Raw genomic sequence first — 72,089 nt, forward strand, 5'->3', positions numbered from 1 at the left:
GGCGTGACGTGGGAGATTCGAACGTGACGTGGGCGTGACGTGGGAAATTCGAACCTGACCTGGCTGGTTCGAAATTGGCGTGGGTGTGCCACCCTGCTTCATGGCTCCCCCACCAAGCAGGGCTCAGAGGCAAGAGCACTGGGAAGGCAGAGCTTGCCTCCGCATGCCTAGGACAGCCCCCACCACGAGTGCCCGGCTCCCTTGCCTCCCCTCCGCAAGCCTACACCAGCTGTCCTCACACCTTGGCACTAGCACTGTGAGGCTGTTGCAAGGGAGGAGCATGGTTGTTCGATATGTGCTTCGAAGGCGAGGTGGGTGTGACGTGGGAGATTCGAACGTGACGTTGGCGTGACGTGGGAAATTCGAACGTGACGTGGGTGTGACGTGGGTGATTCGAACGTGACATGGGCGTGCCGTGGGAGATTCGAACGTGACGTGAGCGTGACGTGGGTGATTCGAACCTGACGTGGGTGTTTGGAACGTGACGTGGGTGTGACGTGGGTGTTTGGAACGTGACATGGGTGTGTCGTGGGTGATTCGAACGTGACGTGGGCGTGACGTGGGTGATTCGAACGTGACGTGGTTGTGACGTGGGAGATTCGAACGTGACGTGGGAGATTCGAACGTGACGTGGGCGTGACGTGGGAGATTCGAACGTGACGTGGGTGATTCGAACGTGACGTGGGTGTGACGTGGGTGATTCGAACGTGACGTGGGTGTGACGTGGGCGATTCGAACGTGACGTGGGCGTGACGTGGGAAATTCGAACGTGACGTGGGTGTGTCGTGGGTGATTCGAACGTGACGTGGGCGTGACATGGGTGATTCGAACGTGACGTGGGTGTGACGTGGGTGATTCGAACGTGATGTGGGCGTGACGTGGAAAATTCGAACGTGACGTGGGCGTGACGTGGGTGATTCGAACGCGACGCGAGTGGGAAGTGGGAGATTCGAACTTGACGTGGGAGATTCGAACGTGACGTGAGCGTGAAGTGGGTGATTCGAACGTGACGTGGGTGATTCGAAAGTGACGTGGGTGTGACGTGGGTGTGACGTGGGAGTTTCGAACGTGACGTGGGCGTGACGTGGGAGATTCGAACGTGACGTGGGTGATTCGAACATGACGTGGGTGTGACGTGGGCGATTCGAACGTGACGTGGGTGTGACGTGGGTGTGACGTGGGAGATTCGAACGTGACGTGGGTGATTCGAACATGACGTGGGTGTGACGTGGGCGATTCGAACGTGACGTGGGTGTGACGTGGTTGTGACGTGGGAGATTCGAACGTGACGTGGGCGATTCGAACGTGACGTGGGTGTGTCGTGGGAGATTCGAACGTGACGTGGGCGTGACGTGGGTAATTCGAACGTGACGTGGGTGTGACGTGGGTGATTCGAACGTGACGTGGGTGTGACGTGAGTGTTTGGAACGTGACGTGGGCGTGACCTGGGTGATTCGAACCTGACGTGGGTGTTTTGAACGTGACGTGGGTGTGACGTGGGCGATTCGAAAGTGACGTGGGCGTGATGTGGGTGATTCGAACGTGACGTGGGTGTGACGTGGGTGTGACGTGAGACATTCGAACGTAACGTGGGCGTGACGTGGATGATTCGAACTTGACGTGGGTGTGACGTGGGAGATTCGAACGTGACGTGGGTGTGTCGTGGGTGATTCGAACCTGACCTGGCTGGTTCGAAATTGGCGTGGGTGTGCCACCGTGCTTCAAGGCTCCCCCACCAAACAGGGCTCAGAGGCAAGAGCACTGGGAAGGCAGAGGTTGCCTCCGCATGCCTAGGACAGCCCCCACCACGAGTGCCCGGCTCCCTTGCCTCCCCTCCGCAAGCCTACACCAGCTGCCCTCACACCTTGGCACTAGCACTGTGAGGCTGTTGCAAGGCAGGAGCATGGTTGTTCGATATGTGCTTCGAAGGCGAGGTGGGTGTGACGTGGGAGATTCGAACGTGACGTCGGTGTGACGTGGGTGAATAGAAAGTGACGTGGGTGTGACGTGGGAGATTCGAACGTGACGTGGGCGTGACGTGGGTGATTCGAACGTGACGTGGGTGTGACGTGGGAGATTCGAACGTGACGTGGGTGATTCGAACGTGACGCGAGTGTGAAGTGGGAGATTCGAACGTGACGTGGGAGATTCGAACGTGACGTGGGTGTGTCGTGGGAGATTCGAACGTGACGTGGGCGTGACGTGGGTGTGACGTGGGAGATTCGAACGTGACCTGAGTGTGACGTTGAGAGATTCGAACGTGACCTGGGTGGTTCGAAATTGGCGTGGGTGTGCCACCCTGCTTCAAGGCTCCCCCACCAAGCAGGGCTCAGAGGCAAGAGCACTGGGAAGGCAGAGGTTGCCTCCGCATGCCTAGGACAGCCCCCAGCACGAGTGCCCGGCTCCCTTGCCTCCCCTCCGCAAGCCTACACCAGCTGTCCTCACACCTTGGCACTAGCACTGTGAGGCTGTTGCAAGGGAGGAGCATGGTTGTTCGATATGTGCTTCGAAGGCGAGGTGGGTGTGACGTGGGAGATTCGAACGTGACGTTGGCGTGACGTGGGAAAATCGAACGTGACGTGGGTGTGACGTGGGTGAATAGAAAGTGACGTGGGTGTGACGTGGGAGATTCGAACGTGACGTGGGCGTGACGTGGGAGATTCGAGCGTGACGTCAGTGTGACGTGGGTGAATAGAAAGTGACGTGGGTGTGACGTGGGAGACTCGAACGTGACGTGGGAGATTCGAACGTGACGTGGGTGTGACGTGGGAGATTCGAACGTGACGTGGGCGTGACGTGGGAGATTCGAACGTGACGTGGGCGTGACGTGGGAAATTCGAACCTGACCTGGCTGGTTCGAAATTGGCGTGGGTGTGCCACCGTGCTTCAAGGCTCCCCCACCAAACAGGGCTCAGAGGCAAGAGCACTGGGAAGGCAGAGCTTGCCTCCGCATGCCTAGGACAGCCCCCACCACGAGTGCCCGGCTCCCTTGCCTCCCCTCCGCAAGCCTACACCAGCTGTCCTCACACCTTGGCACTAGCACTGTGAGGCTGTTGCAAGGGAGGAGCATGGTTGTTCGATATGTGCTTCGAAGGCGAGGTGGGTGTGACGTGGGAGATTCGAACGTGACGTTGGCGTGACGTGGGAAATTCGAACGTGACGTGGGTGTGACGTGGGTGATTCGAACGTGACATGGGCGTGCCGTGGGAGATTCGAACTTGACGTGAGCGTGACGTGGGTGATTCGAACCTGAGGTGGGTGTTTGGAACGTGACGTGGGTGTGAGGTGGGTGTTTGGAACGTGACGTGGGGGTGTCGTGGGTGATTCGAACGTGACGTGGGCGTGACGTGGGTGATTCGAACGTGACGTGGGTGTGACGTGGGAGATTCGAACGTGACGTGGGAGATTCGAACGTGACGTGGGCGTGACGTGGGAGATTCGAACGTGACGTGGGAGATTCGAACGTGACGTGAGTGTGAAGTGGGAGATTCGAACGTGTCGTGGGAGATTCGAAAGTGACGTGGGTGTGACGTGGGTGTGACGTGGGAGATTCGAACGTGACGTGGGAGATTCGAACGTGACGTGAGTGTGAGGTGGGAGATTCGAACGTGACGTGGGTGATTCGAAAGTGACGTGGGTGTGACGTGGGTGTGACGTGGGAGATTCGAACGTGACCTGAGTGTGACGTGAGAGATTCGAACGTGACCTGGGTGGTTCGAAATTGGCGTGGGTGTGCCGCCCTGCTTCAAGGCTCCCCCACCAAGCAGGGCTCAGAGGCAAGAGCACTGGGAAGGCAGAGCTTCCCTCCGCATGCCTAGGACAGCCCCCACCACGAGTGCCCGGCTCCCTTGCCTCCCCTCCGCAAGCCTACACCAGCTGCCCTCACACCTTGGCACTAGCACTGTGAGGCTGTTGCAAGGCAGGAGCATGGTTGTTCGATATGTGCTTCGAAGGCGAGGTGGGTGTGACGTGGGAGATTCGAACGTGACGTTGGCGTGACGTGGGAAATTCGAACGTGACGTGGGCGTGACGTGGATGTTTCGAACGTGACGTGGGCGTGACGTGGGAAATACGAACGTGACGTGTGTGATTCGAACGTGACGTGGGTGTGACGTGGGAGATTCGAACGTGACGTGGGTGATTCGAACGTGACGTGAGTGTGAAGTGGGAGATTCGAACGTGACGAGGACGTGACGTGAGTGTCTGGAACGTGACGTGGGCGTGACCTGGGTGATTCGAACCTGACGTGGGTGTTTTGAACGTGACGTGGGTGTGACGTGGGCGATTCGAAAAGTGACGTGGACGTGACGTGGGAGATTCGAACGTGACGTGGGTGTGACGTGGGAGATTCGAACGTGACGTGGGCGTGACATGGGTGATTCGAACGTGACGTGGGTGTGACGTGGGCGATTAGAACGTGACGTGGGTGTGTCGTGGGAGATTCGAACGTGACGTGGGCGTGACGTGGGAGATTCGAACGTGACGTGGGCATGACGTGGGAAATTCGAACCTGACCTGGCTGGTTCGAAATTGGCGTGGGTGTGCCACCCTGCTTCATGGCTCCCCCACCAAGCAGGGCTCAGAGGCAAGAGCACTGGGAAGGCAGAGCTTCCCTCCGCATGCCTAGGACAGCCCCCACCACGAGTGCCCGGCTCCCTTGCCTCCCCTCCCCAAGCCTACACCAGCTGTCCTCACACCTTGGCACTAGCACTGTGAGGCTGTTGCAAGGGAGGAGCATGGTTGTTCGATATGTGCTTCAAAGGCGAGGTGGGTGTGACGTGGGAGATTCGAACGTGACGTGGGTGTAACGTGGGATTTTCGAACGTGAGGTGGGCGTGACGTGGGAGATTCGAACGTGACGTGGGAGATTCGAACGTGACGTGGGTGTGACGTGGGCGATTCGAACGTGACGTGGGTGTGACGTGGGTGTGACGTGGGAGATTCGAACGTGACGTGGGCGATTCGAACGTGACGTGGGTGTGTCGTGGGAGATTCGAACGTGACGTGGGCGTGACGTGGGTAATTCGAACGTGACGTGGGTGTGACGTGGGTGATTCGAACGTGACGTGGGTGTGACGTGAGTGTTTGGAACGTGACGTGGGCGTGACCTGGGTGATTCGAACCTGACGTGGGTGTTTTGAACGTGACGTGGGTGTGACGTGGGCGATTAGAACGTGACGTGGGTGTGTCGTGGGAGATTCGAACGTGACGTGGGCGTGACGTGGGAGATTCGAACGTGACGTGGGCATGACGTGGGAAATTCGAACGTGACCTGGCTGGTTCGAAATTGGCGTGGGTGTGCCACCCTGCTTCATGGCTCCCCCACCAAGCAGGGCTCAGAGGCAAGAGCACTGGGAAGGCAGAGCTTCCCTCCGCATGCCTAGGACAGCCCCCACCACGAGTGCCCGGCTCCCTTGCCTCCCCTCCCCAAGCCTACACCAGCTGTCCTCACACCTTGGCACTAGCACTGTGAGGCTGTTGCAAGGGAGGAGCATGGTTGTTCGATATGTGCTTCAAAGGCGAGGTGGGTGTGACGTGGGAGATTCGAACGTGACGTGGGTGTAACGTGGGATTTTCGAACGTGACGTGGGCGTGACGTGGGAGATTCGAACGTGACGTGGGAGATTCGAACGTGACGTGGGTGTGACGTGGGCGATTCGAACGTGACGTGGGTGTGACGTGGGTGTGACGTGGGAGATTCGAACGTGACGTGGGCGATTCGAACGTGACGTGGGTGTGTCGTGGGAGATTCGAACGTGACGTGGGCGTGACGTGGGTAATTCGAACGTGACGTGGGTGTGACGTGGGTGATTCGAACGTGACGTGGGTGTGACGTGAGTGTTTGGAACGTGACGTGGGCGTGACCTGGGTGATTCGAACCTGACGTGGGTGTTTTGAACGTGACGTGGGTGTGACGTGGGCGATTCGAAAGTGACGTGGGCGTGATGTGGGTGATTCGAACGTGACGTGGGTGTAACGTGGGAGATTCGAACGTGACGTGGGTGATTCGAACGTGACGTGAGTGTGAAGTGGGAGATTCGAACGTGACGAGGACGTGACGTGAGTGTCTGGAACGTGACGTGGGCGTGACCTGGGTGATTCGAACCTGACGTGGGTGTTTTGAACGTGACGTGTGTGTGACGTGGGAGATTCGAAAGTGACGTGGGCGTGATGTGGGTGATTCGAACGTGACGTGGGTGTGTCGTGGGTGATTCGAACGTGACGTGGGAGATTCGAACGTGACGTGGGAGTGACGTGGCTGATTCGAACGTGACGTGGGTGTGACGTGGGAAATTCGAACGTGACGTGGGTGATTCGAAAGTGACGTGGGTGATTCGAAAGTGACGTGGGTGTGACGTGGGTGTGACGTGGGAGATTCGAACGTGACCTGAGTGTGACGTGAGAGATTCGAACGTGACCTGGGTGGTTCGAAATTGGCGTGGGTGTGCCGCCCTGCTTCAAGGCTCCCCCACCAAGCAGGGCTCAGAGGCAAGAGCACTGGGAAGGCAGAGCTTCCCTCCGCATGCCTAGGACAGCCCCCACCACGAGTGCCCGGCTCCCTTGCCTCCCCTCCGCAAGCCTACACCAGCTGCCCTCACACCTTGGCACTAGCACTGTGAGGCTGTTGCAAGGCAGGAGCATGGTTGTTCGATATGTGCTTCGAAGGCGAGGTGGGTGTGACGTGGGAGATTCGAACGTGACGTTGGCGTGACGTGGGAAATTCGAACGTGACGTGGGCGTGACGTGGATGTTTCGAACGTGACGTGGGCGTGACGTGGGAAATACGAACGTGACGTGTGTGATTCGAACGTGACGTGGGTGTGACGTGGGAGATTCGAACGTGACGTGGGTGATTCGAACGTGACGTGAGTGTGAAGTGGGAGATTCGAACGTGACGTGGGTGTGACGTGGGAGATTCGAACGTGACGTGGACGTGACGTGAGTGTCTGGAACGTGACGTGGGCGTGACCTGGGTGATTCGAACCTGACGTGGGTGTGACGTGGGACATTCGAACATGACATGGGCGTGGCGTGGGTGATTCGAACGTGACGTGGGTGTGACGTGGGAGAATCGAACGTGACGTGGGAGATTCGAACGTAACGTGGGTGTGACATGGGCGATTCGAACGTGACGTGGATGTGTCGTGGGAGATTCGAACGTGACGTGGGCGTGACGTGGGTGATTCGAACCTGACGTGAGCGTGAAGTGGGAGATTCGAACGTGACGTGGGTGTGACGTGGGTGATTCGAACGTGACGTGGGTGTGACGTGGGTGATTCGAACGTGACGTGGGCGTGACGTGGAAAATTCGAACGTGACGTGGGTGTGACGTGGGCGATTCGAACGTGACGTGGGTGTGACGTGGGTGTGACGTGGGAGATTCGAACGTGACGTGGGCGATTCGAACGTGACGTGGGTGTGTCGTGGGAGATTCGAACGTGACGTGGGCGTGACGTGGGTAATTCGAACGTGACGTGGGTGTGACGTGGGTGATTCGAACGTGACGTGGGTGTGACGTGAGTGTTTGGAACGTGACGTGGGCGTGACCTGGGTGATTCGAACCTGACGTGGGTGTTTTGAACGTGACGTGGGTGTGACGTGGGCGTTTCGAAAGTGACGTGGGCGTGATGTGGGTGATTCGAACGTGACGTGGGTGTAACGTGGGAGATTCGAACGTGACGTGGGTGTGTCGTGGGTGATTCGAACGTGACGTGGGAGATTCGAACGTTACGTGGGCGTGACGTGGCTGATTCGAACGTGACGTGGGTGTGACGTGGGAAATTCGAACGTGACGTGGGTGATTCGAAAGTGACGTGGGTGATTCGAAAGTGACGTGGGTGTGACGTGGGTGTGACGTGGGAGATTCGAACGTGACGTGGGAGATTCGAACGTGACGTGAGTGTGAGGTGGGAGATTCGAACGTGACGTGGGTGATTCGAAAGTGACGTGGGTGTGACGTGGGTGTGACGTTGGAGATTCGAACGTGACGCGGGTGTGACGTGGGAGATTCGAACGTGACGTGGGCGTGACGTGGGTGATTCGATCGTGACGTGGGTGTGACGTGAATATTCGAACGTGACGTGGGTGTGACGTGGGTGATTCGAACGTGACGTGGGCGTGACGTGGGTGATTCGAAGGTGACGTGAGTGTGAAGTGGGAGATTCGAACGTGACGTGGGCGTTACATGGGTGTTTGGAACGTGACGTGGGTGTGATGTGTGCGATTCGAACGTGACGTGGGTGTGACGTGGGAGATTCGAACGTGACGTGGCCGTGACGTGGGAGATTCGAACGTGACGTGGGTGTGACGTGAATATTCGAACGTGACGTGGGTGTGACGCGGGAGATTCGAACGTGACGTGGGAGATTCGAACGTGACGTGGGTGTGACGTGGGCGATTCGAACGTGACGTGGGTGTGTCGTGGGAGATTCGAACGTGACGTGTGTGTGACGTGAGACATTCGAAGGTGACGTGTGTGTTACGTGGGAGATTCGAACGTGACCTGAGTGTGACGTGAGAGATTCGAACGTGACCTGGGTGGTTCGAAATTGGCGTGGGTGTGCCGCCCTGCTTCAAGGCTCCCCCACCAAGCAGGGCTCAGAGGCAAGAGCACTGGGAAGGCAGAGCTTCCCTCCGCATGCCTAGGACAGCCCCCACCACGAGTGCCCGGCTCCCTTGCCTCCCCTCCGCAAGCCTACACCAGCTGTCCTCACACCTTGGCACTAGCAGTGTGAGGCTGTTGCAAGGCAGGAGCATGGTTGTTCGATATGTGCTTCGAAGGCGAGGTGGGTGTGACGTGGGAGATTCGAACGTGACGTTGGCGTGACGTGGGAAATTCGAACGTGACGTGGGTGTGACGTGGGTGATTCGAACGTGACGTGGGCGTGCCGTGGGAGATTCGAACGTGACGTGAGCGTGACGTGGGAGATTCGAACGTGACGTGGGTGTGACGTGGGTGATTCGAACGTGACGTGGGTGATTCGAAAGTGACGTGGGTGTGACGTGGTTGTGACGTGGGAGATTCGAAAGTGACGTGAGCGTGACGTGGGAAATTCGAACGTGATGTGAGCGTGACGTGGGAGATTCGAACGTTACGTGCGCGTGACGTGGGTGATTCGAACGCGACGCGAGTGTGAAGTGGGAGATTCGAACGTGACGTGGGAGATTCGAACGTGACGTGTGCGTGAAGTGGGTGATTCGAACGTGACGTGGGTGTGTCGTGGGAGATTCGAACGTGACGTGGGCGTGACGTGGGAGATTCGAACGTGACGTGGGCGTGACGTGGGAAATTCGAACGTGACCTGGCTGGTTCGAAATTGGCGTGGGTGTGCCACCCTGCTTCATGGCTCCCCCACCAAGCAGGGCTCAGAGGCAAGAGCACTGGGAAGGCAGAGCTTGCCTCCGCATGCCTAGGACAGCCCCCACCACGAGTGCCCGGCTCCCTTGCCTCCCCTCCGCAAGCCTACACCAGCTGCCCTCACACCTTGGCACTAGCACTGTGAGGCTGTTGCAAGGCAGGAGCATGGTTGTTCGATATGTGCTTCGAAGGCGAGGTGGGTGTGACGTGGGAGATTCGAACGTGACGTGGGCGTGACGTGGTAAATTCGAACGTGACGTGGGTGTGACGTGGGTGATTCGAAGGTGACATGGGCGTGACGTGGGAGATTCGAACGTGACGAGGGTGTGAAGTGAGCGTGACGTGGGTGATTCGAACGTGACGTGGGTGTGACGTGAATATTCGAACGTGACCTGAGTGTGACGTGGGAGATTCGAACGTGACGTGGGAGATTCGAACGTGACGTGGGTGTGACGTGGGCGATTCGAACGTGACGTGGGCGTGACGTGGGAGATTCGAACGTGACGTGGGCGTGACGTGGGAGATTCGAGCGTGACGTCGGTGTGACGTGGGTGAATAGAAAGTGACGTGGGTGTGACGTGGGAGATTCGAACGTGACGTGGCTGTGACGTGGGTGATACGAACGTGACCTGGACGTGACGTGGGAGAATCGAACGTGACGTGGGAGATTAGAACGTGACGTGGGTGTGACGTGTGTAATTCGAACGTGACGTGGGTGTGACGTGGGAGATTCGAACGTGACGTGAGCGTGAAGTGGGTGATTCGAACGTGACGTGGGTGATTCGAAAGTGACGTGGGTGTGACGTGGACGTGACGTGGGTGATTCGAACGTGACGTGGGTGTGACGTGGTTGTGACGTGGGAGATTCGAAAGTGACGTGAGCGTGACGTGGGAAATTCGAACGTGATGTGAGCGTGACGTGGGAGATTCGAACGTGACGTGGGCGTGACGTGGGTGATTCGAACGCGACGCGAGTGTGAAGTGGGAGATTCGAACGTGACGTGGGAGATTCGAACGTGACGTGAGCGTGAAGTGGGTGATTCGAACGTGACGTGGGTGTGACGTGGGAGATTCGAACGTGACGTGGGTGTGACGTGGGTGATTCGAACGTGACGTGGGCGTGACGTGAGTATTTGAAACGTGACGTGGGTGTTTGGAACGTGACGTGGGTGTGACGTGGGCGATTCGAACGTGACGTGGGTGTGTCGTGGGTGATTCGAACGTGACGTGGGTGATTCGAACGTGACGTGGGCGTGACATGGGTGATTCGAAAGTGACGTGGGTGTGACGTGGGTGATTCGAACGTGACGTGGGCGTGACGTGGGTGATTCGAAGGGGATGTTGGCGTGACGTGGGAGATTCGAACGTGACGTGGGTGTGACGTGGGAGATTCGAACGTGACGTGGGTGATTCGAACGTGACGTGAGTGTGAAGTGGGAGATTCGAACGTGACGAGGACGTGACGTGAGTGTCTGGAACGTGACGTGGGCGTGACCTGGGTGATTCGAACCTGACGTGGGTGTTTGGAACGTGACGTGGGTGTGACGTGGGTGTTTGGAACGTGACGTGGGTGTGTCGTGGGTGATTCGAACGTGACGTGGGCGTGACGTGGGAGCTTCGAACGTGACGTGGGCGTGACGTGGGTGATTCGAACCTGACGTGAGCGTGAAGTGGGAGATTCGAACGTGACGTGGGTGTGACGTGGGAGATTCGAACGTGACGTGGGTGTGACATGGGAGATTCGAACGTGACGTGGGTGTGACGTGGGTGATTCGAACGTGACGTGGACGTGACGTGAGTGTTTGGAACGTGACGTGGGCGTGACCTGGGTGATTCGAACCTGACGTGGGTGTTTGGAACGTGACGTGGGTGTGAGGTGGGCGATTCGAACGTGACGTGGGCGTGACGTGGGTGATTCGAACGTGACGTGGGTGTGACGTGGGAGATTCGAACGTGACGTGGGTGGTTCGAACGTGACGTGAGTGTGAAGTGGGAGATTCGAACGTGACGAGGACGTGACGTGAGTGTCTGGAACGTGACGTGGGCTTGACCTGGGTGATTCGAACCTGACGTGGGTGTTTTGAACGTGACGTGGGTGTGACGTGGGCGATTCGAAAGTGACGTGGGTGTGATGTGGGTGATTCGAACGTGACGTGGGTGTAACGTGGGAGATTCGAACGTGACGTGGGTGTGACGTGGGAAATTCGAACGTGACGTGGGCGTGACGTGGATGTTTCGAACGTGACGTGGGTGTGACGTGGGAGATTCGAACGTGACGTTGGCGTGACGTGGGAAAATCGAACGTGACGTGGGTGTGACGTGGGTGAATAGAAAGTGACGTGGGTGTGACGTGGGAGATTCGAACGTGACGTGGGCGTGACGTGGGAGATTCGAGCGTGACGTCGGTGTGACGTGGGTGAATAGAAAGTGACGTGGGTGTGACGTGGGAGAATCGAACGTGACGTGGGAGATTCGAACGTGACGTGGGTGTGACGTGGGAGATTCGAACGTGACGTGGGCGTGACGTGGGAGATTCGAACGTGACGTGGGTGATTCGAACGTGACGTGGGTGTGACGTGGGCGATTCGAACGTGACGTGGGTGTGACGTGGGTGATTCGAACGTGACGTGGGTGATTCGAAAGTGACGTGGGTGATTCCAAAGTGACGTGGGTGTGACGTGGGTGTGACGTGGGAGATTCGAACGTGACGTGGGAGATTCGAACGTGACGTGAGTGTGAGGTGGGAGATTCGAACGTGACCTGAGTGTGACGTGAGGGATTCAAACGTGACCTGGGTGGTTCGAAATTGGCGTGGGTGTGCCGCCCTGCTTCAAGGCTCCCCCACCAAGCAGGGCTCAGAGGCAAGAGCACTGGGAAGGCAGAGCTTCCCTCCGCATGCCTAGGACAGCCCCCACCACGAGTGCCCGGCTCCCTTGCCTCCCCTCCGCAAGCCTACACCAGCTGCCCTCACACCTTGGCACTAGCACTGTGAGGCTGTTGCAAGGCAGGAACATGGTTGTTCGATATGTGCTTCGAAGGCGAGGTGGGTGTGACGTGGGAGATTCGAACGTGACGTTGGCGTGACGTGGGAAATTCGAACGTGACGTGGGCGTGACGTGGATGTTTCGAACGTGACGTGGGCGTGACGTGGGAGATTCGAACGTGACGTGTGTGATTCGAACGTGACGTGGGTGTGACGTGGGAGATTCGAACGTGACGTGGGTGATTCGAACGTGACGTGAGTGTGAAGTGGGAGATTCGAACGTGACGAGGACGTGACGTGAGTGTCTGGAACGTGACGTGGGCGTGACCTGGGTGATTCGAACCTGACGTGGGTGTTTTGAACGTGACGTGGGTGTGACGTGGGCGATTCGAAAGTGACGTGGACGTGACGTGGGAGATTCGAACGTGACGTGGGTGTGGCGTGGTTGTTTCGAACGTGACGTGTGTGTGATGTGGGCGATTCGAACGTGACGTGGGTGTGTCGTGGGTGATTCGAAGGGGATGTTGGCGTGACGTGGGAAATTCGAACGTGACGTGGGTGTGACGTGGGTGATTCGAACGTGACGTGGGCGTGACGTGGGTGATTCGAACGTGACGTGGGTGTGACGTGGGAGATTCGAACGTGACGTGGGTGTGACGTGGGAGATTCGAACGTGACGTGGGTGATTCGAACGTGACGTGGGTGTGACGTGGGTGATTCGAACGTGACGTGGGTGTGACGTGGGAGATTCGAACGTGACGTGGGTGATTCGAAAGTGACGTGGGTGTGACGTGGGTGTGACGTTGGAGATTCGAACGTGACGTGGGTGTGACGTGGGAGATTCGAACGTGACCTGAGTGTGACGTGAGAGATTCGAACGTGACCTGGCTGGTTCGAAACTGGCGTGGATGTGCCGCCCTGCTTCAAGGCTCCCCCACCAAGCAGGGCTCAGAGGCAAGAGCACTGGGAAGGCAGAGCTTCCCTCCGCATGCCTAGGACAGCCCCCACCACGAGTGCCCGGCTCCCTTGCCTCCCCTCCGCAAGCCTACACCAGCTGTCCTCACACCTTGGCACTAGCAGTGTGAGGCTGTTGCAAGGGAGGAGCATGGTTGTTCGATATGTGCTTCGAAGGCGAGGTGGGTGTGACGTGGGAGATTCGAACGTGACGTGGGCGTGACGTGGGAAATTCGAACGTGAGGTGGGCGTGACGTGGGTGATTCGAACGTGAGGTGGGTGTGACGTGGGTGATTCGAAGGTGACATGGGCGTGACCTGGGTGATTCGAACGTGACGTGGGAGATTCGAACGTGACGTGGGTGTGACGTGGGCGATTCGAAGGTGACGTGGGCGTGACCTGGGTGATTCGAACGTGACGTGGGCGTGACGTGGGAGATTCGAACGTGACGTGGGCGTGACGTGGGAAATTCGAACCTGACCTGGCTGGTTCGAAATTGGCGTGGGTGTGCCACCCTGCTTCATGGCTCCCCCACCAAGCAGGGCTCAGAGGCAAGAGCACTGGGAAGGCAGAGCTTCCCTCCGCATGCCTAGGACAGCCCCCACCACGAGTGCCCGGCTCCCTTGCCTCCCCTCCGCAAGCCTACACCAGCTGTCCTCACACCTTGGCACTAGCACTGTGAGGCTGTTGCAAGGCAGGAGCATGGTTGTTCGATATGTGCTTCGAAGGCGACGTGGGTGTGACGTGGGAGATTCGAACGTGACGTTGGCGTGACGTGGGAAAATCGAACGTGACGTGGGTGTGACGTGGGTGAATAGAAAGTGACGTGGGTGTGACGTGGGAGATTCGAACGTGACGTGGGCGTGACGTGGGAGATTCGAGCGTGACGTCGGTGTGACGTGGGTGAATAGAAAGTGACGTGGGTGTGACGTGGGAGAATCGAACGTGACGTGGGAGATTCGAACGTGACGTGGGTGTGACGTGGGAGATTCGAACGTGACGTGGGCGTGACGTGGGAGATTCGAACGTGACGTGGGTGATTCGAACGTGACGTGGGTGTGACGTGGGCGATTCGAACGTGACGTGGGTGTGACGTGGGTGATTCGAACGTGACGTGGGTGATTCGAAAGTGACGTGGGTGATTCCAAAGTGACGTGGGTGTGACGTGTGTGTGACGTGGGAGATTCGAACGTGACGTGGGAGATTCGAACGTGACGTGAGTGTGAGGTGGGAGATTCGAACGTGACGTGGGTGATTCGAAAGTGACGTGGGTGTGACGTGGGTGTGACGTGGGTGATTCGAACGTGACCTGAGTGTGACGTGAGGGATTCAAACGTGACCTGGGTGGTTCGAAATTGGCGTGGGTGTGCCGCCCTGCTTCAAGGCTCCCCCACCAAGCAGGGCTCAGAGGCAAGAGCACTGGGAAGGCAGAGCTTCCCTCCGCATGCCTAGGACAGCCCCCACCACGAGTGCCCGGCTCCCTTGCCTCCCCTCCGCAAGCCTACACCAGCTGCCCTCACACCTTGGCACTAGCACTGTGAGGCTGTTGCAAGGCAGGAGCATGGTTGTTCGATATGTGCTTCGAAGGCGAGGTGGGTGTGACGTGGGAGATTCGAACGTGACGTTGGCGTGACGTGGGAAATTCGAACGTGACGTGGGCGTGACGTGGATGTTTCGAACGTGACGTGGGCGTGACGTGGGAGATTCGAACGTGACGTGGGCGTGACGTGGGAAATTCGAACGTGACGTGGGCGTGACGTGGGAAATTCGAACGTGACGTGGGCGTGACATGGGTGATTCGAAAGTGACGTGGGTGTGACGTGAGTGATTCGAAGGTGACATGGGCGTGACCTGGGTGATTCGAACGTGACGTGGGAGATTCGAACGTGACGTGGGTGTGTCGTGGGAGATTCGAACGTGACGTGGGCGTGACGTGGGAGATTCGAACGTGACGTGGGCGTGACGTGGGAAATTCGAACCTGACCTGGCTGGTTCGAAATTGGCGTGGGTGTGCCACCCTGCTTCATGGCTCCCCCACCAAGCAGGGCTCAGAGGCAAGAGCACTGGGAAGGCAGAGCTTCCCTCCGCATGCCTAGGACAGCCCCCACCACGAGTGCCCGGCTCCCTTGCCTCCCCTCCGCAAGCCTACACCAGCTGTCCTCACACCTTGGCACTAGCACTGTGAGGCTGTTGCAAGGGAGGAGCATGGTTGTTCGATATGTGCTTCGAAGGCGAGGTGGGTGTGACGTGGGAGATTCGAACGTGACGTTGGCGTGACGTGGGAAATTCGAACGTGACGTGGGTGTGACGTGGGAGATTCGAACGTGACATGGGCGTGCCGTGGGAGATTCGAACGTGACATGAGCGTGACGTGGGTGATTCGAACCTGACGTGCGTGTTTGGAACGTGACGTGGGTGTGTCGTGGGTGATTCGAACGTGACGTGGGCGTTACGTGGGTGATTCGAACGTGACGCGGGTGTGACGTGGGAGATTCGAACGTGACGTGGGAGATTCGAACGTGACGTGGGCGTGACGTGGGAGATTCGAACGTGACGTGGGTGATTCGAACGTGACGTGGGTGTGACGTGGGCGATTCGAACGTGACGTGGGCGTGACGTGGGAAATTCGAACGTGACGTGGGTGTGTCGTGGGTGATTCGAACGTGACGTGGGCGTGACATGGGTGATTCGAACGTGACGTGGGTGTGACGTGGGTGATTCGAACGTGATGTGGGCGTGACGTGGAAAATTCGAACGTGACGTGGGCGTGACGTGGGTGATTCGAACGCGACGCGAGTGGGAAGTGGGAGATTCGAACTTGACGTGGGAGATTCGAACGTGACGTGAGCGTGAAGTGGGTGATTCGAACGTGACGTGGGTGATTCGAAAGTGACGTGGGTGTGACGTGGGTGTGACGTGGGAGTTTCGAACGTGACGTGGGCGTGACGTGGGAGATTCGAACGTGACGTGGGTGATTCGAACGTGACGTGGGTGTGACGTGGGCGATTCGAACGTGACGTGGGTGTGACGTGGGTGTGACGTGGGAGATTCGAACGTGACGTGGGCGATTCGAACGTGACGTGGGTGTGTCGTGGGAGATTCGAACGTGACGTGGGCGTGACGTGGGTAATTCGAACGTGACGTGGGTGTGACGTGGTTGATTCGAACGTGACGTGGGTGTGACGTGAGTGTTTGGAACGTGACGTGGGCGTGACCTGGGTGATTCGAACCTGACGTGGGTATTTTGAACGTGACGTGGGTGTGACGTGGGCGATTCGAAAGTGACGTGGGTGATTCGAACGTGACGTGAGTGTGAAGTGGGAGATTCGAACGTGACGAGGACGTGACGTGAGTGTCTGGAACGTGACGTGGGCGTGACCTGGGTGATTCGGACGTGACCTGAGAGATTCGAACGTGACGTGAGTGTGAAGTGGGAGATTCGAACGTGACGTGGGTGATTCGAACGTGACGTTGGCGTGAAGTGGGAGATTCGAAGGTGACATGGGCGTGACCTGGGTGATTCGAACCTGACGTGGGTGTTTGGAACGTGACGTGGGTGTGACGTGGGTAATTCGAAGGTGAGGTGGGTGTGACGTGGGAGATTCGAATGTGACGTGGGCGTGACGTGGGAGATTCGAACGTGACGTGGGTGATTCGAACGTGACGTGGGTGTGACGTGGGTGATTCGAACGTGACGTGGGTGTGACGTGGGAAATTCGAACGTGACCTGGGCGTGACGTGGGTGATTCGAACCTGACGTGAGCGTGAAGTGGGAGATTCGAACGTGACGTGGGTGTGACGTGGGAGATTCGAACGTGACGTGGGTGATTCGAACGTGACGTGGGTGTGACGTGGGTGATTCGAACGTGACGTGGGTGTGACGTGGGAGATTCGAACGTGACGTGGGTGTGACGTGGGTGATTCGAACGTGACGTGGATGTGACGTGAGTGTTTGGAACGTGACGTGGGCGTGACCTGGGTGATTCGAACCTGACGTGGGTGTTTGGAACGTGACGTGGGTGTGAGGTGGGCGATTCGAACGTGACGTGGGCGTGACGTGGGTGATTCGAACGTGACGTGGGTGTGACGTGGGAGATTCGAACGTGACGTGGGTGGTTCGAACGTGACGTGGGTGTGACGTGGGAGATTCGAACGTGACGTGGGCGTGACGTGGGAGATTCGAACCTGACCTGGCTGGTTCGAAATTGGCGTGGGTGTGCCACCCTGCTTCATGGCTCCCCCACCAAGCAGGGCTCAGAGGCAAGAGCACTGGGAAGGCAGAGCTTCCCTCCGCATGCCTAGGACAGCCCCCACCACGAGTGCCCGGCTCCCTTGCCTCCCCTCCGCAAGCCTACACCAGCTGTCCTCACACCTTGGCACTAGCACTGTGAGGCTGTTGCAAGGGAGGAGCATGGTTGTTCGATATGTGCTTCGAAGGCGAGGTGGGTGTGACGTGGGAGATTCGAACGTGACGTTGGCGTGACGTGGGAAATTCGAACGTGACGTGGGTGTGACGTGGGAGATTCGAACGTGACATGGGCGTGCCGTGGGAGATTCGAACGTGACGTGGGTGATTCGAACGTGACGTGGGTGTGACGTGGGCGATTCGAACGTGACGTGGGCGTGACGTGGGAAATTCGAACGTGACGTGGGCGTTACGTGGGTGATTCGAACGTGACGCGGGTGTGACGTGGGAGATTCGAACGTGACGTGGGAGATTCGAACGTGACGTGGGCGTGACGTGGGAGATTCGAACGTGACGTGGGTGATTCGAACGTGACGTGGGTGTGACGTGGGCGATTCGAACGTGACGTGGGCGTGACGTGGGAAATTCGAACGTGACGTGGGTGTGTCGTGGGTGATTCGAACGTGACGTGGGCGTGACATGGGTGATTCGAACGTGACGTGGGTGTGACGTGGGTGATTCGAACGTGATGTGGGCGTGACGTGGAAAATTCGAACGTGACGTGGGCGTGACGTGGGTGATTCGAACGCGACGCGAGTGGGAAGTGGGAGATTCGAACTTGACGTGGGAGATTCGAACGTGACGTGAGCGTGAAGTGGGTGATTCGAACGTGACGTGGGTGATTCGAAAGTGACGTGGGTGTGACGTGGGTGTGACGTGGGAGTTTCGAACGTGACGTGGGCGTGACGTGGGAGATTCGAACGTGACGTGGGTGATTCGAACGTGACGTGGGTGTGTCGTGGGAGATTCGAACGTGACGTGGGCGTGACATGGGTGATTCGAACGTGACGTGGGTGTGACGTGGGTGATTCGAACGTGACGTGGGTGTGACGTGGAAAATTCGAACGTGACGTGGGCGTGACGTGGGTGATTCGAACCTGACCTGGCTGGTTCGAAATTGGCGTGGGTGTGCCACCCTGCTTCATGGCTCCCCCACCAAGCAGGGCTCAGAGGCAAGAGCACTGGGAAGGCAGAGCTTCCCTCCGCATGCCTAGGACAGCCCCCACCACGAGTGCCCGGCTCCCTTGCCTCCCCTCCGCAAGCCTACACCAGCTGTCCTCACACCTTGGCACTAGCACTGTGAGGCTGTTGCAAGGCAGGAGCATGGTTGTTCGATATGTGCTTCGAAGGCGACGTGGGTGTGACGTGGGAGATTCGAACGTGACGTTGGCGTGACGTGGGAAAATCGAACGTGACGTGGGTGTGACGTGGGTGAATAGAAAGTGACGTGGGTGTGACGTGGGAGATTCGAACGTGACGTGGGCGTGACGTGGGAGATTCGAGCGTGACGTCGGTGTGACGTGGGTGAATAGAAAGTGACGTGGGTGTGACGTGGGAGAATCGAACGTGACGTGGGAGATTCGAACGTGACGTGGGTGTGACGTGGGAGATTCGAACGTGACGTGGGCGTGACGTGGGAGATTCGAACGTGACGTGGGTGATTCGAACGTGACGTGGGTGTGACGTGGGCGATTCGAACGTGACGTGGGTGTGACGTGGGTGATTCGAACGTGACGTGGGTGATTCGAAAGTGACGTGGGTGATTCCAAAGTGACGTGGGTGTGACGTGTGTGTGACGTGGGAGATTCGAACGTGACGTGGGAGATTCGAACGTGACGTGAGTGTGAGGTGGGAGATTCGAACGTGACGTGGGTGATTCGAAAGTGACGTGGGTGTGACGTGGGTGTGACGTGGGTGATTCGAACGTGACCTGAGTGTGACGTGAGGGATTCAAACGTGACCTGGGTGGTTCGAAATTGGCGTGGGTGTGCCGCCCTGCTTCAAGGCTCCCCCACCAAGCAGGGCTCAGAGGCAAGAGCACTGGGAAGGCAGAGCTTCCCTCCGCATGCCTAGGACAGCCCCCACCACGAGTGCCCGGCTCCCTTGCCTCCCCTCCGCAAGCCTACACCAGCTGCCCTCACACCTTGGCACTAGCACTGTGAGGCTGTTGCAAGGAAGGAGCATGGTTGTTCGATATGTGCTTCGAAGGCGAGGTGGGTGTGACGTGGGAGATTCGAACGTGACGTTGGCGTGACGTGGGAAATTCGAACGTGACGTGGGCGTGACGTGGATGTTTCGAACGTGACGTGGGCGTGACGTGGGAGATTCGAACGTGACGTGGGCGTGACGTGGGAAATTCGAACGTGACGTGGGCGTGACGTGGGAAATTCGAACGTGACGTGGGCGTGACATGGGTGATTCGAAAGTGACGTGGGTGTGACGTGAGTGATTCGAAGGTGACATGGGCGTGACCTGGGTGATTCGAACGTGACGTGGGAGATTCGAACGTGACGTGGGTGTGTCGTGGGAGATTCGAACGTGACGTGGGCGTGACGTGGGAGATTCGAACGTGACGTGGGCGTGACGTGGGAAATTCGAACCTGACCTGGCTGGTTCGAAATTGGCGTGGGTGTGCCACCCTGCTTCATGGCTCCCCCACCAAGCAGGGCTCAGAGGCAAGAGCACTGGGAAGGCAGAGCTTCCCTCCGCATGCCTAGGACAGCCCCCACCACGAGTGCCCGGCTCCCTTGCCTCCCCTCCGCAAGCCTACACCAGCTGTCCTCACACCTTGGCACTAGCACTGTGAGGCTGTTGCAAGGGAGGAGCATGGTTGTTCGATATGTGCTTCGAAGGCGAGGTGGGTGTGACGTGGGAGATTCGAACGTGACGTTGGCGTGACGTGGGAAATTCGAACGTGACGTGGGTGTGACGTGGGAGATTCGAACGTGACATGGGCGTGCCGTGGGAGATTCGAACGTGACATGAGCGTGACGTGGGTGATTCGAACCTGACGTGCGTGTTTGGAACGTGACGTGGGTGTGTCGTGGGTGATTCGAACGTGACGTGGGCGTTACGTGGGTGATTCGAACGTGACGCGGGTGTGACGTGGGAGATTCGAACGTGACGTGGGAGATTCGAACGTGACGTGGGCGTGACGTGGGAGATTCGAACGTGACGTGGGTGATTCGAACGTGACGTGGGTGTGACGTGGGCGATTCGAACGTGACGTGGGCGTGACGTGGGAAATTCGAACGTGACGTGGGTGTGTCGTGGGTGATTCGAACGTGACGTGGGCGTGACATGGGTGATTCGAACGTGACGTGGGTGTGACGTGGGTGATTCGAACGTGATGTGGGCGTGACGTGGAAAATTCGAACGTGACGTGGGCGTGACGTGGGTGATTCGAACGCGACGCGAGTGGGAAGTGGGAGATTCGAACTTGACGTGGGAGATTCGAACGTGACGTGAGCGTGAAGTGGGTGATTCGAACGTGACGTGGGTGATTCGAAAGTGACGTGGGTGTGACGTGGGTGTGACGTGGGAGTTTCGAACGTGACGTGGGCGTGACGTGGGAGATTCGAACGTGACGTGGGTGATTCGAACGTGACGTGGGTGTGACGTGGGCGATTCGAACGTGACGTGGGTGTGACGTGGGTGTGACGTGGGAGATTCGAACGTGACGTGGGCGATTCGAACGTGACGTGGGTGTGTCGTGGGAGATTCGAACGTGACGTGGGCGTGACGTGGGTAATTCGAACGTGACGTGGGTGTGACGTGGTTGATTCGAACGTGACGTGGGTGTGACGTGAGTGTTTGGAACGTGACGTGGGCGTGACCTGGGTGATTCGAACCTGACGTGGGTATTTTGAACGTGACGTGGGTGTGACGTGGGCGATTCGAAAGTGACGTGGGTGATTCGAACGTGACGTGAGTGTGAAGTGGGAGATTCGAACGTGACGAGGACGTGACGTGAGTGTCTGGAACGTGACGTGGGCGTGACCTGGGTGATTCGAACGTGACCTGAGAGATTCGAACGTGACGTGAGTGTGAAGTGGGAGATTCGAACGTGACGTGGGTGATTCGAACGTGACGTTGGCGTGAAGTGGGAGATTCGAAGGTGACATGGGCGTGACCTGGGTGATTCGAACCTGACGTGGGTGTTTGGAACGTGACGTGGGTGTGACGTGGGTAATTCGAAGGTGAGGTGGGTGTGACGTGGGAGATTCGAATGTGACGTGGGCGTGACGTGGGAGATTCGAACGTGACGTGGGTGATTCGAACGTGACGTGGGTGTGACGTGGGTGATTCGAACGTGACGTGGGTGTGACGTGGGAAATTCGAACGTGACCTGGGCGTGACGTGGGTGATTCGAACCTGACGTGAGCGTGAAGTGGGAGATTCGAACGTGACGTGGGTGTGACGTGGGAGATTCGAACGTGACGTGGGTGATTCGAACGTGACGTGGGTGTGACGTGGGTGATTCGAACGTGACGTGGGTGTGACGTGGGAGATTCGAACGTGACGTGGGTGTGACGTGGGTGATTCGAACGTGACGTGGATGTGACGTGAGTGTTTGGAACGTGACGTGGGCGTGACCTGGGTGATTCGAACCTGACGTGGGTGTTTGGAACGTGACGTGGGTGTGAGGTGGGCGATTCGAACGTGACGTGGGCGTGACGTGGGTGATTCGAACGTGACGTGGGTGTGACGTGGGAGATTCGAACGTGACGTGGGTGGTTCGAACGTGACGTGGGTGTGACGTGGGAGATTCGAACGTGACGTGGGCGTGACGTGGGAGATTCGAACCTGACCTGGCTGGTTCGAAATTGGCGTGGGTGTGCCACCCTGCTTCATGGCTCCCCCACCAAGCAGGGCTCAGAGGCAAGAGCACTGGGAAGGCAGAGCTTGCCTCCGCATGCCTAGGACAGCCCCCACCACGAGTGCCCGGCTCCCTTGCCTCCCCTCCGCAAGCCTACACCAGCTGTCCTCACACCTTGGCACTAGCACTGTGAGGCTGTTGCAAGGGAGGAGCATGGTTGTTCGATATGTGCTTCGAAGGCGAGGTGGGTGTGACGTGGGAGATTCGAACGTGACGTTGGCGTGACGTGGGAAATTCGAACGTGACGTGGGTGTGACGTGGGAGATTCGAACGTGACATGGGCGTGCCGTGGGAGATTCGAACGTGACATGAGCGTGACGTGGGTGATTCGAACCTGACGTGCGTGTTTGGAACGTGACGTGGGTGTGTCGTGGGTGATTCGAACGTGACGTGGGCGTTACGTGGGTGATTCGAACGTGACGCGGGTGTGACGTGGGAGATTCGAACGTGACGTGGGAGATTCGAACGTGACGTGGGCGTGACGTGGGAGATTCGAACGTGACGTGGGTGATTCGAACGTGACGTGGGTGTGACGTGGGCGATTCGAACGTGACGTGGGCGTGACGTGGGAAATTCGAACGTGACGTGGGTGTGTCGTGGGTGATTCGAACGTGACGTGGGCGTGACATGGGTGATTCGAACGTGACGTGGGTGTGACGTGGGTGATTCGAACGTGATGTGGGCGTGACGTGGAAAATTCGAACGTGACGTGGGCGTGACGTGGGTGATTCGAACGCGACGCGAGTGGGAAGTGGGAGATTCGAACTTGACGTGGGAGATTCGAACGTGACGTGAGCGTGAAGTGGGTGATTCGAACGTGACGTGGGTGATTCGAAAGTGACGTGGGTGTGACGTGGGTGTGACGTGGGAGTTTCGAACGTGACGTGGGCGTGACGTGGGAGATTCGAACGTGACGTGGGTGATTCGAACGTGACGTGGGTGTGACGTGGGCGATTCGAACGTGACGTGGGTGTGACGTGGGTGTGACGTGGGAGATTCGAACGTGACGTGGGCGATTCGAACGTGACGTGGGTGTGTCGTGGGAGATTCGAACGTGACGTGGGCGTGACGTGGGTAATTCGAACGTGACGTGGGTGTGACGTGGTTGATTCGAACGTGACGTGGGTGTGACGTGAGTGTTTGGAACGTGACGTGGGCGTGACCTGGGTGATTCGAACCTGACGTGGGTATTTTGAACGTGACGTGGGTGTGACGTGGGCGATTCGAAAGTGACGTGGGTGATTCGAACGTGACGTGAGTGTGAAGTGGGAGATTCGAACGTGACGAGGACGTGACGTGAGTGTCTGGAACGTGACGTGGGCGTGACCTGGGTGATTCGAACGTGACCTGAGAGATTCGAACGTGACGTGAGTGTGAAGTGGGAGATTCGAACGTGACGTGGGTGATTCGAACGTGACGTTGGCGTGAAGTGGGAGATTCGAAGGTGACATGGGCGTGACCTGGGTGATTCGAACCTGACGTGGGTGTTTGGAACGTGACGTGGGTGTGACGTGGGTAATTCGAAGGTGAGGTGGGTGTGACGTGGGAGATTCGAATGTGACGTGGGCGTGACGTGGGAGATTCGAACGTGACGTGGGTGATTCGAACGTGACGTGGGTGTGACGTGGGTGATTCGAACGTGACGTGGGTGTGACGTGGGAAATTCGAACGTGACCTGGGCGTGACGTGGGTGATTCGAACCTGACGTGAGCGTGAAGTGGGAGATTCGAACGTGACGTGGGTGTGACGTGGGAGATTCGAACGTGACGTGGGTGATTCGAACGTGACGTGGGTGTGACGTGGGTGATTCGAACGTGACGTGGGTGTGACGTGGGAGATTCGAACGTGACGTGGGTGTGACGTGGGTGATTCGAACGTGACGTGGATGTGACGTGAGTGTTTGGAACGTGACGTGGGCGTGACCTGGGTGATTCGAACCTGACGTGGGTGTTTGGAACGTGACGTGGGTGTGAGGTGGGCGATTCGAACGTGACGTGGGCGTGACGTGGGTGATTCGAACGTGACGTGGGTGTGACGTGGGAGATTCGAACGTGACGTGGGTGGTTCGAACGTGACGTGGGTGTGACGTGGGAGATTCGAACGTGACGTGGGTGTGACGTGGGAGATTCGAACGTGACGTGCGTGTGTCGTGGGTGATTCGAACGTGACGTGGGAGATTCGAACGTGACGTGGGCGTGACGTGGCTGATTCGAACGTGACGTGGGTGTGACGTGGGAGATTCGAACGTGACTTGGACGTGACGTGGGAGATTCGAACGTGACGTGGGTGTGGCGTGGTTGTTTCGAACGTGACGTGGGTGTGATGTGGGCGATTCGAACGTGACGTGGGTGTGTCGTGGGTGATTCGAAGGGGATGTTGGCGTGACGTGGGAAATTCGAACGTGACGTGGGAGTGACGTGGGTGATTCGAACGTGACGTGGGCGTGACGTGGGTGATTCGAACGTGACGTGGGTGTGACGTGGGAGATTCGAACGTGACGTGGGCGTGACGTGGGAGATTCGAACGTTACGTGGGTGTGACGTGGGAGATTAGAACGTGACGTGGGTGTGACGTGGGAGATTCGAACGTGACGTGGGTGATTCGAAAGTGACGTGGGTGTGACGTGGGTGTGACGTGGGAGTTTCGAACGTGACGTGGGTGTGACGTGGGAGATTCGAACGTGACCTGAGTGTGACGTGAGAGATTCGAACGTGACCTGGGTGGTTCGAAACTGGCGTGGATGTGCCGCCCTGCTTCAAGGCTCCCCCACCAAGCAGGGCTCAGAGGCAAGAGCACTGGGAAGGCAGAGGTTGCCTCCGCATGCCTAGGACAGCCCCCACCACGAGTGCCCGGCTCCCTTGCCTCCCCTCCGCAAGCCTACACCAGCTGTCCTCACACCTTGGCACTAGCACTGTGAGGCTGTTGCAAGGCAGGAGCATGGTTGTTCGATATGTGCTTCGAAGGCGAGGTGGGTGTGACGTGGGAGATTCGAACGTGACGTGGGCGTGACGTGGGAAATTCGAACGTGAGGTGGGCGTGACATGGGTGATTCGAACGTGACGTGGGTGTGACGTGGATGATTCGAAGGTGACATGGGCGTGACCTGGGTGATTCGAACGTGACGTGGGAGATTCGAACGTGACGTGGGTGTGACGTGGGTGTTTGGAACGTGACGTGGGTGTGTCGTGGGAGATTCGAACGTGACGTGGGCGTGACGTGGGAGATTCGAACGTGACGTGGGTGATTCGAACGTGACGTGAGTGTGAAGTGGGAGATTCGAACGTGACGTGGGTGATTCGAACGTGACGTGGGCGTGACGTGGGAAAATCGAACGTGACGTGGGTGTGACGTGGGTGAATAGAAAGTGACGTGGGTGTGACGTGGGAGATTCGAACGTGACGTGGGCGTGACGTGGGAGATTCGAGCGTGACGTCGGTGTGACGTGGGTGAATAGAAAGTGCCGTGGGTGTGACGTGGGAGATTCGAACGTGACGTGGGCGTGACGTGGGTGATTCGAACGTGACGTGGGCGTTACGTGGGTGATTCGAACGTGACGTGGCTGTGACGTGGGTGATACGAACGTGACCTGGACGTGACGTGGGAGAATCGAACGTGACGTGGGAGATTCGAACGTGACGTGGGTGTGACGTGGGAGATTCGAACGTGACGTGGGTGTGACGTGGGAGATTCGAACGTGACGTGGGTGTGTCGTGGGAGATTCGAACGTGACGTGGGCGTGACGTGGGAAATTCGAACGTGACCTGGCTGGTTCGAAATTGGCGTGGGTGTGCCACCGTGCTTCAAGGCTCCCCCACCAAACAGGGCTCAGAGGTAAGAGCACTGGGAAGGCAGAGCTTGCCTCCGCATGCCTAGGACAGCCCCCACCACGAGTGCCCGGCTCCCTTGCCTCCCCTCCCCAAGCCTACACCAGCTGTCCTCACACCTTGGCACTAGCACTGTGAGGCTGTTGCAAGGGAGGAGCATGGTTGTTCGATATGTGCTTCGAAGGCGAGGTGGGTGTGACGTGGGAGATTCGAACGTGACGTTGGCGTGACGTGGGAAATTCGAACGTGACGTGGGTGTGACGTGGGTGATTCGAACGTGACATGGGCGTGCCGTGGGAGATTCGAACGTGACGTGAGCGTGACGTGGGTGATTCGAACCTGACGTGGGTGTTTGGAACGTGACGTGGGTGTGACGTGGGTGTTTGGAACGTGACGTGGGTGTGTCGTGGGTGATTCGAACGTGACGTGGGCGTGACGTGGGTGATTCGAACGTGACGTGGGAGATTCGAACGTGACGTGGGCGTGACGTGGGAGATTCGAACGTGACGTGGGTGATTCGAACGTGACGTGAGTGTGAAGTGGGAGATTCGAACGTGACGAGGACGTGACGTGAGTGTCTGGAACGTGACGTGGGCGTGACCTGGGTGATTCGAACGTGACCTGAGAGATTCGAACGTGACGTGAGTGTGAAGTGGGAGATTCGAATGTGACGTGGGTGATTCGAACGTGACGTTGGCGTGAAGTGGGAGATTCGAAGGTGACATGGGCGTGACCTGGGTGATTCGAACCTGACGTGGGTGTTTGGAACGTGACGTGGGTGTGACGTGGGTAATTCGAAGGTGAGGTGGGTGTGACGTGGGAGATCCGAATGTGACGTGGGCGTGACGTGGGAGATTCGAACGTGACGTGGGTGATTCGAACGTGACGTGGGTGTGACGTGGGTGATTCGAACGTGACGTGGGTGTGACGTGGGAAATTCGAACGTGACCTGGGCGTGACGTGGGTGATTCGAACCTGACGTGAGCGTGAAGTGGGAGATTCGAACGTGACGTGGGTGTGACGTGGGAGATTCGAACGTGACGTGGGTGATTCGAACGTGACGTGGGTGTGACGTGGGTGATTCGAACGTGACGTGGGTGTGACGTGGAAATTCGAATGTGACCTGGGCGTGACGTGGGTGATTCGAACCTGACGTGAGCGTGAAGTGGGAGATTCGAACGTGACGTGGGTGTGACGTGGGTGATTCGAACTTGACGTGGGTGTGACGTGGGTGATTCGAACGTGACGTGGGTGTGACGTGGGAAATTCGAACGTGGCCTGGGCGTGACGTGGGTGATTCGAACCTGACGTGAGCGTGAAGTGGGAGATTCGAACGTGACGTGGGTGTGACGTGGGTGATTCGAACGTGACGTGGGTGTGACGTGGGTGATTCGAACGTGACGTGGACGTGACGTGGGAGATTAGAACGTGACGTGGGTGTGACGTGGGCGTGACGTGGGTGTTTGGAACGTGACGTGGGCGTGACCTGGGTGATTCGAACCTGACGTGGGTGTTTGGAACGTGACGTGGGTGTGAGGTGGGCGATTCGAACGTGACGTGGGCGTGACGTGGGTGATTCGAACGTGACGTGGGTGTGACGTGGGAGATTCGAACGTGACGTGGGTGGTTCGAACGTGACGTGGGTGTGACGTGGGAGATTCGAACGTGACGTGGGCGTGACGTGGGAGATGCGAACGTGACGTGCGTGTGTCGTGGGTGATTCGAACGTGACGTGGGAGATTCGAACGTGACGTGGGCGTGACGTGGCTGATTCGAACGTGACGTGGGCGTGACGTGGCTGATTCGAACGTGACGTGGGTGTGACGTGGGAAATTCGAACGTGACGTGGGCGTGACGTGGATGTTTCGAACGTGACGTGGGCGTGACGTGGGAGATTCGAACGTGACTTGGACGTGACGTGGGAGATTCGAACGTGACGTGGGTGTGGCGTGGTTGTTTCGAACGTGACGTGGGTGTGATGTGGGCGATTCGAACGTGACGTGGGTGTGTCGTGGGTGATTCGAAGGGGATGTTGGCGTGACGTGGGAAATTCGAACGTGACGTGGGAGTGACGTGGGTGATTCGAACGTGACGTGGGCGTGACGTGGGTGATTCGAACGTGACGTGGGTGTGACGTGGGAGATTCGAACGTGACGTGGGCGTGAAGTGGGAGATTCGAACGTTACGTGGGTGTGACGTGGGAGATTAGAACGTGACGTGGGTGTGACGTGGGAGATTCGAACGTGACGTGGGTGATTCGAAAGTGACGTGGGTGTGACGTGGGTGTGACGTGGGATTTTCGAACGTGACGTGGGTGTGACGTGAGAGATTCGAACGTGACCTGGCTGGTTCGAAACTGGCGTGGATGTGCCGCCCTGCTTCAAGGCTCCCCCACCAAGCAGGGCTCAGAGGCAAGAGCACTGGGAAGGCAGAGCTTCCCTCCGCATGCCTAGGACAGCCCCCACCACGAGTGCCCGGCTCCCTTGCCTCCCCTCCGCAAGCCTACACCAGCTGTCCTCACACCTTGGCACTAGCACTCTGAGGCTGTTGCAAGGGAGGAGCATGGTTGTTCGATATGTGCTTCGAAAGGAGGTGGGTGTGACGTGGGAGATTCGAACGTGACGTGGGCGTGACGTGGGAAATTCGAACGTGAGGTGGGCGTGACATGGGTGATTCGAACGTGACGTGGGTGTGACGTGGATGATTCGAAGGTGACATGGGCGTGACCTGGGTGATTCGAACGTGACGTGGGAGATTCGAACGTGACGTGGGTGTGACGTGGGCGATTCGAACGTGACGTGGGTGTGTCGTGGGAGATTCGAACGTGACGTGGGCGTGACGTGGGAGATTCGAACGTGACGTGGGCGTGACGTGGGAAATTCGAACGTGACCTGGCTGGTTCGAAATTGGCGTGGGTGTGCCACCCTGCTTCATGGCTCCCCCACCAAGCAGGGCTCAGAGGCAAGAGCACTGGGAAGGCAGAGCTTGCCTCCGCATGCCTAGGACAGCCCCCACCACGAGTGCCCGGCTCCCTTGCCTCCCCTCCGCAAGCCTACACCAGCTGTCCTCACACCTTGGCACTAGCACTGTGAGGCTGTTGCAAGGCAGGAGCATGGTTGTTTGATATGTGCTTCGAAAGGAGGTGGGTGTTTCGTGGGTGATTCGAACGTGTCGTGGGCGTGACGTGGGTGATTCGAACGTGACGTGGGCGTGACGTGGGAAAATCGAACGTGACGTGGGTGTGACGTGGGTGAATAGAAAGTGACGTGGGTGTGACGTGGGAGATTCGAACGTGACGTGGACGTGAAGTGGGAGATTCGAGCGTGACGTCGGTGTGACGTGGGTGAATAGAAAGTGACGTGAGTGTGACGTGGGAGATTCGAACGTGACGTGGGCGTGACGTGGGTGATTCGAACGTGACGTGGGTGTGACGTGGGAGATTCGAACGTGACGTGGGTGATTCGAACGTGACGCGAGTGTGAAGTGGGAGATTCGAACGTGACGTGGGAGATTCGAACGTGACGTGGGTGTGTCGTGGGAGATTCGAACGTGACGTGGGCGTGACGTGGGTTTGACGTGGGAGATTCGAACGTGACCTGAGTGTGACGTGAGAGATTCGAACGTGACCTGGGTGGTTCGAAATTGGCGTGGGTGTGCCACCCTGCTTCAAGGCTCCCCCACCAAGCAGGGCTCAGAGGCAAGAGCACTGGGAAGGCAGAGGTTGCCTCCGCATGCCTAGGACAGCCCCCACCACGAGTGCCCGGCTCCCTTGCCTCCCCTCCGCAAGCCTACACCAGCTGTCCTCTCACCTTGGCACTAGCAGTGTGAGGCTGTTGCAAGGCAGGAGCATGGTTGTTCGATATGTGCTTCGAAGGCGACGTGGGTGTGACGTGGCAGATTCGAACGTGACGTTGGCGTGACGTGGGAAAATCGAACGTGACGTGGGTGTGACGTGGGTGAATAGAAAGTGACGTGGGTGTGACGTGGGAGATTCGAACGTGACGTGGGCGTGACGTGGGAGATTCGAGCGTGACGTCGGTGTGACGTGGGTGAATAGAAAGTGACGTGGGTGTGACGTGGGAGACTCGAACGTGACGTGGGAGATTCGAACGTGACGTGGGTGTGACGTGGGAGATTCGAACGTGACGTGGGCGTGACGTGGGAGATTCGAACGTGACGTGGGCGTGACGTGGGAAATTCGAACCTGACCTGGCTGGTTCGAAATTGGCGTGGGTGTGCCACCGTGCTTCAAGGCTCCCCCACCAAACAGGGCTCAGAGGCAAGAGCACTGGGAAGGCAGAGCTTGCCTCCGCATGCCTAGGACAGCCCCCACCACGAGTGCCCGGCTCCCTTGCCTCCCCTCCCCAAGCCTACACCAGCTGTCCTCACACCTTGGCACTAGCACTGTGAGGCTGTTGCAAGGGAGGAGCATGGTTGTTCGATATGTGCTTCGAAGGCGAGGTGGGTGTGACGTGGGAGATTCGAACGTGACGTTGGCGTGACGTGGGAAATTCGAACGTGACGTGGGTGTGACGTGGGAGAATAGAACGTGACGTGGGTGTGACGTGGGAGATTCGAACGTGACGTGGGTGATTCGAAAGTGACGTGGGTGTGACGTGGGTGTGACGTGGGATTTTCGAACGTGACGTGGGTGTGACGTGAGAGATTCGAACGTGACCTGGCTGGTTCGAAACTGGCGTGGATGTGCCGCCCTGCTTCAAGGCTCCCCCACCAAGCAGGGCTCAGAGGCAAGAGCACTGGGAAGGCAGAGCTTCCCTCCGCATGCCTAGGACAGCCCCCACCACGAGTGCCCGGCTCCCTTGCCTCCCCTCCGCAAGCCTACACCAGCTGCCCTCACACCTTGGCACTAGCACTGTGAGGCTGTTGCAAGGCAGGAGCATGGTTGTTCGATATGTGCTTCGAAGGCGAGGTGGGTGTGACGTGGAAGATTCGAACGTGACGTGGGCGTGACGTGGAAGATTCGAACGTGACGTGGGTGTGACGTGGGCGATTCGAACGTGACGTGGGCGTGACGTGGGAAATTCGAACGTGACGTGGGTGTGTCGTGGGTGATTCGAACGTGACGTGGGCGTGACATGGGTGATTCGAACGTGACGTGGGTGTGACGTGGGTGATTCGAACGTGATGTGGGCGTGACGTGGAAAATTCGAACGTGACCTGGGCGTGACGTGGGTGATTCGAACCTGACGTGAGCGTGAAGTGGGAGATTCGAACGTGACGTGGGTGTGACGTGGGAGATTCGAACGTGACGTGGGTGATTCGAACGTGACGTGGGTGTGACGTGGGTGATTCGAACGTGACGTGGGTGTGACGTGGGAGATTCGAACGTGACGTGGGTGTGACGTGGGTGATTCGAACGTGACGTGGATGTGACGTGAGTGTTTGGAACGTGACGTGGGCGTGACCTGGGTGATTCGAACCTGACGTGGGTGTTTGGAACGTGACGTGGGTGTGAGGTGGGCGATTCGAACGTGACGTGGGCGTGACGTGGGTGATTCGAACGTGACGTGGGTGTGACGTGGGAGATTCGAACGTGACGTGGGTGGTTCGAACGTGACGTGGGTGTGACGTGGGAGATTCGAACGTGACGTGGGTGTGACGTGGGAGATTCGAACGTGACGTGCGTGTGTCGTGGGTGATTCGAACGTGACGTGGGAGATTCGAACGTGACGTGGGCGTGACGTGGCTGATTCGAACGTGACGTGGGTGTGACGTGGGAGATTCGAACGTGACTTGGACGTGACGTGGGAGATTCGAACGTGACGTGGGTGTGGCGTGGTTGTTTCGAACGTGACGTGGGTGTGATGTGGGCGATTCGAACGTGACGTGGGTGTGTCGTGGGTGATTCGAAGGGGATGTTGGCGTGACGTGGGAAATTCGAACGTGACGTGGGAGTGACGTGGGTGATTCGAACGTGACGTGGGCGTGACGTGGGTGATTCGAACGTGACGTGGGTGTGACGTGGGAGATTCGAACGTGACGTGGGCGTGACGTGGGAGATTCGAACGTTACGTGGGTGTGACGTGGGAGATTAGAACGTGACGTGGGTGTGACGTGGGAGATTCGAACGTGACGTGGGTGATTCGAAAGTGACGTGGGTGTGACGTGGGTGTGACGTGGGAGTTTCGAACGTGACGTGGGTGTGACGTGGGAGATTCGAACGTGACCTGAGTGTGACGTGAGAGATTCGAACGTGACCTGGGTGGTTCGAAACTGGCGTGGATGTGCCGCCCTGCTTCAAGGCTCCCCCACCAAGCAGGGCTCAGAGGCAAGAGCACTGGGAAGGCAGAGGTTGCCTCCGCATGCCTAGGACAGCCCCCACCACGAGTGCCCGGCTCCCTTGCCTCCCCTCCGCAAGCCTACACCAGCTGTCCTCACACCTTGGCACTAGCACTGTGAGGCTGTTGCAAGGCAGGAGCATGGTTGTTCGATATGTGCTTCGAAGGCGAGGTGGGTGTGACGTGGGAGATTCGAACGTGACGTGGGCGTGACGTGGGAAATTCGAACGTGAGGTGGGCGTGACATGGGTGATTCGAACGTGACGTGGGTGTGACGTGGATGATTCGAAGGTGACATGGGCGTGACCTGGGTGATTCGAACGTGACGTGGGAGATTCGAACGTGACGTGGGTGTGACGTGGGCGATTCGAACGTGACGTGGGTGTGTCGTGGGAGATTCGAACGTGACGTGGGCGTGACGTGGGAGATTCGAACGTGACGTGGGTGATTCGAACGTGACGTGAGTGTGAAGTGGGAGATTCGAACGTGACGTGGGTGATTCGAACGTGACGTGGGCGTGACGTGGGAAAATCGAACGTGACGTGGGTGTGACGTGGGTGAATAGAAAGTGACGTGGGTGTGACGTGGGAGATTCGAACGTGACGTGGGCGTGACGTGGGAGATTCGAGCGTGACGTCGGTGTGACGTGGGTGAATAGAAAGTGCCGTGGGTGTGACGTGGGAGATTCGAACGTGACGTGGGCGTGACGTGGGTGATTCGAACGTGACGTGGGCGTTACGTGGGTGATTCGAACGTGACGTGGCTGTGACGTGGGTGATACGAACGTGACCTGGACGTGACGTGGGAGAATCGAACGTGACGTGGGAGATTCGAACGTGACGTGGGTGTGACGTGGGAGATTCGAACGTGACGTGGGTGTGACGTGGGAGATTCGAACGTGACGTGGGTGTGTCGTGGGAGATTCGAACGTGACGTGGGCGTGACGTGGGAAATTCGAACGTGACCTGGCTGGTTCGAAATTGGCGTGGGTGTGCCACCGTGCTTCAAGGCTCCCCCACCAAACAGGGCTCAGAGGTAAGAGCACTGGGAAGGCAGAGCTTGCCTCCGCATGCCTAGGACAGCCCCCACCACGAGTGCCCGGCTCCCTTGCCTCCCCTCCCCAAGCCTACACCAGCTGTCCTCACACCTTGGCACTAGCACTGTGAGGCTGTTGCAAGGGAGGAGCATGGTTGTTCGATATGTGCTTCGAAGGCGAGGTGGGTGTGACGTGGGAGATTCGAACGTGACGTTGGCGTGACGTGGGAAATTCGAACGTGACGTGGGTGTGACGTGGGTGATTCGAACGTGACATGGGCGTGCCGTGGGAGATTCGAACGTGACGTGAGCGTGACGTGGGTGATTCGAACCTGACGTGGGTGTTTGGAACGTGACGTGGGTGTGACGTGGGTGTTTGGAACGTGACGTGGGTGTGTCGTGGGTGATTCGAACGTGACGTGGGCGTGACGTGGGTGATTCGAACGTGACGTGGGAGATTCGAACGTGACGTGGGCGTGACGTGGGAGATTCGAACGTGACGTGGGTGATTCGAACGTGACGTGAGTGTGAAGTGGGAGATTCGAACGTGACGAGGACGTGACGTGAGTGTCTGGAACGTGACGTGGGCGTGACCTGGGTGATTCGAACGTGACCTGAGAGATTCGAACGTGACGTGAGTGTGAAGTGGGAGATTCGAATGTGACGTGGGTGATTCGAACGTGACGTTGGCGTGAAGTGGGAGATTCGAAGGTGACATGGGCGTGACCTGGGTGATTCGAACCTGACGTGGGTGTTTGGAACGTGACGTGGGTGTGACGTGGGTAATTCGAAGGTGAGGTGGGTGTGACGTGGGAGATTCGAATGTGACGTGGGCGTGACGTGGGAGATTCGAACGTGACGTGGGTGATTCGAACGTGACGTGGGTGTGACGTGGGTGATTCGAACGTGACGTGGGTGTGACGTGGGAAATTCGAACGTGACCTGGGCGTGACGTGGGTGATTCGAACCTGACGTGAGCGTGAAGTGGGAGATTCGAACGTGACGTGGGTGTGACGTGGGAGATTCGAACGTGACGTGGGTGATTCGAACGTGACGTGGGTGTGACGTGGGTGATTCGAACGTGACGTGGGTGTGACGTGGAAATTCGAATGTGACCTGGGCGTGACGTGGGTGATTCGAACCTGACGTGAGCGTGAAGTGGGAGATTCGAACGTGACGTGGGTGTGACGTGGGTGATTCGAACTTGACGTGGGTGTGACGTGGGTGATTCGAACGTGACGTGGACGTGACGTGGGAGATTAGAACGTGACGTGGGTGTGACGTGGGCGTGACGTGGGTGTTTGGAACGTGACGTGGGCGTGACCTGGGTGATTCGAACCTGACGTGGGTGTTTGGAACGTGACGTGGGTGTGAGGTGGGCGATTCGAACGTGACGTGGGCGTGACGTGGGTGATTCGAACGTGACGTGGGTGTGACGTGGGAGATTCGAACGTGACGTGGGTGGTTCGAACGTGACGTGGGTGTGACGTGGGAGATTCGAACGTGACGTGGGCGTGACGTGGGAGATGCGAACGTGACGTGCGTGTGTCGTGGGTGATTCGAACGTGACGTGGGAGATTCGAACGTGACGTGGGCGTGACGTGGCTGATTCGAACGTGACGTGGGCGTGACGTGGCTGATTCGAACGTGACGTGGGTGTGACGTGGGAAATTCGAACGTGACGTGGGCGTGACGTGGATGTTTCGAACGTGACGTGGGCGTGACGTGGGAGATTCGAACGTGACTTGGACGTGACGTGGGAGATTCGAACGTGACGTGGGTGTGGCGTGGTTGTTTCGAACGTGACGTGGGTGTGATGTGGGCGATTCGAACGTGACGTGGGTGTGTCGTGGGTGATTCGAAGGGGATGTTGGCGTGACGTGGGAAATTCGAACGTGACGTGGGAGTGACGTGGGTGATTCGAACGTGACGTGGGCGTGACGTGGGTGATTCGAACGTGACGTGGGTGTGACGTGGGAGATTCGAACGTGACGTGGGCGTGAAGTGGGAGATTCGAACGTTACGTGGGTGTGACGTGGGAGATTAGAACGTGACGTGGGTGTGACGTGGGAGATTCGAACGTGACGTGGGTGATTCGAAAGTGACGTGGGTGTGACGTGGGTGTGACGTGGGATTTTCGAACGTGACGTGGGTGTGACGTGAGAGATTCGAACGTGACCTGGCTGGTTCGAAACTGGCGTGGATGTGCCGCCCTGCTTCAAGGCTCCCCCACCAAGCAGGGCTCAGAGGCAAGAGCACTGGGAAGGCAGAGCTTCCCTCCGCATGCCTAGGACAGCCCCCACCACGAGTGCCCGGCTCCCTTGCCTCCCCTCCGCAAGCCTACACCAGCTGTCCTCACACCTTGGCACTAGCACTCTGAGGCTGTTGCAAGGGAGGAGCATGGTTGTTCGATATGTGCTTCGAAAGGAGGTGGGTGTGACGTGGGAGATTCGAACGTGACGTGGGCGTGACGTGGGAAATTCGAACGTGAGGTGGGCGTGACATGGGTGATTCGAACGTGACGTGGGTGTGACGTGGATGATTCGAAGGTGACATGGGCGTGACCTGGGTGATTCGAACGTGACGTGGGAGATTCGAACGTGACGTGGGTGTGACGTGGGCGATTCGAACGTGACGTGGGTGTGTCGTGGGAGATTCGAACGTGACGTGGGCGTGACGTGGGTGATTCGAACGTGACGTGGGCGTGACGTGGGAAATTCGAACGTGACCTGGCTGGTTCGAAATTGGCGTGGGTGTGCCACCCTGCTTCATGGCTCCCCCACCAAGCAGGGCTCAGAGGCAAGAGCACTGGGAAGGCAGAGCTTGCCTCCGCATGCCTAGGACAGCCCCCACCACGAGTGCCCGGCTCCCTTGCCTCCCCTCCGCAAGCCTACACCAGCTGTCCTCACACCTTGGCACTAGCACTGTGAGGCTGTTGCAAGGCAGGAGCATGGTTGTTTGATATGTGCTTCGAAAGGAGGTGGGTGTTTCGTGGGTGATTCGAACGTGTCGTGGGCGTGACGTGGGTGATTCGAACGTGACGTGGGCGTGACGTGGGAAAATCGAACGTGACGTGGGTGTGACGTGGGTGAATAGAAAGTGACGTGGGTGTGACGTGGGAGATTCGAACGTGACGTGGACGTGAAGTGGGAGATTCGAGCGTGACGTCGGTGTGACGTGGGTGAATAGAAAGTGACGTGAGTGTGACGTGGGAGATTCGAACGTGACGTGGGCGTGACGTGGGTGATTCGAACGTGACGTGGGTGTGACGTGGGAGATTCGAACGTGACGTGGGTGATTCGAACGTGACGCGAGTGTGAAGTGGGAGATTCGAACGTGACGTGGGAGATTCGAACGTGACGTGGGTGTGTCGTGGGAGATTCGAACGTGACGTGGGCGTGACGTGGGTTTGACGTGGGAGATTCGAACGTGACCTGAGTGTGACGTGAGAGATTCGAACGTGACCTGGGTGGTTCGAAATTGGCGTGGGTGTGCCACCCTGCTTCATGGCTCCCCCACCAAGCAGGGCTCAGAGGCAAGAGCACTGGGAAGGCAGAGGTTGCCTCCGCATGCCTAGGACAGCCCCCACCACGAGTGCCCGGCTCCCTTGCCTCCCCTCCGCAAGCCTACACCAGCTGTCCTCTCACCTTGGCACTAGCAGTGTGAGGCTGTTGCAAGGCAGGAGCATGGTTGTTCGATATGTGCTTCGAAGGCGACGTGGGTGTGACGTGGCAGATTCGAACGTGACGTTGGCGTGACGTGGGAAAATCGAACGTGACGTGGGTGTGACGTGGGTGAATAGAAAGTGACGTGGGTGTGACGTGGGAGATTCGAACGTGACGTGGGCGTGACGTGGGAGATTCGAGCGTGACGTCGGTGTGACGTGGGTGAATAGAAAGTGACGTGGGTGTGACGTGGGAGACTCGAACGTGACGTGGGAGATTCGAACGTGACGTGGGTGTGACGTGGGAGATTCGAACGTGACGTGGGCGTGACGTGGGAGATTCGAACGTGACGTGGGCGTGACGTGGGAAATTCGAACCTGACCTGGCTGGTTCGAAATTGGCGTGGGTGTGCCACCGTGCTTCAAGGCTCCCCCACCAAACAGGGCTCAGAGGCAAGAGCACTGGGAAGGCAGAGCTTGCCTCCGCATGCCTAGGACAGCCCCCACCACGAGTGCCCGGCTCCCTTGCCTCCCCTCCCCAAGCCTACACCAGCTGTCCTCACACCTTGGCACTAGCACTGTGAGGCTGTTGCAAGGGAGGAGCATGGTTGTTCGATATGTGCTTCGAAGGCGAGGTGGGTGTGACGTGGGAGATTCGAACGTGACGTTGGCGTGACGTGGGAAATTCGAACGTGACGTGGGTGTGACGTGGGAGAATAGAACGTGACGTGGGTGTGACGTGGGAGATTCGAACGTGACGTGGGTGATTCGAAAGTGACGTGGGTGTGACGTGGGTGTGACGTGGGATTTTCGAACGTGACGTGGGTGTGACGTGAGAGATTCGAACGTGACCTGGCTGGTTCGAAACTGGCGTGGATGTGCCGCCCTGCTTCAAGGCTCCCCCACCAAGCAGGGCTCAGAGGCAAGAGCACTGGGAAGGCAGAGCTTCCCTCCGCATGCCTAGGACAGCCCCCACCACGAGTGCCCGGCTCCCTTGCCTCCCCTCCGCAAGCCTACACCAGCTGCCCTCACACCTTGGCACTAGCACTGTGAGGCTGTTGCAAGGCAGGAGCATGGTTGTTCGATATGTGCTTCGAAGGCGAGGTGGGTGTGACGTGGAAGATTCGAACGTGACGTGGGCGTGACGTGGAAGATTCGAACGTGACGTGGGTGTGACGTGGGCGATTCGAACGTGACGTGGGCGTGACGTGGGAAATTCGAACGTGACGTGGGTGTGTCGTGGGTGATTCGAACGTGACGTGGGCGTGACATGGGTGATTCGAACGTGACGTGGGTGTGACGTGGGTGATTCGAACGTGATGTGGGCGTGACGTGGAAAATTCGAACGTGACGTGGGCGTGACGTGGGTGATTCGAACGCGACGCGAGTGGGAAGTGGGAGATTCGAACTTGACGTGGGAGATTCGAACGTGACGTGAGCGTGAAGTGGGTGATTCGAACGTGACGTGGGTGATTCGAAAGTGACGTGGGTGTGACGTGGGTGTGACGTGGGAGTTTCGAACGTGACGTGGGCGTGACGTGGGAGATTCGAACGTGACGTGGGTGATTCGAACGTGACGTGGGTGTGACGTGGGCGATTCGAACGTGACGTGGGTGTGACGTGGGTGTGACGTGGGAGATTCGAACGTGACGTGGGCGATTCGAACGTGACGTGGGTGTGTCGTGGGAGATTCGAACGTGACGTGGGCGTGACGTGGGTAATTCGAACGTGACGTGGGTGTGACGTGGTTGATTCGAACGTGACGTGGGTGTGACGTGAGTGTTTGGAACGTGACGTGGGCGTGACCTGGGTGATTCGAACCTGACGTGGGTATTTTGAACGTGACGTGGGTGTGACGTGGGCGATTCGAAAGTGACGTGGGTGATTCGAACGTGACGTGAGTGTGAAGTGGGAGATTCGAACGTGACGAGGACGTGACGTGAGTGTCTGGAACGTGACGTGGGCGTGACCTGGGTGATTCGAACGTGACCTGAGAGATTCGAACGTGACGTGAGTGTGAAGTGGGAGATTCGAACGTGACGTGGGTGATTCGAACGTGACGTTGGCGTGAAGTGGGAGATTCGAAGGTGACATGGGCGTGACCTGGGTGATTCGAACCTGACGTGGGTGTTTGGAACGTGACGTGGGTGTGACGTGGGTAATTCGAAGGTGAGGTGGGTGTGACGTGGGAGATTCGAATGTGACGTGGGCGTGACGTGGGAGATTCGAACGTGACGTGGGTGATTCGAACGTGACGTGGGTGTGACGTGGGTGATTCGAACGTGACGTGGGTGTGACGTGGGAAATTCGAACGTGACCTGGGCGTGACGTGGGTGATTCGAACCTGACGTGAGCGTGAAGTGGGAGATTCGAACGTGACGTGGGTGTGACGTGGGAGATTCGAACGTGACGTGGGTGATTCGAACGTGACGTGGGTGTGACGTGGGTGATTCGAACGTGACGTGGGTGTGACGTGGGAGATTCGAACGTGACGTGGGTGTGACGTGGGTGATTCGAACGTGACGTGGATGTGACGTGAGTGTTTGGAACGTGACGTGGGCGTGACCTGGGTGATTCGAACCTGACGTGGGTGTTTGGAACGTGACGTGGGTGTGAGGTGGGCGATTCGAACGTGACGTGGGCGTGACGTGGGTGATTCGAACGTGACGTGGGTGTGACGTGGGAGATTCGAACGTGACGTGGGTGGTTCGAACGTGACGTGGGTGTGACGTGGGAGATTCGAACGTGACGTGGGCGTGACTTGGGAGATTCGAACCTGACCTGGCTGGTTCGAAATTGGCGTGGGTGTGCCACCCTGCTTCATGGCTCCCCCACCAAGCAGGGCTCAGAGGCAAGAGCACTGGGAAGGCAGAGCTTCCCTCCGCATGCCTAGGACAGCCCCCACCACGAGTGCCCGGCTCCCTTGCCTCCCCTCCGCAAGCCTACACCAGCTGTCCTCACACCTTGGCACTAGCACTGTGAGGCTGTTGCAAGGGAGGAGCATGGTTGTTCGATATGTGCTTCGAAGGCGAGGTGGGTGTGACGTGGGAGATTCGAACGTGACGTTGGCGTGACGTGGGAAATTCGAACGTGACGTGGGTGTGACGTGGGAGATTCGAACGTGACATGGGCGTGCCGTGGGAGATTCGAACGTGACATGAGCGTGACGTGGGTGATTCGAACCTGACGTGCGTGTTTGGAACGTGACGTGGGTGTGTCGTGGGTGATTCGAACGTGACGTGGGCGTTACGTGGGTGATTCGAACGTGACGCGGGTGTGACGTGGGAGATTCGAACGTGACGTGGGAGATTAGAACGTGACGTGGGTGTGACGTGGGAGATTCGAACGTGACGTGGGTGATTCGAAAGTGACGTGGGTGTGACGTGGGTGTGACGTGGGATTTTCGAACGTGACGTGGGTGTGACGTGAGAGATTCGAACGTGACCTGGCTGGTTCGAAACTGGCGTGGATGTGCCGCCCTGCTTCAAGGCTCCCCCACCAAGCAGGGCTCAGAGGCAAGAGCACTGGGAAGGCAGAGCTTCCCTCCGCATGCCTAGGACAGCCCCCACCACGAGTGCCCGGCTCCCTTGCCTCCCCTCCGCAAGCCTACACCAGCTGCCCTCACACCTTGGCACTAGCACTGTGAGGCTGTTGCAAGGCAGGAGCATGGTTGTTCGATATGTGCTTCGAAGGCGAGGTGGGTGTGACGTGGAAGATTCGAACGTGACGTGGGCGTGACGTGGGAGATTCGAACGTGACGTGGGTGTGACGTGGGCGATTCGAACGTGACGTGGGCGTGACGTGGGAAATTCGAACGTGACGTGGGTGTGTCGTGGGTGATTCGAACGTGACGTGGGCGTGACATGGGTGATTCGAACGTGACGTGGGTGTGACGTGGGTGATTCGAACGTGATGTGGGCGTGACGTGGAAAATTCGAACGTGACGTGGGCGTGACGTGGGTGATTCGAACGCGACGCGAGTGGGAAGTGGGAGATTCGAACTTGACGTGGGAGATTCGAACGTGACGTGAGCGTGAAGTGGGTGATTCGAACGTGACGTGGGTGATTCGAAAGTGACGTGGGTGTGACGTGGGTGTGACGTGGGAGTTTCGAACGTGACGTGGGCGTGACGTGGGAGATTCGAACGTGACGTGGGTGATTCGAACGTGACGTGGGTGTGACGTGGGCGATTCGAACGTGACGTGGGTGTGACGTGGGTGTGACGTGGGAGATTCGAACGTGACGTGGGCGATTCGAACGTGACGTGGGTGTGTCGTGGGAGATTCGAACGTGACGTGGGCGTGACGTGGGTAATTCGAACGTGACGTGGGTGTGACGTGGTTGATTCGAACGTGACGTGGGTGTGACGTGAGTGTTTGGAACGTGACGTGGGCGTGACCTGGGTGATTCGAACCTGACGTGGGTATTTTGAACGTGACGTGGGTGTGACGTGGGCGATTCGAAAGTGACGTGGGTGATTCGAACGTGACGTGAGTGTGAAGTGGGAGATTCGAACGTGACGAGGACGTGACGTGAGTGTCTGGAACGTGACGTGGGCGTGACCTGGGTGATTCGGACGTGACCTGAGAGATTCGAACGTGACGTGAGTGTGAAGTGGGAGATTCGAACGTGACGTGGGTGATTCGAACGTGACGTTGGCGTGAAGTGGGAGATTCGAAGGTGACATGGGCGTGACCTGGGTGATTCGAACCTGACGTGGGTGTTTGGAACGTGACGTGGGTGTGACGTGGGTAATTCGAAGGTGAGGTGGGTGTGACGTGGGAGATTCGAATGTGACGTGGGCGTGACGTGGGAGATTCGAACGTGACGTGGGTGATTCGAACGTGACGTGGGTGTGACGTGGGTGATTCGAACGTGACGTGGGTGTGACGTGGGAAATTCGAACGTGACCTGGGCGTGACGTGGGTGATTCGAACCTGACGTGAGCGTGAAGTGGGAGATTCGAACGTGACGTGGGTGTGACGTGGGAGATTCGAACGTGACGTGGGTGATTCGAACGTGACGTGGGTGTGACGTGGGTGATTCGAACGTGACGTGGGTGTGACGTGGGAGATTCGAACGTGACGTGGGTGTGACGTGGGTGATTCGAACGTGACGTGGATGTGACGTGAGTGTTTGGAACGTGACGTGGGCGTGACCTGGGTGATTCGAACCTGACGTGGGTGTTTGGAACGTGACGTGGGTGTGAGGTGGGCGATTCGAACGTGACGTGGGCGTGACGTGGGTGATTCGAACGTGACGTGGGTGTGACGTGGGAGATTCGAACGTGACGTGGGTGGTTCGAACGTGACGTGGGTGTGACGTGGGAGATTCGAACGTGACGTGGGCGTGACGTGGGAGATTCGAACCTGACCTGGCTGGTTCGAAATTGGCGTGGGTGTGCCACCCTGCTTCATGGCTCCCCCACCAAGCAGGGCTCAGAGGCAAGAGCACTGGGAAGGCAGAGCTTCCCTCCGCATGCCTAGGACAGCCCCCACCACGAGTGCCCGGCTCCCTTGCCTCCCCTCCGCAAGCCTACACCAGCTGTCCTCACACCTTGGCACTAGCACTGTGAGGCTGTTGCAAGGGAGGAGCATGGTTGTTCGATATGTGCTTCGAAGGCGAGGTGGGTGTGACGTGGGAGATTCGAACGTGACGTTGGCGTGACGTGGGAAATTCGAACGTGACGTGGGTGTGACGTGGGAGATTCGAACGTGACATGGGCGTGCCGTGGGAGATTCGAACGTGACATGAGCGTGACGTGGGTGATTCGAACCTGACGTGCGTGTTTGGAACGTGACGTGGGTGTGTCGTGGGTGATTCGAACGTGACGTGGGCGTTACGTGGGTGATTCGAACGTGACGCGGGTGTGACGTGGGAGATTCGAACGTGACGTGGGAGATTCGAACGTGACGTGGGCGTGACGTGGGAGATTCGAACGTGACGTGGGTGATTCGAACGTGACGTGGGTGTGACGTGGGCGATTCGAACGTGACGTGGGCGTGACGTGGGAAATTCGAACGTGACGTGGGTGTGTCGTGGGTGATTCGAACGTGACGTGGGCGTGACATGGGTGATTCGAACGTGACGTGGGTGTGACGTGGGTGATTCGAACGTGATGTGGGCGTGACGTGGAAAATTCGAACGTGACGTGGGCGTGACGTGGGTGATTCGAACGCGACGCGAGTGGGAAGTGGGAGATTCGAACTTGACGTGGGAGATTCGAACGTGACGTGAGCGTGAAGTGGGTGATTCGAACGTGACGTGGGTGATTCGAAAGTGACGTGGGTGTGACGTGGGTGTGACGTGGGAGTTTCGAACGTGACGTGGGCGTGACGTGGGAGATTCGAACGTGACGTGGGTGATTCGAACGTGACGTGGGTGTGACGTGGGCGATTCGAACGTGACGTGGGTGTGACGTGGGTGTGACGTGGGAGATTCGAACGTGACGTGGGCGATTCGAACGTGACGTGGGTGTGTCGTGGGAGATTCGAACGTGACGTGGGCGTGACGTGGGTAATTCGAACGTGACGTGGGTGTGACGTGGTTGATTCGAACGTGACGTGGGTGTGACGTGAGTGTTTGGAACGTGACGTGGGCGTGACCTGGGTGATTCGAACCTGACGTGGGTATTTTGAACGTGACGTGGGTGTGACGTGGGCGATTCGAAAGTGACGTGGGTGATTCGAACGTGACGTGAGTGTGAAGTGGGAGATTCGAACGTGACGAGGACGTGACGTGAGTGTCTGGAACGTGACGTGGGCGTGACCTGGGTGATTCGGACGTGACCTGAGAGATTCGAACGTGACGTGAGTGTGAAGTGGGAGATTCGAACGTGACGTGGGTGATTCGAACGTGACGTTGGCGTGAAGTGGGAGATTCGAAGGTGACATGGGCGTGACCTGGGTGATTCGAACCTGACGTGGGTGTTTGGAACGTGACGTGGGTGTGACGTGGGTAATTCGAAGGTGAGGTGGGTGTGACGTGGGAGATTCGAATGTGACGTGGGCGTGACGTGGGAGATTCGAACGTGACGTGGGTGATTCGAACGTGACGTGGGTGTGACGTGGGTGATTCGAACGTGACGTGGGTGTGACGTGGGAAATTCGAACGTGACCTGGGCGTGACGTGGGTGATTCGAACCTGACGTGAGCGTGAAGTGGGAGATTCGAACGTGACGTGGGTGTGACGTGGGAGATTCGAACGTGACGTGGGTGATTCGAACGTGACGTGGGTGTGACGTGGGTGATTCGAACGTGACGTGGGTGTGACGTGGGAGATTCGAACGTGACGTGGGTGTGACGTGGGTGATTCGAACGTGACGTGGATGTGACGTGAGTGTTTGGAACGTGACGTGGGCGTGACCTGGGTGATTCGAACCTGACGTGGGTGTTTGGAACGTGACGTGGGTGTGAGGTGGGCGATTCGAACGTGACGTGGGCGTGACGTGGGTGATTCGAACGTGACGTGGGTGTGACGTGGGAGATTCGAACGTGACGTGGGTGGTTCGAACGTGACGTGGGTGTGACGTGGGAGATTCGAACGTGACGTGGGCGTGACGTGGGAGATTCGAACCTGACCTGGCTGGTTCGAAATTGGCGTGGGTGTGCCACCCTGCTTCATGGCTCCCCCACCAAGCAGGGCTCAGAGGCAAGAGCACTGGGAAGGCAGAGCTTCCCTCCGCATGCCTAGGACAGCCCCCACCACGAGTGCCCGGCTCCCTTGCCTCCCCTCCGCAAGCCTACACCAGCTGTCCTCACACCTTGGCACTAGCACTGTGAGGCTGTTGCAAGGGAGGAGCATGGTTGTTCGATATGTGCTTCGAAGGCGAGGTGGGTGTGACGTGGGAGATTCGAACGTGACGTTGGCGTGACGTGGGAAATTCGAACGTGACGTGGGTGTGACGTGGGAGATTCGAACGTGACATGGGCGTGCCGTGGGAGATTCGAACGTGACATGAGCGTGACGTGGGTGATTCGAACCTGACGTGCGTGTTTGGAACGTGACGTGGGTGTGTCGTGGGTGATTCGAACGTGACGTGGGCGTTACGTGGGTGATTCGAACGTGACGCGGGTGTGACGTGGGAGATTCGAACGTGACGTGGGAGATTCGAACGTGACGTGGGCGTGACGTGGGAGATTCGAACGTGACGTGGGTGATTCGAACGTGACGTGGGTGTGACGTGGGCGATTCGAACGTGACGTGGGCGTGACGTGGGAAATTCGAACGTGACGTGGGTGTGTCGTGGGTGATTCGAACGTGACGTGGGCGTGACATGGGTGATTCGAACGTGACGTGGGTGTGACGTGGGTGATTCGAACGTGATGTGGGCGTGACGTGGAAAATTCGAACGTGACGTGGGCGTGACGTGGGTGATTCGAACGCGACGCGAGTGGGAAGTGGGAGATTCGAACTTGACGTGGGAGATTCGAACGTGACGTGAGCGTGAAGTGGGTGATTCGAACGTGACGTGGGTGATTCGAAAGTGACGTGGGTGTGACGTGGGTGTGACGTGGGAGTTTCGAACGTGACGTGGGCGTGACGTGGGAGATTCGAACGTGACGTGGGTGATTCGAACGTGACGTGGGTGTGACGTGGGCGATTCGAACGTGACGTGGGTGTGACGTGGGTGTGACGTGGGAGATTCGAACGTGACGTGGGCGATTCGAACGTGACGTGGGTGTGTCGTGGGAGATTCGAACGTGACGTGGGCGTGACGTGGGTAATTCGAACGTGACGTGGGTGTGACGTGGTTGATTCGAACGTGACGTGGGTGTGACGTGAGTGTTTGGAACGTGACGTGGGCGTGACCTGGGTGATTCGAACCTGACGTGGGTATTTTGAACGTGACGTGGGTGTGACGTGGGCGATTCGAAAGTGACGTGGGTGATTCGAACGTGACGTGAGTGTGAAGTGGGAGATTCGAACGTGACGAGGACGTGACGTGAGTGTCTGGAACGTGACGTGGGCGTGACCTGGGTGATTCGAACGTGACCTGAGAGATTCGAACGTGACGTGAGTGTGAAGTGGGAGATTCGAACGTGACGTGGGTGATTCGAACGTGACGTTGGCGTGAAGTGGGAGATTCGAAGGTGACATGGGCGTGACCTGGGTGATTCGAACCTGACGTGGGTGTTTGGAACGTGACGTGGGTGTGACGTGGGTAATTCGAAGGTGAGGTGGGTGTGACGTGGGAGATTCGAATGTGACGTGGGCGTGACGTGGGAGATTCGAACGTGACGTGGGTGATTCGAACGTGACGTGGGTGTGACGTGGGTGATTCGAACGTGACGTGGGTGTGACGTGGGAAATTCGAACGTGACCTGGGCGTGACGTGGGTGATTCGAACCTGACGTGAGCGTGAAGTGGGAGATTCGAACGTGACGTGGGTGTGACGTGGGAGATTCGAACGTGACGTGGGTGATTCGAACGTGACGTGGGTGTGACGTGGGTGATTCGAACGTGACGTGGGTGTGACGTGGGAGATTCGAACGTGACGTGGGTGTGACGTGGGTGATTCGAACGTGACGTGGATGTGACGTGAGTGTTTGGAACGTGACGTGGGCGTGACCTGGGTGATTCGAACCTGACGTGGGTGTTTGGAACGTGACGTGGGTGTGAGGTGGGCGATTCGAACGTGACGTGGGCGTGACGTGGGTGATTCGAACGTGACGTGGGTGTGACGTGGGAGATTCGAACGTGACGTGGGTGGTTCGAACGTGACGTGGGTGTGACGTGGGAGATTCGAACGTGACGTGGGTGTGACGTGGGAGATTCGAACGTGACGTGCGTGTGTCGTGGGTGATTCGAACGTGACGTGGGAGATTCGAACGTGACGTGGGCGTGACGTGGCTGATTCGAACGTGACGTGGGTGTGACGTGGGAGATTCGAACGTGACTTGGACGTGACGTGGGAGATTCGAACGTGACGTGGGTGTGGCGTGGTTGTTTCGAACGTGACGTGGGTGTGATGTGGGCGATTCGAACGTGACGTGGGTGTGTCGTGGGTGATTCGAAGGGGATGTTGGCGTGACGTGGGAAATTCGAACGTGACGTGGGAGTGACGTGGGTGATTCGAACGTGACGTGGGCGTGACGTGGGTGATTCGAACGTGACGTGGGTGTGACGTGGGAGATTCGAACGTGACGTGGGCGTGACGTGGGAGATTCGAACGTTACGTGGGTGTGACGTGGGAGATTAGAACGTGACGTGGGTGTGACGTGGGAGATTCGAACGTGACGTGGGTGATTCGAAAGTGACGTGGGTGTGACGTGGGTGTGACGTGGGAGTTTCGAACGTGACGTGGGTGTGACGTGGGAGATTCGAACGTGACCTGAGTGTGACGTGAGAGATTCGAACGTGACCTGGGTGGTTCGAAACTGGCGTGGATGTGCCGCCCTGCTTCAAGGCTCCCCCACCAAGCAGGGCTCAGAGGCAAGAGCACTGGGAAGGCAGAGGTTGCCTCCGCATGCCTAGGACAGCCCCCACCACGAGTGCCCGGCTCCCTTGCCTCCCCTCCGCAAGCCTACACCAGCTGTCCTCACACCTTGGCACTAGCACTGTGAGGCTGTTGCAAGGCAGGAGCATGGTTGTTCGATATGTGCTTCGAAGGCGAGGTGGGTGTGACGTGGGAGATTCGAACGTGACGTGGGCGTGACGTGGGAAATTCGAACGTGAGGTGGGCGTGACATGGGTGATTCGAACGTGACGTGGGTGTGACGTGGATGATTCGAAGGTGACATGGGCGTGACCTGGGTGATTCGAACGTGACGTGGGAGATTCGAACGTGACGTGGGTGTGACGTGGGCGATTCGAACGTGACGTGGGTGTGTCGTGGGAGATTCGAACGTGACGTGGGCGTGACGTGGGAGATTCGAACGTGACGTGGGTGATTCGAACGTGACGTGAGTGTGAAGTGGGAGATTCGAACGTGACGTGGGTGATTCGAACGTGACGTGGGCGTGACGTGGGAAAATCGAACGTGACGTGGGTGTGACGTGGGTGAATAGAAAGTGACGTGGGTGTGACGTGGGAGATTCGAACGTGACGTGGGCGTGACGTGGGAGATTCGAGCGTGACGTCGGTGTGACGTGGGTGAATAGAAAGTGCCGTGGGTGTGACGTGGGAGATTCGAACGTGACGTGGGCGTGACGTGGGTGATTCGAACGTGACGTGGGCGTTACGTGGGTGATTCGAACGTGACGTGGCTGTGACGTGGGTGATACGAACGTGACCTGGACGTGACGTGGGAGAATCGAACGTGACGTGGGAGATTCGAACGTGACGTGGGTGTGACGTGGGAGATTCGAACGTGACGTGGGTGTGTCGTGGGAGATTCGAACGTGACGTGGGCGTGACGTGGGAAATTCGAACGTGACCTGGCTGGTTCGAAATTGGCGTGGGTGTGCCACCGTGCTTCAAGGCTCCCCCACCAAACAGGGCTCAGAGGCAAGAGCACTGGGAAGGCAGAGCTTGCCTCCGCATGCCTAGGACAGCCCCCACCACGAGTGCCCGGCTCCCTTGCCTCCCCTCCCCAAGCCTACACCAGCTGTCCTCACACCTTGGCACTAGCACTGTGAGGCTGTTGCAAGGGAGGAGCATGGTTGTTCGATATGTGCTTCGAAGGCGAGGTGGGTGTGACGTGGGAGATTCGAACGTGACGTTGGCGTGACGTGGGAAATTCGAACGTGACGTGGGTGTGACGTGGGTGATTCGAACGTGACATGGGCGTGCCGTGGGAGATTCGAACGTGACGTGAGCGTGACGTGGGTGATTCGAACCTGACGTGGGTGTTTGGAACGTGACGTGGGTGTGACGTGGGTGTTTGGAACGTGACGTGGGTGTGTCGTGGGTGATTCGAACGTGACGTGGGCGTGACGTGGGTGATTCGAACGTGACGTGGGAGATTCGAACGTGACGTGGGCGTGACGTGGGAGATTCGAACGTGACGTGGGTGATTCGAACGTGACGTGAGTGTGAAGTGGGAGATTCGAACGTGACGAGGACGTGACGTGAGTGTCTGGAACGTGACGTGGGCGTGACCTGGGTGATTCGAACGTGACCTGAGAGATTCGAACGTGACGTGAGTGTGAAGTGGGAGATTCGAATGTGACGTGGGTGATTCGAACGTGACGTTGGCGTGAAGTGGGAGATTCGAAGGTGACATGGGCGTGACCTGGGTGATTCGAACCTGACGTGGGTGTTTGGAACGTGACGTGGGTGTGACGTGGGTAATTCGAAGGTGAGGTGGGTGTGACGTGGGAGATTCGAATGTGACGTGGGCGTGACGTGGGAGATTCGAACGTGACGTGGGTGATTCGAACGTGACGTGGGTGTGACGTGGGTGATTCGAACGTGACGTGGGTGTGACGTGGGAAATTCGAACGTGACCTGGGCGTGACGTGGGTGATTCGAACCTGACGTGAGCGTGAAGTGGGAGATTCGAACGTGACGTGGGTGTGACGTGGGAGATTCGAACGTGACGTGGGTGATTCGAACGTGACGTGGGTGTGACGTGGGTGATTCGAACGTGACGTGGGTGTGACGTGGAAATTCGAATGTGACCTGGGCGTGACGTGGGTGATTCGAACCTGACGTGAGCGTGAAGTGGGAGATTCGAACGTGACGTGGGTGTGACGTGGGTGATTCGAACTTGACGTGGGTGTGACGTGGGTGATTCGAACGTGACGTGGGTGTGACGTGGGAAATTCGAACGTGGCCTGGGCGTGACGTGGGTGATTCGAACCTGACGTGAGCGTGAAGTGGGAGATTCGAACGTGACGTGGGTGTGACGTGGGTGATTCGAACGTGACGTGGGTGTGACGTGGGTGATTCGAACGTGACGTGGACGTGACGTGGGAGATTAGAACGTGACGTGGGTGTGACGTGGGCGTGACGTGGGTGTTTGGAACGTGACGTGGGCGTGACCTGGGTGATTCGAACCTGACGTGGGTGTTTGGAACGTGACGTGGGTGTGAGGTGGGCGATTCGAACGTGACGTGGGCGTGACGTGGGTGATTCGAACGTGACGTGGGTGTGACGTGGGAGATTCGAACGTGACGTGGGTGGTTCGAACGTGACGTGGGTGTGACGTGGGAGATTCGAACGTGACGTGGGCGTGACGTGGGAGATGCGAACGTGACGTGCGTGTGTCGTGGGTGATTCGAACGTGACGTGGGAGATTCGAACGTGACGTGGGCGTGACGTGGCTGATTCGAACGTGACGTGGGCGTGACGTGGCTGATTCGAACGTGACGTGGGTGTGACGTGGGAAATTCGAACGTGACGTGGGCGTGACGTGGATGTTTCGAACGTGACGTGGGCGTGACGTGGGAGATTCGAACGTGACTTGGACGTGACGTGGGAGATTCGAACGTGACGTGGGTGTGGCGTGGTTGTTTCGAACGTGACGTGGGTGTGATGTGGGCGATTCGAACGTGACGTGGGTGTGTCGTGGGTGATTCGAAGGGGATGTTGGCGTGACGTGGGAAATTCGAACGTGACGTGGGAGTGACGTGGGTGATTCGAACGTGACGTGGGCGTGACGTGGGTGATTCGAACGTGACGTGGGTGTGACGTGGGAGATTCGAACGTGACGTGGGCGTGAAGTGGGAGATTCGAACGTTACGTGGGTGTGACGTGGGAGATTAGAACGTGACGTGGGTGTGACGTGGGAGATTCGAACGTGACGTGGGTGATTCGAAAGTGACGTGGGTGTGACGTGGGTGTGACGTGGGATTTTCGAACGTGACGTGGGTGTGACGTGAGAGATTCGAACGTGACCTGGCTGGTTCGAAACTGGCGTGGATGTGCCGCCCTGCTTCAAGGCTCCCCCACCAAGCAGGGCTCAGAGGCAAGAGCACTGGGAAGGCAGAGCTTCCCTCCGCATGCCTAGGACAGCCCCCACCACGAGTGCCCGGCTCCCTTGCCTCCCCTCCGCAAGCCTACACCAGCTGTCCTCACACCTTGGCACTAGCACTCTGAGGCTGTTGCAAGGGAGGAGCATGGTTGTTCGATATGTGCTTCGAAAGGAGGTGGGTGTGACGTGGGAGATTCGAACGTGACGTGGGCGTGACGTGGGAAATTCGAACGTGAGGTGGGCGTGACATGGGTGATTCGAACGTGACGTGGGTGTGACGTGGATGATTCGAAGGTGACATGGGCGTGACCTGGGTGATTCGAACGTGACGTGGGAGATTCGAACGTGACGTGGGTGTGACGTGGGCGATTCGAACGTGACGTGGGTGTGTCGTGGGAGATTCGAACGTGACGTGGGCGTGACGTGGGAGATTCGAACGTGACGTGGGCGTGACGTGGGAAATTCGAACGTGACCTGGCTGGTTCGAAATTGGCGTGGGTGTGCCACCCTGCTTCATGGCTCCCCCACCAAGCAGGGCTCAGAGGCAAGAGCACTGGGAAGGCAGAGCTTGCCTCCGCATGCCTAGGACAGCCCCCACCACGAGTGCCCGGCTCCCTTGCCTCCCCTCCGCAAGCCTACACCAGCTGTCCTCACACCTTGGCACTAGCACTGTGAGGCTGTTGCAAGGGAGGAGCATGGTTGTTTGATATGTGCTTCGAAAGGAGGTGGGTGTTTCGTGGGTGATTCGAACGTGTCGTGGGCGTGACGTGGGTGATTCGAACGTGACGTGGGCGTGACGTGGGAAAATCGAACGTGACGTGGGTGTGACGTGGGAGATTCGAACGTGACATGGGCGTGCGGTGGGAGATTCGAACGTGACGTGAGCGTGACGTGGGTGATTCGAACCTGACGTGGGTGTTTGGAACGTGACGTGGGTGTGACGTGGGTGTTTGGAACGTGACGTGGGTGTGTCGTGGGTGATTCGAACGTGACGTGGGCGTGACGTGGATGATTCGAACGTGACGTGGGTGTGACGTGAATATTCGAACGTGACGTGGGAGATTCGAACGTGACGTGGGCGTGACGTGGGAGATTCGAACGTGACGTGGGTGATTCGAACGTGACGTGGGTGTGACGTGGGCGATTCGAACGTGACGTGGGCGTGACGTGGGAAATTCGAACGTGACGTGGGTGTGTCGTGGGTGATTCGAACGTGACGTGGGCGAGACATGGGTGATTCGAACGTGACGTGGGTGTGACGTGGGTGATTCGAACGTGACGTGGGCGTGACGTGGAAAATTCGAACGTGACGTGGGCGTGACGTGGGTGATTCGAACGCGACGCGAGTGGGAAGTGGGAGATTCGAACTTGACTTGGGAGATTCGAACGTGACGTGAGCGTGAAGTGGGTGATTCGAACGTGACGTGGGTGTGACGTGGGAGATTCGAACGTGACGTGGGCGTGACGTGGGTGATTCGAACGTGACGTGGGCGTGACGTGGGTATTTGGAACGTGACGTGGGTGTTTGGAACGTGACGTGGGTGTGATGTGGGCGATTCGAACGTGACGTGGGTGTGTCGTGGGTGATTCGAACGTGACGTGGGAGATTCGAACGTGACGTGGGTGTGTCGTGGGAGATTCGAACGTGACGTGGGAGATTCGAACGTGACGTGGGTGATTCGAACGTGACGTGGGCGTGACATGGGTGATTCGAAAGTGACGTGGGTGTGACGTGGGTGATTCGAACGTGACGTGGGCGTTACGTGGGAAATACGAACGTGACGTGGGCGTTACGTGGGAAATACGAACGTGACGTGGGCGTTACGTGGGTGATTCGAAGGGGATGTTGGCGTGACGTGGGAAATTCGAACGTGACGTGGGCGTGACGTGGGTGATTCGAACGTGACGTGGGCGTGACGTGGGTGATTCGAACGTGACGTGGGAGTTACGTGGGAGATTCGAACGTGACGTTGGCGTGACGTCGGAAAATCGAACGTGACGTGGGTGTGACGTGGGTGAATAGAAAGTGACGTGGGTGTGACGTGCGAGATTCGAACGTGACGTGGCCGTGACGTGGGAGATTCGAGCGTGACGTGGGTGTGACGTGGGTGAATAGAAAGTGACGTGGGTGTGACGTGGGAGATTCGAACGTGACGTGGGTGTGACGTGGGTGATTCGAACGTGACGTGGGCGTTACGTGGGTGATTCGAACGTGACGTGGCTGTGACGTGGGTGATACGAACGTGACGTGGGTGTGTCGTGGGAGATTCGAACGTGACGTGGGTGATTCGAACGTGACGTGGGTGTGACGTGGGTGATTCGAACGTGACGTGGGTGTGACGTGGGCGATTCGAACGTGACGTGGGTGATTTGAACGTGACGTGGGTGTGACGTGGGCGATTCGAACGTGACGTGGGCGTGAAGTGGGAGATTCGAACGTGAGGTGGGTGATTCGAACGTGACGTTGGCGTGACGTGGGAAATTCGAACGTGACGTGGGTGTGACGTGGGTGATTCGAAGGTGACATGGGCGTGACGTGGGAGATTCGAACGTGACGTGGGTGTTTGGAACGTGACGTGGGTGTGACGTGGGTGATTCGAACGTGACGTGGGTGTGACGTGGGAGATTCGAACGTGACGTCGGTGTGACGTGGGTAATTCGAAGGTGAGGTGGGTGTGACGTGGGAGATTCGAATGTGACGTGGGCGTGACAAGGGAGATTCGAACGTGACGTGGGCGTGACGTGGGTGATTCGAACGTGACGTGGGCGTGACGTGGGTATTTGGAACGTGACGTGGGTGTTTGGAACGTGACGTGGGTGTGACGTGGGCGATTCGAACGTGACGTGGGTGTGTCGTGGGTGATTCGAACGTGACGTGGGTGATTCGAACGTGACGTGGGTGTGTCGTGGGTGATTCGAACGTGACGTGGGCGTGACGTGGGTGATTCGAACGTGACGTGGGCGTTACGTGGGAAATACGAACGTGACGTGGGCGTGACGTGGGTGATTCGAACGTGACGTGGGAGATTCGAACGTGACGCGAGTGTGAAGTGGGAGATTCGAACGTGACGTGGGTGATTCGAAAGTGACGTGGGTGTGACGTGGGTATGACGTGGGAGTTTCGAACGTGACGTGGGTGTGACGTGGGAGATTCGAACGTGACGTGGGTGATTCGAACGTGACGCGAGTGTGAAGTGGGAGATTCGAACGTGACGTGGGAGATTCGAACGTGACGTGGGTGTGTCGTGGGAGATTCGAACGTGACGTGGGCGTGACGTGGGTGTGACGTGGGAGATTCGAACGTGACCTGAGTGTGACGTGAGAGATTCGAACGTGACCTGGGTGGTTCGAAATTGGCGTGGGTGTGCCACCCTGCTTCAAGGCTCCCCCACCAAGCAGGGCTCAGAGGCAAGAGCACTGGGAAGGCAGAGCTTCCCTCCGCATGCCTAGGACAGCCCCCACCACGAGTGCCCGGCTCCCTTGCCTCCCCTCCGCAAGCCTACACCAGCTGTCCTCACACCTTGGCACTAGCACTGTGAGGCTGTTGCAAGGCAGGAGCATGGTTGTTCGATATGTGCTTCGAAGGCGAGGTGGGTGTGACGTGGGAGATTCGAACGTGACGTGGGTGTGACGTGGGAGATTCGAACGTGACGTGGGAGATTCGAACGTGACGTGGGCGTGACGTGGAAGATTCGAACGTGACGTGGGTGATTCGAACGTGATGTGGATGTGACGTGGGCGATTCGAACGTGACGTGGGTGTGTCGTGGGAGATTCGAACGTGACGTGGGCGTGACATGGGTGATTCGAACGTGACGTGGGTGTGACGTGGGTGATTCGAACGTGACGTGGGCGTTACGTGGGTGATTCGAACGTGACGCGAGTGTGAAGTGTGAGATTCGAACGTGACGTGGGAGATTCGAAAGTGACGTGGGTGTGACGTGGGAGATTAGAACGTGACGTGGGTGTGACGTGGGAGATTCGAACGTGACGTGGGTGATTCGAAAGTGACGTGGGTGTGACGTGGGTATGACGTGGGAGTTTCGAACGTGACGTGGGTGTGACGTGGGAGATTCGAACGTGACCTGAGTGTGACGTGAGAGATTCGAACGTGACCTGGCTGGTTCGAAACTGGCGTGGATGTGCCGCCCTGCTTCAAGGCTCCCCCACCAAGCAGGGCTCAGAGGCAAGAGCACTGGGAAGGCAGAGCTTCCCTCCGCATGCCTAGGACAGCCCCCACCACGAGTGCCCGGCTCCCTTGCCTCCCCTCCGCAAGCCTACACCAGCTGTCCTCACACCTTGGCACTAGCACTGTGAGGCTGTTGCAAGGCAGGAGCATGGTTGTTCGATATGTGCTTCGAAGGCGAGGTGGGTGTGACGTGGGAGATTCGAACGTGACGTGGGCGTGACGTGGGAAATTCGAACGTGAGGTGGGCGTGACGTGGGTGATTCGAACGTGACGTGGGAGATTCGAACGTGACGTGGGTGTGACGTGGGTGTGACGTGGGAGATTCGAAGGTGACGTGGGCGATTCGAACGTGACGTGGGTGTGTCGTGGGAGATTCGAACGTGACGTGGGCGTGACTTGGGAAATTCGAACGTGACGTGGGTGTGACGTGGGTGATTCGAACGTGACGTGGGCGTGACGTGGGTGATTCGAACGTGACGTGGGTGTGACGTGGGAGATTCGAACGTGACGTGGGTGTGACGTGGGAGATTCGAACGTGACCTGGGTGGTTCGAAATTGGCGTGGGTGTGCCGCCCTGCTTCAAGGCTCCCCCACCAAACAGGGCTCAGAGGCAAGAGCACTGGGAAGGCAGAGCTTCCCTCCGCATGCCTAGGACAGCCCCCACCACGAGTGCCCGGCTCCCTTGCCTCCCCTCCGCAAGCCTACACCAGCTGTCCTCACACCTTGGCACTAGCACTGTGAGGCTGTTGCAAGGCAGGAGCATGGTTGTTCGATATGTGCTTCGAAGGCGACGTGGGTGTGACGTGGGAGATTCGAACGTGACGTTGGCGTGACGTGGGAAAATCGAACGTGACGTGGGTGTGACGTGGGAGATTAGAACGTGACGTGGGTGTGACGTGGGAGATTCGAACGTGACGTGGGCGTGACGTGGGAGATTCGAGCGTGACGTCGGTGTGACGTGGGTGATTCGAACGCGACGCGAGTGGGAAGTGGGAGATTCGAACTTGACGTGTGAGATTCGAACGTGACGTGAGCGTGAAGTGGGTGATTCGAACGTGACGTGGGTGATTCGAAAGTGACGTGGGTGTGACGTGGGTGTGACGTGGGAGTTTCGAACGTGACGTGGGCGTGACGTGGGAGATTCGAACGTGACGTGGGTGATTCGAACATGACGTGGGTGTGACGTGGGCGATTCGAACGTGACGTGGGTGTGACGTGGGTGTGACGTGGGAGATTCGAACGTGACGTGGGCGATTCGAACGTGACGTGGGTGTGTCTTGGGAGATTCGAACGTGACGTGGGCGTGACGTGGGTAATTCGAACGTGACGTGGGTGTGACGTGGGTGATTCGAAAGTGACTTGGGCGTTACGTGGGTGATTCGAACGTGACGTGGGTGTGACGTGGGAGATTCGAACGTGACGTGGGCGTGACGTGGGAACTTCAAACGTGACGTGGGTGTGACGTGGGTGTTTCGAACATGACGTGGGTGTGACGTGGGTGATTCGAACGTGACGTGGGTGTGACGTGGGAGATTCGAACGTGACGTGGGTGTTTCGAACATGACGTGGGTGTGACGTGGGAGATTCGAACGTGACGTGGCCGTGACGTGGGAGATTCGAACGTGACGTGGGAGATTCGAACGTGACGTGAGCGTGAAGTGGGAGATTCGAACGTGACGTGAGTGATTCGAACGTGACGTGGGTGTGTCGTGGGTGATTCGAACGTGACGTGGGCGTGACATGGGTGATTCGAACGTGACGTGGGTGTGACGTGGGTGATTCGAACGTGACGTGGGCGTGACGTGGGAAATTCGAACGTGACGTGGGCGTGACGTGGGTGATTCGAACGCGACGCGAGTGGGAAGTGGGAGATTCGAACTTGACGTGGGAGATTCGAACGTGACGTGAGCGTGAAGTGGGTGATTCGAACGTGACGTGGGTGATTCGAAAGTGACGTGGGTGTGACGTGGGTGTAACGTGGGATTTTCGAACGTGACGTGGGCGTGACGTGGGAGATTCGAACGTGACGTGGGTGTGACGTGGGTGTGACGTGGGAGATTCGAACGTGACGTGGGCGATTCGAACGTGACGTGGGTGTGTCGTGGGAGATTCCAACGTGACGTGGGCGTGACGTGGGTAATTCGAACGTGACGTGGGTGTGACGTGGGTGATTCGAACGTGACGTGGGTGTGACGTGAGTGTCTGGAACGTGACGTGGGCGTGACCTGGGTGATTCGAACCTGACGTGGGTGTTTTGAACGTGACGTGGGTGTGACGTGGGCGATTCGAAAGTGACGTGGGCGTGATGTGGGTGATTCGAACGTGACGTGGGTGTAACGTGGGAGATTCGAACGTGACGTGGGTGTGTCGTGGGTGATTCGAACGTGACGTGGGAGATTCGAACGTGACGTGGGCGTGACGTGGCTGATTCGAACGTGACGTGGGTGTGACGTGGGAAATTCGAACGTGACGTGGGTGATTCGAAAGTGACGTGGGTGATTCGAAAGTGACGTGGGTGTGACGTCGGTGTGACGTGGGAGATTCGAACGTGACGTGGGAGATTCGAACGTGACGTGAGTGTGAGGTGGGTATGACGTGGGAGTTTCGAACGTGACGTGGGTGTGACGTGGGAGATTCGAACGTGACCTGAGTGTGACGTGAGAGATTCGAACGTGACCTGGCTGGTTCGAAACTGGCGTGGATGTGCCGCCCTGCTTCAAGGCTCCCCCACCAAGCAGGGCTCAGAGGCAAGAGCACTGGGAAGGCAGAGGTTGCCTCCGCATGCCTAGGACAGCCCCCACCACGAGTGCCCGGCTCCCTTGCCTCCCCTCCGCAAGCCTACACCAGCTGTCCTCACACCTTGGCACTAGCACTGTGAGGCTGTTGCAAGGCAGGAGCATGGTTGTTCGATATGTGCTTCGAAGGCGAGGTGGGTGTGACGTGGGAGATTCGAACGTGACGTGGGCGTGACGTGGGAGATTCGAACGTGACGTGGGAGATTCGAACGTGACGTGGGCGTGACGTGGGAGATTCGAACGTGACGTGGGTGATTCGAACGTGATGTGGATGTGACGTGGGCGATTCGAACGTGACGTGGGTGTGTCGTGGGAGATTCGAACGTGACGTGGGCGTGACATGGGTGATTCGAACGTGACGTGGGTGTGACGTGGGTGATTCGAACGTGACGTGGGCGTTACGTGGGTGATTCGAACGTGACGCGAGTGTGAAGTGGGAGATTCGAACGTGACGTGGGAGATTCGAAAGTGACGTGGGTGTGACGTGGGAGATTCGAACGTGACGTGGGTGATTCGAAAGTGACGTGGGTGTGACGTGGGTATGACGTGGGAGTTTCGAACGTGACGTGGGTGTGACGTGGGAGATTCGAACGTGACCTGAGTGTGACGTGAGAGATTCGAACGTGACCTGGCTGGTTCGAAACTGGCGTGGATGTGCCGCCCTGCTTCAAGGCTCCCCCACCAAGCAGGGCTCAGAGGCAAGAGCACTGGGAAGGCAGAGCTTCCCTCCGCATGCCTAGGACAGCCCCCACCACGAGTGCCCGGCTCCCTTGCCTCCCCTCCCCAAGCCTACACCAGCTGTCCTCACACCTTGGCACTAGCACTGTGAGGCTGTTGCAAGGCAGGAGCATGGTTGTTCGATATGTGCTTCGAAGGCGAGGTGGGTGTGACGTGGGAGATTCGAACGTGACGTGGGCGTGACGTGGGAAATTCGAACGTGAGGTGGGCGTGACGTGGGAGATTCGAACGTGACGTGGGAGATTCGAACGTGACGTGGGTGTGACGTGGGTGTGAGGTGGGAGATTCGAAGGTGACGTGGGCGATTCGAACGTGACGTGGGTGTGTCGTGGGAGATTCGAACGTGACGTGGGCGTGACTTGGGAAATTCGAACGTGACGTGGGTGTGACGTGGGTGATTCGAACGTGACGTGGGCGTGACGTGGGTGATTCGAACGTGACGTGGGTGTGAAGTGGGAGATTCGAACGTGACGTGGGTGTGACGTGGGAGATTCGAACGTGACCTGGGTGGTTCGAAATTGGCGTGGGTGTGCCGCCCTGCTTCAAGGCTCCCCCACCAAACAGGGCTCAGAGGCAAGAGCACTGGGAAGGCAGAGCTTGCCTCCGCATGCCTAGGACAGCCCCCACCACGAGTGCCCGGCTCCCTTGCCTCCCCTCCGCAAGCCTACACCAGCTGTCCTCACACCTTGGCACTAGCACTGTGAGGCTGTTGCAAGGCAGGAGCATGGTTGTTCGATATGTGCTTCGAAGGCGACGTGGGTGTGACGTGGGAGATTCGAACGTGACGTTGGCGTGACGTGGGAAAATCGAACGTGACGTGGGTGTGACGTGGGAGATTAGAACGTGACGTGGGTGTGACGTGGGAGATTCGAACGTGACGTGGGCGTGACGTGGGAGATTCGAGCGTGACGTCGGTGTGACGTGGGTGATTCGAACGCGACGCGAGTGGGAAGTGGGAGATTCGAACTTGACGTGTGAGATTCGAACGTGACGTGAGCGTGAAGTGGGTGATTCGTACGTGACGTGGGTGATTCGAAAGTGACGTGGGTGTGACGTGGGTGTGACGTGGGAGTTTCGAACGTGACGTGGGCGTGACGTGGGAGATTCGAACGTGACGTGGGTGATTCGAACATGACGTGGGTGTGACGTGGGCGATTCGAACGTGACGTGGGTGTGACGTGGGTGTGACGTGGGAGATTCGAACGTGACGTGGGCGATTCGAACGTGACGTGGGTGTGTCGTGGGAGATTCCAACGTGACGTGGGCGTGACGTGGGTAATTCGAACGTGACGTGGGTGTGACGTGGGTAATTCGAACGTGACGTGGGCGTGACGTGGGTAATTCGAACGTGACGTGGGTGTGACGTGGGTGATTCGAACGTGACGTGGGTGTGACGTGAGTGTTTGGAACGTGACGTGGGCGTGACCTGGGTGATTCGAACCTGACGTGGGTGTTTTGAACGTGACGTGGGTGTGACGTGGGCGATTCGAAAGTGACGTGGGCGTGATGTGGGTGATTCGAACGTGACGTGGGTGTAACGTGGGAGATTCGAACGTGACGTGGGTGTGTCGTGGGTGATTCGAACGTGACGTGGGAGATTCGAACGTGACGTGGGCGTGACGTGGCTGATTCGAACGTGACGTGGGTGTGACGTGGGAAATTCGAACGTGACGTGGGTGATTCGAAAGTGACGTGGGTGATTCGAAAGTGACGTGGGTGTGACGTCGGTGTGACGTGGGAGATTCGAACGTGACGTGGGAGATTCGAACGTGACGTGAGTGTGAGGTGGGTATGACGTGGGAGTTTCGAACGTGACGTGGGTGTGACGTGGGAGATTCGAACGTGACCTGAGTGTGACGTGAGAGATTCGAACGTGACCTGGCTGGTTCGAAACTGGCGTGGATGTGCCGCCCTGCTTCAAGGCTCCCCCACCAAGCAGGGCTCAGAGGCAAGAGCACTGGGAAGGCAGAGGTTGCCTCCGCATGCCTAGGACAGCCCCCACCACGAGTGCCCGGCTCCCTTGCCTCCCCTCCGCAAGCCTACACCAGCTGTCCTCACACCTTGGCACTAGCACTGTGAGGCTGTTGCAAGGCAGGAGCATGGTTGTTCGATATGTGCTTCGAAGGCGAGGTGGGTGTGACGTGGGAGATTCGAACGTGACGTGGGCGTGACGTGGGAGATTCGAACGTGACGTGGGAGATTCGAACGTGACGTGGGCGTGACGTGGGAGATTCGAACGTGACGTGGGTGATTCGAACGTGATGTGGATGTGACGTGGGCGATTCGAACGTGACGTGGGTGTGTCGTGGGAGATTCGAACGTGACGTGGGAGTGACATGGGTGATTCGAACGTGACGTGGGTGTGACGTGGGTGATTCGAACGTGACGTGGGCGTTACGTGGGTGATTCGAACGTGACGCGAGTGAGAAGTGGGAGATTCGAACGTGACGTGGGAGATTCGAAAGTGACGTGGGTGTGACGTGGGAGATTAGAACGTGACGTGGGTGATTCGAAAGTGACGTGGGTGTGACGTGGGTATGACGTGGGAGTTTCGAACGTGACGTGGGTGTGACGTGGGAGATTCGAACGTGACGTGGGAGATTCGAACGTGACGTGGGCGTGACGTGGGAGATTCGAACGTGACGTGGGTGATTCGAACGTGATGTGGATGTGACGTGGGCGATTCGAACGTGACGTGGGTGTGTCGTGGGAGATTCGAACGTGACGTGGGCGTGACATGGGTGATTCGAACGTGACGTGGGTGTGACGTGGGTGATTCGAACGTGACGTGGGCGTTACGTGAGTGATTCGAACGTGACGCGAGTGTGAAGTGGGAGATTCGAACGTGACGTGGGAGATTCGAAAGTGACGTGGGTGTGACGTGGGAGATTCGAACGTGACGTGGGTGATTCGAAAGTGACGTGGGTGTGACGTGGGTATGACGTGGGAGTTTCGAACGTGACGTGGGTGTGACGTGGGAGATTCGAACGTGACCTGAGTGTGACGTGAGAGATTCGAACGTGACCTGGCTGGTTCGAAACTGGCGTGGATGTGCCGCCCTGCTTCAAGGCTCCCCCACCAAGCAGGGCTCAGAGGCAAGAGCACTGGGAAGGCAGAGCTTCCCTCCGCATGCCTAGGACAGCCCCCACCACGAGTGCCCGGCTCCCTTGCCTCCCCTCCGCAAGCCTACACCAGCTGTCCTCACACCTTGGCACTAGCACTGTGAGGCTGTTGCAAGGCAGGAGCATGGTTGTTCGATATGTGCTTCGAAGGCGAGGTGGGTGTGACGTGGGAGATTCGAACGTGACGTGGGCGTGACGTGGGAAATTCGAACGTGAGGTGGGCGTGACGTGGGTGATTCGAACGTGACGTGGGAGATTCGAACGTGACGTGGGTGTGACGTGGGTGTGACGTGGGAGATTCGAAGGTGACGTGGGCGATTCGAACGTGACGTGGGTGTGTCGTGGGAGATTCGAACGTGACGTGGGCGTGACTTGGGAAATTCGAACGTGACGTGGGTGTGACGTGGGTGATTCGAACGTGACGTGGGCGTGACGTGGGTGATTCGAACGTGACGTGGGTGTGACGTGGGAGATTCGAACGTGACGTGGGTGTGACGTGGGAGATTCGAACGTGACCTGGGTGGTTCGAAATTGGCGTGGGTGTGCCGCCCTGCTTCAAGGCTCCCCCACCAAACAGGGCTCAGAGGCAAGAGCACTGGGAAGGCAGAGCTTGCCTCCGCATGCCTAGGACAGCCCCCACCACGAGTGCCCGGCTCCCTTGCCTCCCCTCCGCAAGCCTACACCAGCTGTCCTCACACCTTGGCACTAGCACTGTGAGGCTGTTGCAAGGCAGGAGCATGGTTGTTCGATATGTGCTTCGAAGGCGAGGTGGGTGTGACGTGGGAGATTCGAACGTGACGTTGGCGTGACGTGGGAAAATCGAACGTGACGTGGGTGTGACGTGGGAGATTCGAACGTGACGTGGGTGTGACGTGGGAGATTCGAACGTGACGTGGGCGTGACGTGGGAGATTCGAGCGTGACGTCGGTGTGACGTGGGTGATTCGAACGCGACGCGAGTGGGAAGTGGGAGATTCGAACTTGACGTGTGAGATTCGAACGTGACGTGAGCGTGAAGTGGGTGATTCGAACGTGACGTGGGTGATTCGAAAGTGACGTGGGTGTGACGTGGGTGTGACGTGGGAGTTTCGAACGTGACGTGGGCGTGACGTGGGAGATTCGAACGTGACGTGGGTGATTCGAACATGACGTGGGTGTGACGTGGGCGATTCGAACGTGACGTGGGTGTGACGTGGGTGTGACGTGGGAGATTCGAACGTGACGTGGGCGATTCGAACGTGACGTGGGTGTGTCGTGGGAGATTCGAACGTGACGTGGGCGTGACGTGGGTAATTCGAACGTGACGTGGGTGTGACGTGGGTGATTCGAACGTGACTTGGGCGTTACGTGGGTGATTCGAACGTGACGTGGGTGTGACGTGGGAGATTCGAACGTGACGTGGGCGTGACGTGGGAACTTCAAACGTGACGTGGGTGTGACGTGGGTGTTTCGAACATGACGTGGGTGTGACGTGGGTGATTCGAACGTGACGTGGGTGTGACGTGGGAGATTCGAACGTGACGTGGGTGTTTCGAACATGACGTGGGTGTGACGTGGGAGATTCGAACGTGACGTGGCCGTGACGTGGGAGATTCGAACGTGACGTGGGAGATTCGAACGTGACGTGAGCGTGAAGTGGGAGATTCGAACGTGACGTGAGTGATTCGAACGTGACGTGGGTGTGTCGTGGGTGATTCGAACGTGACGTGGGCGTGACATGGGTGATTCGAACGTGACGTGGGTGTGACGTGGGTGATTCGAACGTGACGTGGGCGTGACGTGGGTGATTCGAACGTGACGTGGGCGTGACGTGGGTGATTCGAACGCGACGCGAGTGGGAAGTGGGAGATTCGAACTTGACGTGGGAGATTCGAACGTGACGTGAGCGTGAAGTGGGTGATTCGAACGTGACGTGGGTGATTCGAAAGTGACGTGGGTGTGACGTGGGTGTGACGTGGGAGATTCGAACGTGACGTGGGCGTGACGTGGGAGATTCGAACGTGACGTGGGTGTGACGTGGGTGTGACGTGGGTGTGACGTGGGAGATTCGAACGTGACGTGGGCGATTCGAACGTGACGTGGGTGTGTCGTGGGAGATTCGAACGTGACGTGGGCGTGACGTGGGTAATTCGAACGTGACGTGGGTGTGACGTGGGTGATTCGAACGTGACGTGGGTGTGACGTGAGTGTTTGGAACGTGACGTGGGCGTGACCTGGGTGATTCGAACCTGACGTGGGTGTTTTGAACGTGACGTGGGTGTGACGTGGGCGATTCGAAAGTGACGTGGGCGTGATGTGGGTGATTCGAACGTGACGTGGGTGTAACGTGGGAGATTCGAACGTGACGTGGGTGTGTCGTGGGTGATTCGAACGTGACGTGGGAGATTCGAACGTGACGTGGGCGTGACGTGGCTGATTCGAACGTGACGTGGGTGTGACGTGGGAAATTCGAACGTGACGTGGGTGATTCGAAAGTGACGTGGGTGATTCGAAAGTGACGTGGGTGTGACGTCGGTGTGACGTGGGAGATTCGAACGTGACGTGGGAGATTCGAACGTGACGTGAGTGTGAGGTGGGAGATTCGAACGTGACGTGGGTGATTCGAAAGTGACGTGGGTGTGACGTGGGTGTGACGTGGGAGATTCGAACGTGACCTGAGTGTGACGTGAGAGATTCGAACGTGACCTGGGTGGTTCGAAATTGGCGTGGGTGTGCCGCCCTGCTTCAAGGCTCCCCCACCAAGCAGGGCTCAGAGGCAAGAGCACTGGGAAGGCAGAGGTTGCCTCCGCATGCCTAGGACAGCCCCCACCACGAGTGCCCGGCTCCCTTGCCTCCCCTCCGCAAGCCTACACCAGCTGCCCTCACACCTTGGCACTAGCACTGTGAGGCTGTTGCAAGGCAGGAGCATGGTTGTTCGATATGTGCTTCGAAGGCGAGGTGGGTGTGACGTGGGAGATTCGAACGTGACGTTGGCGTGACGTGGGAAATTCGAACGTGACGTGGGCGTGACGTGGATGTTTCGAACGTGACGTGGGCGTGACGTGGGAAATACGAACGTGACGTGTGTGATTCGAACGTGACGTGGGTGTGACGTGGGAGATTCGAACGTGACGTGGGTGATTCGAACGTGACGTGAGTGTGAAGTGGGAGATTCGAACGTGACGAGGACGTGACGTGAGTGTCTGGAACGTGACGTGGGCGTGACCTGGGTGATTCGAACCTGACGTGGGTGTTTTGAACGTGACGTGGGTGTGACGTGGGCGATTCGAAAAGTGACGTGGACGTGACGTGGGAGATTCGAACGTGACGTGGGTGTGTCGTGGGCGATTCGAACGTGACGTGGGCGTGACGTGGGAGATTCGAACGTGACGTGGGCGTGACGTGGGAAATTCGAACCTGACCTGGCTGGTTCGAAATTGGCGTGGGTGTGCCACCGTGCTTCAAGGCTCCCCCACCAAACAGGGCTCAGAGGCAAGAGCACTGGGAAGGCAGAGCTTGCCTCCGCATGCCTAGGACAGCCCCCACCACGAGTGCCCGGCTCCCTTGCCTCCCCTCCGCAAGCCTACACCAGCTGTCCTCACACCTTGGCACTAGCACTGTGAGGCTGTTGCAAGGCAGGAGCATGGTTGTTCGATATGTGCTTCGAAGGCGAGGTGGGTGTGACGTGGGAGATTCGAACGTGACGTTGGCGTGACGTGGGAAATTCGAACGTGACGTGGGTGTGACGTGGGCGATTCGAACGTGACATGGGCGTGCCGTGGGAGATTCGAACGTGACGTGAGCGTGACGTGGGTGATTCGAACCTGACGTGGGTGTTTGGAACGTGACGTGGGTGTGACGTGGGTGTTTGGAACGTGACGTGGGTGTGTCGTGGGTGATTCGAACGTGACGTGGGCGTGACGTGGGTGATTCGAACGTGACGTGGGTGTGACGTGGGAGATTCGAACGTGACGTGGGAGATTCGAACGTGACGTGGGCGTGACGTGGGAGATTCGAACGTGACGTGGGTGATTCGAACGTGACGTGGGTGTGACGTGGGCGTTTCGAACGTGACGTGGGCGTGACGTGGGAAATTCGAACGTGACGTGGGTGTGTCGTGGGTGATTCGAACGTGACGTGGGCGTGACATGGGTGATTCGAACGTGACGTGGGTGTGACGTGGGTGATTCGAACGTGACGTGGGCGTGACGTGGAAAATTCGAACGTGACGTGGGCGTGACGTGGGTGATTCGAACGCGACGCGAGTGGGAAGTGGGAGATTCGAACGACGTGGGAGATTCGAACGTGACGTGAGCGTGAAGTGGGTGATTCGAACGTGACGTGGGTGATTCGAAAGTGACGTGGGTGTGACGTGGGTGTGACGTGGGAGTTTCGAACGTGACGTGGGCGTGACGTGGGAGATTCGAACGTGACGTGGGTGATTCGAACATGACGTGGGTGTGACGTGGGCGATTCGAACGTGACGTGGGTGTGACGTGGGTGTGACGTGGGAGATTCGAACGTGACGTGGGCGATTCGAACGTGACGTGGGTGTGTCGTGGGAGATTCGAACGTGACGTGGGCGTGACGTGGGTAATTCGAACGTGACGTGGGTGTGACGTGGGTGATTCGAACGTGACGTGGGTGTGACGTGAGTGTTTGGAACGTGACGTGGGCGTGACCTGGGTGATTCGAACCTGACGTGGGTGTTTTGAACGTGACGTGGGTGTGACGTGGGCGATTCGAAAGTGACGTGGGCGTGATGTGGGTGATTCGAACGTGACGTGGGTGTAACGTGGGAGATTCGAACGTGACGTGGGCGTGACGTGGCTGATTCGAACGTGACGTGGGTGTGACGTGGGTGATTCGAACGTGACGTGGGTGTGACGTGGGAAATTCGAACGTGACGTGGGTGATTCGAAAGTGACGTGGGTGATTCGAAAGTGACGTGGGTGTGACGTGGGTGTGACGTGGGAGATTCGAACGTGACGTGGGAGATTCGAACGTGACGTGAGTGTGAGCTGGGAGATTCGAACGTGACGTGGGTGATTCGAAAGTGACGTGGGTGTGACGTGAATATTCGAACGTGACGTGGGCGTTACATGGGTGATTCGAACGTGACGTGGGTGTGACGTGGGTGATTCGAACGTGACGTGGGCGTGACGTGGGTGATTCGAAGGTGACGTGAGTGTGAAGTGGGAGATTCGAACGTGACGTGGGCGTGACGTGGGTGATTCGAAGGTGACGTGAGTATGACGTGGGTGATTCGAACGTGACGTGGGCGTTACATGGGTGATTCGAACGTGACGTGGGTGTGACGTGGGAGATTCGAACGTGACGTGGCCGTGACGTGGGAGATTCGAACGTGACGTGGGTGTGACGTGAATATTCGAACGTGACGTGGGTGTGACGCGGGAGATTCGAACGTGACGTGGGAGATTCGAACGTGACGTGGGTGTGACGTGGGCGATTCGAACGTGACGTGGGTGTGTCGTGGGAGATTCGAACGTGACGTGGGCGTGACGTGGGAGATTCGAACGTGACGTGGGCGTGACGCGGGAAATTCGAACGTGACCTGGCTGGTTCGAAATTGGCGTGGGTGTGCCACCGTGCTTCAAGGCTCCCCCACCAAGCAGGGCTCAGAGGCAAGAGCACTGGGAAGGCAGAGCTTGCCTCCGCATGCCTAGGACAGCCCCCACCACGAGTGCCCGGCTCCCTTGCCTCCCCTCCCCAAGCCTACACCAGCTGTCCTCACACCTTGGCACTAGCACTGTGAGGCTGTTGCAAGGCAGGAGCATGGTTGTTCGATATGTGCTTCGAAGGCGACGTGGGTGTGACGTGGGAGATTCGAACGTGACGTGGGCGTGACATGGGTGATTCGAACGTGACGTGGGTGTGACGTGGGCGATTCGAACGTGACGTGGGTGTGTCGTGGGAGATTCGAACGTGACGTGGGCGTGACGTGGGAGATTCGAACGTGACGTGGGCGTGACGTGGGAAATTCGAACCTGACCTGGCTGGTTCGAAATTGGCGTGGGTGTGCCACCCTGCTTCATGGCTCCCCCACCAAGCAGGGCTCAGAGGCAAGAGCACTGGGAAGGCAGAGCTTCCCTCCGCATGCCTAGGACAGCCCCCACCACGAGTGCCCGGCTCCCTTGCCTCCCCTCCCCAAGCCTACACCAGCTGTCCTCACACCTTGGCACTAGCAGTGTGAGGCTGTTGCAAGGGAGGAGCATGGTTGTTCGATATGTGCTTCGAAGGCGACGTGGGTGTGACGTGGGAGATTCGAACGTGACGTTGGCGTGACGTGGGAAAATCGAACGTGACGTGGGTGTGACGTGGGAGATTCGAACGTGACGTGGGAGATTCGAACGTGACGTGAGCGTGAAGTGGGAGATTCGAACGTGACGTGGGTGTGACGTGGGAGATTCGAACGTGACGTGGGTGTGTCGTGGGTGATTCGAACGTGACGTGGGCGTGACGTGGGTGATTCGAACGTGACGTGGGTGTGACGTGGGAGATTCGAACGTGACGTGGGAGATTCGAACGTGACGTGGGCGTGACGTGGGAGATTCGAACGTGACGTGGGTGATTCGAACGTGACGTGGGTGTGACGTGGGCGATTCGAACGTGACGTGGGCGTGACGTGGGAAATTCGAACGTGACGTGGGTGTGTCGTGGATGATTCGAACGTGACGTGGGCGTGACATGGGTGATTCGAACGTGACGTGGGTGTGACGTGGGTGATTCGAACGTGACGTGGGCGTGACGTGGAAAATTCGAACGTGACGTGGGCGTGACGTGGGTGATTCGAACGCGACGCGAGTGGGAAGTGGGAGATTCGAACTTGACGTGGGAGATTCGAACGTGACGTGAGCGTGAAGTGGGTGATTCGAACGTGACGTGGGTGATTCGAAAGTGACGTGGGTGTGACGTGGGTGTGACGTGGGAGTTTCGAACGTGACGTGGGCGTGACGTGGGAGATTCGAACGTGACGTGGGTGATTCGAACATGACGTGGGTGTGACGTGGGCGATTCGAACGTGACGTGGGTGTGACGTGGGTGTGACGTGGGAGATTCGAACGTGACGTGGGCGATTCGAACGTGACGTGGGTGTGTCGTGGGAGATTCGAACGTGACGTGGGCGTGACGTGGGTAATTCGAACGTGACGTGGGTGTGACGTGGGTGATTCGAACGTGACGTGGGTGTGACGTGAGTGTTTGGAACGTGACGTGGGCGTGACCTGGGTGATTCGAACCTGACGTGGGTGTTTTGAACGTGACGTGGGTGTGACGTGGGCGATTCGAAAGTGACGTGGGCGTGATGTGGGTGATTCGAACGTGACGTGGGTGTAACGTGGGAGATTCGAACGTGACGTGGGTGTGTCGTGGGTGATTCGAACGTGACGTGGGAGATTCGAACGTGACGTGGGCGTGACGTGGCTGATTCGAACGTGACGTGGGTGTGACGTGGGAAATTCGAACGTGACGTGGGTGATTCGAAAGTGACGTGGGTGATTCGAAAGTGACGTGGGTGTGACGTGGGTGTGACGTGGGAGATTCGAACGTGACGTGGGAGATTCGAACGTGACGTGAGTGTGAGGTGGGAGATTCGAACGTGACGTGGGTGATTCGAAAGTGACGTGGGTGTGACGTGGGTGTGACGTTGGAGATTCGAACGTGACGCGGGTGTGACGTGGGAGATTCGAACGTGACGTGGGCGTGACGTGGGTGATTCGAACGTGACGTGGGTGTGACGTGAATATTCGAACGTGACGTGGGTGTGACGTGGGAGATTCGAACGTGACGTGGGTGATTCGAAAGTGACGTGGGTGTGACGTGAATATTCGAACGTGACGTGGGCGTTACATGGGTGATTCGAACGTGACGTGGGTGTGACGTGGGTGATTCGAACGTGACGTGGGCGTGACGTGGGTGATTCGAAGGTGACGTGAGTGTGAAGTGGGAGATTCGAACGTGACGTGGGCGTGACGTGGGTGATTCGAAGGTGACGTGAGTATGACGTGGGTGATTCGAACGTGACGTGGGCGTTACATGGGTGATTCGAACGTGACGTGGGTGTGATGTGGGCGATTCGAACGTGACGTGGGTGTGACGTGGGAGATTCGAACGTGACGTGGCCGTGACGTGGGAGATTCGAACGTGACGTGGGTGTGACGTAATATTCGAACGTGACGTGGGTGTGACGCGGGAGATTCGAACGTGACGTGGGAGATTCGAACGTGACGTGGGTGTGACGTGGGCGATTCGAACGTGACGTGGGTGTGTCGTGGGAGATTCGAACGTGACGTGGGCGTGACGTGGGAGATTCGAACGTGACGTGGGCGTGACGCGGGAAATTCGAACGTGACCTGGCTGGTTCGAAATTGGCGTGGGTGTGCCACCCTGCTTCAAGGCTCCCCCACCAAAGAGGGCTCAGAGGCAAGAGCACTGGGAAGGCAGAGCTTGCCTCCGCATGCCTAGGACAGCCCCCACCACGAGTGCCCGGCTCCCTTGCCTCCCCTCCGCAAGCCTACACCAGCTGTCCTCACACCTTGGCACTAGCACTGTGAGGCTGTTGCAAGGCAGGAGCATGGTTGTTCGATATGTGCTTCGAAGGCGAGGTGGGTGTGACGTGGGAGATTCGAACGTGACGTGGGCGTGACATGGGTGATTCGAACGTGACGTGGGTGTGACGTGGGAGTTTCGAACGTGACGTGGGCGTGACGTGGGAGATTCGAACGTGACGTGGGTGATTCGAACATGACGTGGGTGTGACGTGGGCGATTCGAACGTGACGTGGGTGTGACGTGGGTGTGACGTGGGAGATTCGAACGTGACGTGGGCGATTCGAACGTGACGTGGGTGTGTCGTGGGAGATTCGAACGTGACGTGGGCGTGACGTGGGTGATTCGAACGTGACGTGGGTGTGACGTGGGAGATTCGAACGTGACGTGGGCGATTCGAACGTGACGTGGGTGTGTCGTGGGAGATTCGTACGTGACGTGGGCGTGACGTGGGTAATTCGAACGTGACGTGGGTGTGACGTGGGTGATTCGAACGTGACGTGGGTGTGACGTGAGTGTTTGGAACGTGACGTGGGCGTGACCTGGGTGATTCGAACCTGACGTGGGTGTTTTGAACGTGACGTGGGTGTGACGTGGGCGATTCGAAAGTGACGTGGGCGTGATGTGGGTGATTCGAACGTGACGTGGGTGTAACGTGGGAGATTCGAACGTGACGTGGGTGTGTCGTGGGTGATTCGAACGTGACGTGGGAGATTCGAACGTGACGTGGGCGTGACGTGGCTGATTCGAACGTGACGTGGGTGTGACGTGGGAAATTCGAACGTGACGTGGGTGATTCGAAAGTGACGTGGGTGATTCGAAAGTGACGTGGGTGTGACGTGGGTGTGACGTGGGAGATTCGAACGTGACGTGGGAGATTCGAACGTGACGTGAGTGTGAGGTGGGAGATTCGAACGTGACGTGGGCGTGACGTGGGAAATTCGAACGTGACGTGGGCGTGACGTGGGTGATTCGAAGGTGACGTGAGTGTGAAGTGGGAGATTCGAACGTGACGTGGGCGTGACGTGGGTGATTCGAAGGTGACGTGAGTATGACGTGGGTGATTCGAACGTGACGTGGGCGTTACATGGGTGATTCGAACGTGACGTGGGTGTGACGTGGGAGATTCGAACGTGACGTGGCCGTGACGTGGGAGATTCGAACGTGACGTGGGTGTGACGTGAATATTCGAACGTGACGTGGGTGTGACGCGGGAGATTCGAACGTGACGTGGGAGATTCGAACGTGACGTGGGTGTGACGTGGGCGATTCGAACGTGACGTGGGTGTGTCGTGGGAGATTCGAACGTGACGTGGGCGTGACGTGGGAGATTCGAACGTGACGTGGGCGTGACGCGGGAAATTCGAACGTGACCTGGCTGGTTCGAAATTGGCGTGGGTGTGCCACCCTGCTTCAAGGCTCCCCCACCAAAGAGGGCTCAGAGGCAAGAGCACTGGGAAGGCAGAGCTTGCCTCCGCATGCCTAGGACAGCCCCCACCACGAGTGCCCGGCTCCCTTGCCTCCCCTCCGCAAGCCTACACCAGCTGTCCTCACACCTTGGCACTAGCACTGTGAGGCTGTTGCAAGGCAGGAGCATGGTT

Source organism: Apteryx mantelli, chromosome 10 (genome assembly GCF_036417845.1).
Source record: "Apteryx mantelli isolate bAptMan1 chromosome 10, bAptMan1.hap1, whole genome shotgun sequence".
Classification (NCBI taxonomy): Eukaryota; Metazoa; Chordata; class Aves; order Apterygiformes; family Apterygidae; genus Apteryx; species Apteryx mantelli.